The 72089-nt window shown below is 41.9% G+C and overlaps 1 protein-coding gene across 3 annotated transcripts; it reads left to right on the forward strand.

The window, feature by feature from the left end:
- Positions 1-14657: 14657 nt before the first annotated feature.
- LOC147888010 (protein STICHEL-like 4) lies at positions 14658-32408 on the forward strand. Of its 3 annotated transcripts, none has more exons than XM_087393424.1 (6): positions 14658-18477; positions 21351-21570; positions 29249-29848; positions 31093-31777; positions 31951-32014; positions 32119-32408. In XM_087393424.1, the coding sequence occupies exons 1-6, from the start codon at positions 16144-16146 to the stop codon at positions 32194-32196; spliced, it is 3981 nt and encodes a 1326-aa protein (XP_087249550.1). In that variant the 5' UTR covers positions 14658-16143; the 3' UTR covers positions 32197-32408. The 3 variants fall into 3 exon arrangements, with proteins under 3 accessions (XP_087249550.1, XP_087249551.1, XP_087249549.1); XM_087393425.1 differs by having other exon boundaries at positions 21351-21513; positions 29249-29854; XM_087393423.1 differs by having other exon boundaries at positions 14659-18477; positions 29249-29854.
- The last annotated feature ends 39681 nt before the right edge of the window (positions 32409-72089 follow it).

Here is a 72089-nt window from a genome sequence, read left to right on the forward strand (position 1 = left end):
CAAAATTCTTGCCTCTTCCTCTGTTCGGCTCTCTTCCGCCTCCTCTTGCTCTAAAGGTGGTGTCATGATTCTTCAAATCTGTCCTAAGACTACATCTTAATAGCATGTTTGACATGAGTTGGAACAATGGAGGTGTGCCTCGAGTGACTAATGCAGTCACAAACTGCCCATAATTTGGTCCAAGTCTATTGATTGTTGCAAGCTAGACTAGTCTCTCTTCTTTGACTTCTTGTCCAAGTGATGCAAGCTGATTGCCAAGGTCCTTTAATCTGAGTAAGAAGTCAGGAGCTAATTCATTTGGAACACTCTTCAGTAAAGGGGGACGCCACCTACGTGCATGAACTTCAAGAAAACCCCCTATTTAAGATCCACATAGGATGATAAAACACCCCTGTTTAAGCTTATAAGATACTACCAAAATTCTATTATGTTCCCCCTTTCCTTAAATCTACGTTCTTTCTCAAGCATTTAGATTACACAATAAGAAAATTTAGATTACTTTTTCTATGACTATTTAAAACCATACACAAAACAAAACTTGTGTGGACTAGTTACCTAAGGTAGCCTATACTATGTCCCCCCCTCTTAAATATGGCATGGCCCCCCTAACTTAAATTCAATATTGGGAAAAAATAAAAAGGGCCCCCACCCCTAATGTATAAGCTTATGCCTCATTTCAAAAACTACCCCTATTGTACACTCACGTGATCTCATAAGTTTCCTCTTGTGAATCCCTCGGGAGTCTTCCAAGCAAGTACAGCTGAGGTCCAACCATGAGGAAGGGGGATCATCATATCCTTCATATTGAAATTGATGATATTCAAGGTAAATCCGAGCCTTGGTATCCTACTCTTTTTTTTGCTTTGTGAGCTCTAGTTGTTAATCTGTGGTAAGAGGAGGGTCAACGAGGTAGGCTCAGGTCTCTTTTCATCTTCTGTGACAATGTCCTACAAGGCTTGTAGTTGAAAAATGTTCAACATTTCGGACTTCCAATTGCCATAGTTTTTATCATTGAGCTTGCTACTACCTTCTCAAAGTTCTACTTTTTTAGATGTCACTACCATGATTATTTTATGATTGTCTATGTGCTCGTCAGATGGAATCTATAGCTTACTTGTCTTATAATGCGATTTAATGATGTAATTGCATGTTCCTTTTCTGGGAAATGTAGCCAGAGGCTTTACAAGACTTGTAGAAGTAATGCAAGAAGCCATTGGCAATTAGTTAACTAGTGACTTTACAAGGTGGCATGTGAGTGCAATATGTGCAACGGTCCTAAATCAATAACCCAAATTGCCAAGTGACTCGACAAGAGTAAATTTTCCCTCTGTTAAAGAATGGAACAGGTATCGATATGTGTGAGAGGACCACCAATGATAGGTTTCATAGGGATTGACGTCGGTTGGAAACTAATCAGGAATTTTTGGGCATGGCTTTAGTTGCTTGCTTTGGAGTTGTCTCCCCTAAGGTAGTTAGTCCTATAACTAGTCTACATGTCGATCGAGATGAAAAGTAGTAGAATAAACTTTATATTGATTTACTTTAAGTGCTAGGTTTGGAGAGGATGCAATCTAATCAGAAGGGGTTTTGATGAAGAGGTTTCAGTAAATGCTACAAAGTGGAAATCCCAAATGTGAAGTTTGAGGTGACAACTGCATAAGAGTGTGAGATGTCAAGCAATTATGCTTTTTGGAGCTCCTCCAAATTCCACTTGGATCAAAAGATATGGCTCTCGGAAGAATGGCCAAATTTTGATGACAAGAGGGCCCAAAATGATGATGTGGATGCAGTGATGTTATGGCAATATGTAGTCACATGTAGCATGCTTGCATGCTTGTAAAGAGGTGAATGTGCTTGTCTGGCACTATGCCACATGGTATTTTGACATGGATTGCTAAGGTGGCAAGTGTTGCCATGTGGCACAAGCACAAAATGACATGGCACAACAAATGATGTGGTGGGTAGGTGAGGTTGCACTACCACATGGATAGGTGACATGGCATAAGCTAATATGGCAGTTGGGTTGGATGCTGATGTGGTAGTTGTCACTGATGTGGTACTACCTATATGGCTTGATGATGTGGCTGATGTGATGACATAGCAGATACGATGACTCAGTGGATGATATGGCACTTCTAGATAAGTTGACAATGTGGCATAAAGGCACTGTGATGGTGATGTGGTAGATCAAGTGGGATGACATGGCTGCCTCTGATGTGGTAGACCTACCATGTGGCAAAATTTGGACCTAGCCCCTTTTGGGTAAGGTCGGTGACAAGGCAGAGTTATCTGTGCCATGTGGCTCCAAGAATCTTAGAGATCCCCAATGGAAACTTAAGAGCTTTTGTCAATGGATGGCAGTTGTCATTCTCCTACGTTCCTAGTGGTGAGTCACCCTTTTTTATTGGAGTCACTAAAGTAGTCGATGTAGAGCTGATATGAACGAGTCACTTGTGAAGAGCTAGTAGTTGTTGGTTGGCGTTGTAGGGTCGAGCATCTGCCTCTGGTCACTCGTGGTTCTTGTAGAGACCATCATTTGGGGATTCTTTGGGTCGTTTGAGGCGCAGTTGTGTTTGTGGAGACGAGCTGCTTGTTGGGCATCAAAGCATGTTGGAGTCTTGGAACTCATTGGATGTGCTTTTGGTATGCTCAGTCACATCATTGGAGGCCGTATGCGTGTGAAGCTTCTTGTCATTCTCGTCAGCTAGGTTGCTGGAGTCGCCTTTTGCTGATCTAGGCATTGGAATGGAGTCGCAGTGTTCCAGCTATCGAGTTGCATTGTGTGCTCAGGCTTGTGGGCTTAGGAGGCGCTTTTGTGTGTTGGCATATCTTGGTGTTGGCTTGCTTATCCGACAAGTGATTGTTGCCTTTGTTGAAGTTGTTGTGAGCCCTGGAGCTTTGTGTGTTGCCCTTCTATCTATTGTAGACTTGGAACATTCGTCGTGATCTAATACCATGATAAAGTGGAGAGAGAGAGAGAGAGAGAGAGAGAGAGAGAGAGAGAGAGAGAGAGAGAGAGAGAGAGAGAGAGAGAGAGGAGTGCACATGATATAGCTACCTATACATTAAGTTGTATTCCAAAGAAACTAAGAATATAATATGGACCCCTTAGGGTTAGGGTTAGGGTAAGGGTTTATCCCATAACCTTATGGTGCAATTTACACCATTCTCAACAAATTCTCTTTTCCCTCTTATCGTCATTAAAATAGTATCTTCTCTCTTGTCTCAATTCTTCATGCCTTCATTATAATTTTCTTTTCCCTCTACTCCCATACTAAACCATAGGGCGATGAGAGACAGAGGGGGATTTTGATGGTGGGAGGATGGGGAGGAGGAGGAGGAGGAGTAGGTATGTTGGAGAAGGGAGGAGGGAGAAGAAGGGAGTGAGAAGTGGGACGAATGGGAGGAGGAAGGTTGAGGGAGTGGAGATGAGAGAGGAAAAGCCAAGTTTGAATTTCAAATTTTGAAATACATTGTTGCCTCCTCCCATGGTGTGTGTAAAGGTGATTGGCTTAATTGGGGGCTTAATCCATTAGGTAGTGGGGGTTAGGATCCTTGAGACCCCGCAAGAGGTTTGCATTGTTTCTCTAATACTCCTAGGATATATATTCCATACAAGGCTCTTTTTAGGCCCCATTCTAATTGTAGATATTTTGTTATAGCATTAGTGTAGGAATTTAACTACTATATAGCTCTCTTCTATGATGTTTGCCTCTAGTTGACCTTTTGGTTCTATATGTTGCACACCTTTTCTTGCTCTCTATCAATCCTTGAATAAAAAAGATGATTCCTTATTTCCTTCTTGTATTGCAAAGGATGTATGACTTCACGGCTTTGTGATTCCATTTTATGGTAGTGAAATAGAATAGAAATGGTGCAATTTCATGGTTGCCGATCTATCCATAGTAGTTGCCAGGGAGTTTCTTTTATGATGGGTAGCTAATAGGAAGGTTTATCAATAGTATTTGTTAGTTCCCAGGAGGTGTTTACATATGTTGTTGTTCATCACATTTGTTACTAAATGGATACATTTACATGACTGCTATTGCATCATGATTTTTTCTTAGAACTAATACAACAAAAATGTTGTAGATCTATAGTTGCCTTTCTATATATAACTACTTTCCTTTTTGTTATCGACTATTGAGACTATTTATTAGACATATAAAGGTAATCTTACGGGATATTTAATTGAGGAAGGCATTTATCATTGTTCGTCATGGCTTCCCTTAGAGGTGAAATTACCAATTTGTTGGAAGTTCATCTATAGTTTACATTGTAGTTCTAAAGTATCTCAATCAAAGAGGTTCTTTTGTACTATTATAGTTCTTTGTTATGGATAATTGGGACTCCTCTTACAAAAGACATATCAATTTTGGTTTCTTCCTGCTCATAAAAATCTTCCGGGAAGTATTTCTTCAAAAGATTTCTTTTGTCTAAGGTTTCAAGGTGGTTCATTACCTTTTGACATGTGGTGACTAATCCTTTTTTCCTTATTACAAAGTTTAGCTGATTTTCCTTTACAAGGTTACAACCAGTCAGCTAGTATGTTAACTGTTTTATTACAATTTCGTTTTGGTCACTTAAAAGGGAGATGCTTTGTGCTTTATATTGGTTGTGTGTGTTTTTCTTTTTCAGTGGGATTCAATGGCCCAAGCGATCTTTAATGGAAAGTCTTTTCATTTATGGAAAACACTTATTAAAAGCGTCTTGGTAATCAAGGGCTTATTGCCATATGTTATTGGGGAGACACCTAATATAGAGAGTGCAGTTGAAGAAGAGGAAGATGAGCTTGCTCACACAATTATTTTGCTTAGCCTATATGATGGGCTCATGCATAATTTTGATGAGATCTCAATAACAAAGAAAAAAAGGGATCAATTGGAGAAATTAATACTCTAGTGATTTATTTTGTTGAGTCTATTTAATTTTGTATCCTCAAATTTTTAGGTATCTTGGAAAAGTCATGTATATGATTCTCTACATTTGTAATGGAGTAGACAATTCCCTTGACTTACCCACATTTTTCTTATACACTCACCATCATTTGAAAGGAATTGCCTCACTATCATATGGAGGAGGTGTTGCTATCCTCATGAGTTGGAGGAAGTATGGTATGGAGAGAAGCAACATGCATATTTGTGGAAGCACAATTATTTCATGTGCAAATCACTTGAGGGTGGAAGACTTGTGTTGGTCTCCAGTCTTTTATCAATACACTACTCTAGTTATGTATTGTGTTGTTCAATTCTTACCATGTTTCTTGGTAACCTAAATCTTGTAATAAGCATAACTGGTAAAGGATTCTACTATTCTTATATCACTTGAGGTAGTGCAATACTCCTCTTCCATTTTGTTTTGAAAGGGAGGCCGGGATGTTGAGATACAACGTGATTGGAGAATCATATATTAAATAGGATTGTGGCAACATGCTTGCCTTCTCTCTCCACTTTATACCACATTGAGTTCTTCTTCCTCATTGAGCTATTCTCTTTTCTAACATTCATTGGATAATGATTTAAATAGAGGCAACACCCCCTCATCATCTAGAAATGGCAATGGCTAGACAAGGCATCCCCCCCCCCTTGCCCAATCATCTAGAAATGGATATCCCATCATCTAGAAATGAAAATTACCTTGTACACCCAAATGAAATGAAGGGCTACTAGATGAACTAAAGCACCAACACACAATACCATGATTCGTCTTAACAAAGCTTTCAAAGCTATACAATATTATTGCTTGAATATAGTTGAAAATGGAGCTAAAATGCTCGAGACACTAGGTGATTGACCATGACATTCTCCTCTTGCTTTGACATCCTCCAACTATACATGACTAAACTAGTTATTGAGCTCTTAATCCAAGAGCTAGTATGATCTCATTATCTAGTTTAATGTCTAGTATTTGTTTGAAACCCATTCGAAACATGTTGTATGACTAGCATGGGATCTCCCAATATCTTCAATCATGAAATCCCTGTCCAAAGTGCCGGTCACATTGGTTATGAGTGCCTTCCATTTAGCAATCTAACCTCGACCTAGGTGTACAATTTGACTACGATGTTTCCAATCTTTGTGTGAGAAACATCATGCATGTTGTTCCTTTGATTTGAGGTCTTTGGGAAGCACTATTGAATGTTAGAATGGCCTTGTACTATTTCATTGTGACTAGATCATCAACATAGAATGGGAACTTTGGTTGCATCCTAGTCATCGTACTGGCACAATTTCACTTACACATAATGGGTCCCTCCTTTTTAAAGGAAAAAGACCTGGCATGATGTTTTGTCATAAATTGTGTAAGAAAAGCAAGAGGAAGAAGATGGCAGGAAGTTCAAAGGTCAAAAGAGTAGGAAGACAATGCTCAAGTGGGTGCCCATTCAATAACAAATATAAATTCTCTCTTAGAATCGACCCTCTTTTGAACTAGAGTGCTAGATTTGGTAGTTCAATGAACGAACTTAAGTATTGGCATCCCAAAGAATCCTATGCTACTACTATAACTCATGTAAAGAACATGTCCTAACCTACCCCATGAAGCACTAAGGTTGATACAAGTCACACTTAGTTAAGGCCAAATTTTGAGGCTCATATTTCCAAATGTTGGGCATCCACAAATGCACAGTAACTCCTTTAGTTCACCCTGACACATGTTTTCCCCATTCTCAATTATTTGAATGCGTGAGGCGATCTTACAAATTAGGGACCATGTTATTTTTTGAGTAATAGGTCCTAATTGGTAGGGAATTTTCAAACCTTTCCTCCAAAGTATTTAAGAGACAGGATTTATGTGGCGTGTATATGAAGGATACTAATTTCTTGAATTGCAATATGAGTACAAGAATGATTGGCAATTGATTGCCACATCAAGGTAATATGTCACTATCTTATGCATCCACTATATTTTTCATTCAAGCCTTCTTTAAGACAATAATATATAGGACTTTTTCAAACAGGATGCCCAAGGAAAGTCCTATTCTCTTGGATTATAATTCTTTTGGGAAGAAAGCGCATTGCCTTCCTGTCCACACTATGTGTGGTTATAATAATTATGTTGCATACTAGGATAGAAATATATTTAATTGCTTGTTCTTAAGAAATGTGCAATTTCTTTCTAAAGATATACGTAAATTCTTACACCATTTACTTTTATATCTTGAGGTGCTTCCAATATGTGTGCGCTACCAATTTCCAAGCATACTCGTTATTGCCTCTTACTCTCTTTAACTTGCTATTGTCTACCTTTGTTGATAGTTCATAGCCAGAATTTTTCCTCTTGTGGCTTCTTTTGAATTAAAAAAACTACACTTTTCAAACAATGGACCGTTCACTTGAATTACAATTCTAACAAAGCATGTACTAGCTACACTATCCTTGATTATTATTCCCTCCTTCTAAGAAGGGACTGTTCACTTAAATTATAATTCTTACGAAGCATACACCGGCAATGCTATTTAAAATTTTTTTCGCAATTTATACAGCATCAGTTTTGTAGACATGAGAAAGAAGTATGTTGGGTAAACTATAGACATCCCTATGCTACCGAGATGCTACCTACCCATCCTAGTTTAAGGAAAGAGAGGTTGAAGGTGGTACCTCTCACCAATTGGACTTTTTTTTAGAAAGATTATGAAGATTTCTCTTTGGAATATCAAAGGTGTGTGTTCATTATCTAAGAACTATTGCATGTGGAATACAATGTTTCAAGATCGATGTGATATGTTTTGTGCTATGGATCATAAACAACATTTAATGGTTGGACAGGTGTATGGCTATAAGGAATTTTGTGTGTTTTATAGTGAGCACCCCACAACACTCATGATTGCTATGAAATCTCATCTTAAGCCATCGTCATTTATGCAAGATGTGCAAGGGAAGTTCCTTGTTGCTAAGACTAGGAGGTCACATGTGTGCATCGTAAGACTAGGATTGATGGTACATGAAGGGATGTAGTGATCAGGAGGTGGCTTCACCTCTCCTTTCTCACTAGATGATCTCATCTTGGAAGGAGGTGTTGGCAGATACTAAATGGAAGCCCTCATATCAAGAGTTGCAATTGAATCCTATGGCAGGTCAGGTACTGGCTACTTCCTACCTTCTAGAGTGTCTTGACAAATTGGTTGAGAATCCAAAATTCAATAGAATGGCTGGTTTGGTTTAGCAAAATTTTGGGATGCTTTGTTACCCCTTAGAAGCCGTCAATTATCATTTCAAAAAATCCGACAATATTTTTGGCTCTGCAAAGTTATGGGAGAAGGTAAGGGTTGCATGATCATCATTTGGTGATATTCCTTAGTTGGAGGATTAGCAACCTTGGTTAGATTGGGAATTTAAAATGCCAAAGGACATAGTCCAATATACAACAAATCAAGTGTACCATATGGTGATAAAAGATAAGCACTTGATCCTCGAGAAGGTTAATCAAGTATGGCACACCCAAAAGAATAGGGCTTGGTGGAAGGAAAAACTTTTGCAAGGCTTGGTCTAAGATTCCATATGAAGGGAAGGTGTTCATTTTGCGCATGCTAGTTGAAGGCCTGCCCATTGGGACCAATTGTGAACGTGGCAAATTGCTTTCGGTAATTGTGTGTTTTGTACTACATGCTTGGAAGCGTCTTGCATATTGTCCAGATGGCAACAAAGATGTGGGAATTCTTTTCTCACATTTGGACTCCATTGACCAATAGGCCAATAATTATTAAAAATTTGGTTTTTGGATAACCCAAACTCTTCAACCTTCTTTCATTTTTTCAATTGGACAAGCTAGTGGCATATCTGGTTAACAAGCAATGCCTTGATACTTGATGCAAAAGCTAGTATAGTCCTTTCCTTATGGTCAGATCACTTGGTGGAGAAATACATGGCTATATATTGGATGAGGGTACTCCAAGCTACCCTTGTGGTTCAGAGTAAGTAGTGAGGGAAAGCTTGGATATCACATGGTGGCCATCTGTAAAAGTTTTTTGGAATAGTATCTCTATTACAAAAAATGAAAAGAGAGAGGATTGCTTGGACAATGCTGATAATAGAGATAGAGCATTAAGAAGAAAATTGCTAGTTTGTTAAGTGGAATGGGAAGAGAGAGGATTACTGGTCAAGGCTAATAACAAAGAAATAATAGGGATAGAGGATAGAGAAGAGCATTAAAAGTTTGCTAAGTGGGATGGAAATTAGACAATAACTTTGAGAAGCAATTAAATTAATTTACTTTACAAAATGAAAAACAAAACTTGCAATGCTTGTGCTCTTATTATAAGATGAGTAATGATGATATCGTTACTTGAAAATCAAAGCATGTAATTCTTGTATCGTAGGGGCACTATATTTGTGTATATTTGCAAAGAATTTCAATTTCAACGCTCAGGAATTGCATTATTTTAAATGTCACTTTAAGGGATGGTAAAGGCCATAGATCAGACAAGGATGTTAATAAGAGTCTCATTGTTTCCCCAATACCCTTCCAACTCTCTCCTCATTAGATAAAAATTCTCTTAGAAGTAGATACTTAGTACACCTAGCCTTTGATCTTGTTGCCTAGTATTCTTAAATAATTGTTGAGTTCCTTTTATGTATAACTTAGAAATTATGAGCTTCAAGAGGGCTACGGATATTCTACAAGTATGGAAAAAAATAATAAGATTTTGACTCATCTGTCTTGAGTCTTGTCACCCTTTCCCCCCTCTAAAAGTATGGAAAAAAATAATAAGATTTTGACTCGTCTGTTTGAGTCTTGTCACCCTTTTCCCCCTCTAAAGAGAAAGAATATTTTTTCTTCTTCTTCTTGATTTTGTGTTTTCCTATTCTGCCTCAATAAACGGGTTGGCCCCTTGCGAGACAGGACACAGTAACCTCCTTTGAGAATGCTACTGGGCCCAATACGTAGCCTCAAGTACCCATGGGCTCTTTGTACAACTACATAAGATGCTTGAAATATGGAAAACCCCAAACCTTCATACCTTGAACCCAAAACTTGTTGGGTGGAAGAAGAGAATCTACATAAGGGATTTTGGCCAAAATCAAGTCAGATTCTGAAGGGCTAATGCTAAAAGGATACAACATTGGTAATACATTCATCACCATTTAAAATATATACAGAGATATACGGAGGTGTATTTGGGCTAGACTCATCACATGTTGAATTGATTACTAGTCCTTTGCATAGGTCCATTCTACATTATCATTCATTTATGCAAGTATAAATAAGGACATTACGGAGGTGTATTTGAACTAGACTCATCACATGTTGAATTGATTACTAGTCCTTTGCATAGGTCCATTCTACATTGTCATTCATTTATGGAAGTATAAATAAGTATGTCCTTGGAAGATGGTATCTCAACATACTCATTGTTTGTCGAAATTTATGAGTGCACTATATGTGCATTGCGACTCTTTTAAATCAAATTCTGTGTTGCGCTTTTCCCATCATCCACACTGTGAGTGTAGGTGCCCACCAATCACAAGTTCACCACCTCTTTTCACACTTATTAGGGGTTAAAACCTCAGCCATCGTTCTGATTGGGCTTGAAAGGGCAACTTTCGATTAACAGACTTGCTCGTTCAAGCACTTGAATCGACCGCCTTCTCGGCAAACGTTACAGCCTTACGTTCTGTAATTTCTTCGCCGACCGAAGGTGGGTATTATTGTCCGCGCAAGTTCAGATGCGAACCGGTTGGATTGTGATTCGTAGCCATGGCTTTGAGTGCAAAACTTTGGGAACAACACAGCCTCATCAGATTTGTTAAAAAACAACAGAAAAATGGAAGGGACCGCTACACTTTGCGTCGTTCGCCGGCCTACTAGTACCCGGATGTCGTGCATGATCTACAATATGTTAACGAAAACAGGGCATCGTTGAAAATGGGAAACCGGACAAAATCGGAGATTTTGAATACGGGCGTAATGGGCATCGAGCGTAACGTTGATAAGAAGCAAGAGGAGGAGCACGAGGGCAGGGAGGAAAGGTGGCACGAAGAGCAAGGTAGGGGAGGAGGAATGGGTGCTGCCATTGGTGGGGCGATGATGGGAAGCTCATTGAGAGCTGAGAGGCCATTGAAAGCCGAAAGAAAAGCGATGCGAGAAGGCAGTTGCCTATTGTAAAAACAATTGAAGCAATGAGGTTATCAGAGAGCACGCGCCACAAAAACAACTAAATGTCATGCAGTTTTCTAGAATCGGTTGAGATGGGCGCAGCTTGCAGAAAAGTTTATGGACAAAGTGGGTGGTACCTTGCTCTTTTTTCACGTGGCCAGCATGTATATATACAAATGTAGAAGGGTCTCAAGGCTGGCGGCCATTTTTACATGGTGATTAGCTCGGGAAAGGCAAAGTAATGGGGAAAGAGAGAGAGAAACACATGTGGAATGTGCACTTGTTCTCAAGAGCCCATGTGGACCTCCGAGAAGAAAGTTGTGTCTTCTCCTGCTTTCTGAGGTCTTCTATGGCCCCCTCAACCTCATTGCATTTTCGACTGGGGAAGTTGGACGGTTTTTTTGTGAAGCTTTCTGAGCAAGAGAATCATCAGAGATATATGGCCTTCTCTCTATCACTGGAAGCTTTTGAAGCTTCCCAATGATGAAAGATTAAGCTTCCCCATCTTTTTTTTTGGGGGGGGGGACGGTGGGAAAGAAAGAAAAGATTTATTATAAATCATAAAGGAAGGTGAGCAGTAGCCTCCTTATGAAGGAATACTATATGTAACCTCCCCATCTTGAGAGCATCTGAGACATATCACCACCTCAAGATTTCCCTTAAGATGCCTTGCATATCAAATACATCAAGTGGGCACGCTTGGTAATAGCTCTGTAGGGGTGGTACTCTACTTAATTTATTCCAAAACATCCACTCCTTCAGACCCATCGTGCTTAGAAATTCTCAAGAAATAATGAGCAAGTAGGGAGAACCCAAGGGTGAAATGTGTTGTTCACAAAAAAAAGAGAGAATATGTGTTGTTCACACGAAATGTTATGTAATGTGTTTATGTATGTATATATGTTGCATGTAGTTATATGAGTGTGAGTATGTGTGTGCAGGTGCACTTGTGTGTTTGTATATATGTGATTTCGCCAAAAAAGTATGTATGGGGTGAACTTATGTAAATATGTGTGTATATATGTGTATATGTATAAACACATACATACAAAATCACACCATGAAGTTTTTAAAGCTCTCAAAATATTAGAGATATGGCCTTCCAAGTTCCCTCCCACATTAAAAACTGCATTCTTTTGCATGGGTATGTTCCATCTTTGCTATGTTTAGTGTTATGCCCACCTTGGGGGAAAAAGATGAATAACATTCATTAGGCATGACGTGTAAATTTAAAGGAACCCCCTATTTTAGTTTTCCCCTAATAAAATCCCACAAAATCATTTTAGCTTTTCAAAATGAACACTCACTAAGACCGTGAGGCCAAAAAAGAGAGACTCAAGACAAAAGAAAAATAGTTCCACCCCACCTTGAAATTTCGGCATGTTGAAGAGCATTTTTTATTTGGATATAATGTCTTAAAAAAAAACAATTTGTCATTTGTACGCTTCGTTCAGCTCAATTTCGGACGATTGCTTCAAGGTGCACGCTGACTTGGATTCTCTGCCACGTGGACCCCACCCACAGGTGCCACGCTGCCACGCTACACTTGCTCATTGCTTGCCCCGCCCGCCATTCACAATTAAATAATAAAAAGGTCCAAAATGACGCTAATGCACAGCGTTACGTGGACCCATAAGAGGGGGGTCCACGAACCCTGTGATGCTGTCCCGAACACGATCGTACCACGTCAACGACACGAAAGCAGGTGCGGAATATAAAAGGGCCCCGCTGTCAACCACATCCCCTGTACAACACGTCCACGTGTACGTACAGCTCGACGTGGGACCCACCTTTGACAGGAGCCACGTCCTGGACACGACAGCAGGCGCGCGTGTGTTTGTCGTACTGTCTTTTATCAGCAAATCCGACTGGGCTCCACGTAGGCACCACTATATCTAGCGGTAACCACTATGTTTAGCGGGCCCTCCTTTTCACGTCACCAAATTGAGCCTCTCACGTCATCACCGCCAAAATAGCTGAGAAAGACGCTTCCGTCAAAGCCGCGGCCGGCAAGCTTTTCTGTAGCTCTCAAATCGCCAAAATTTTTGCACCTTCCAAGTCCCAATGAAACCAAACCACCCTCGAGCTCTCAGATCAGTGCGCGCGCGCCCTGCGAATCCGGATGTCTGTGCAATCCTGCCGATTCTTATTGCGTCTCGCAGTAGCGTGCCACGGCTCAACAGGCGCTCCCGCGCACACGTGACACGAGTCCCGACGTGCTGCACAAATGAAAAAAGGCCGTTCTTGAAAAATCCCAGAACGAAAGCCGCATTTTGAAAAGCCCGAAATGCGCCCACAAACGTGGCACCCAGCCGCTTTTTGCAGCGATTCGGGTCTCTGGATCGTCGGGCCTGTCTCGGAATCCGGCTCACGCTGTTGTTCCTACGGCTCTAATGATGGTTTTGGTTGCGTGGGTCGGCTGCCAATCGTAGATCCGCCGTGTCGGATCAATTATTACTGAAGCGCCCGCGACGCGCCGGGTCGTATTGGGTTCCTGAATCCTGAACCTGGCAAGCGGTTGCGAGGGGGGAAGGAGTTAAGGGCCGATGGATGCACGGACGGGGAGTGAATCCGAGTGATAGAGATACTGAGTAGCCTTGAAAGCAAGTGAGCAGGAGATGAAGCCGCTGCGAATTTTCAACCATGGTAGATACAATATAGCTCGATAAGCGTTTAACCAGGGATGAAGGAGCGGTTATTTCTTACTTCTTAGCAGTAAGCCAAATTTTACTCATCCTAAGTCGATCAGAGGAACTAAACACACAAATACAGCATCACAACACAAACCAACAAGTCTGCTCGCAATGAGCAGGCGAAATGTTGGTCGTGATGCGTATAGTCTGCGCGCCGAGAGTGATAGAAATGTTCATGTGATTATACAGAGTGGGGATGGGTTTTTTAACTTAGTAGCAGCAATTGCAAGGAGCCAAATAGGACTTCCGACGGAAAGGTGAAGGCATGGTTGGAAATTGCAGGAGGGAGGAGTGGGATGACGAAGGAAAGCAGAAGAGAAAGATAATGGAAAGAAGAAGATGTTCAAAAGAAAGAAAATTGCAAGGCTTGCAAAGAATCACTGTAGCTCCATATGCATTTCCTGTAGCCCTTTGACTTAAAACCAGAGAGAAATTCCCAAAAAGATGCAAGCTTTCTGAGAGCACAAGCTTTTATGCAACTCTGCAAGAAATTCAAGCCACCATCAGTGCAGCTCCATGGCTAGCATCCCATGTTCCAACAGAGCTCCATAGCCTAGCATCCCATCTTCCAATATAGCTCCCTACACTTTACTTTTTTGCAAAAGCTACGCTTTTGAGCTTGCATCTCTTGCAGCATTTGAGCAAAGCTTTTGCCCTTCATGCAAGAATGAGAGAAGAATATAGCTCCCTACACTCTGCTTAGCAAAAGCTATAAGCTTTTGAGCTTGCATCTCTAGCAGCATTTGAGCAAAGCTTTTGCTCTTCATGCAAGAAAGAGAGAAGAAGATGGAGAGGATTGCATGGAGCAAGAGCATGTCGAGACAATGCAGGCTTGCAAAGAATCACTGTAGCTCCATATGCATTTCCTGTAGCCCTTTGACTTAAAAACCAGAGAGAGATCCCAAAAGATGCAGGCTTTCTGAAATCACAAATCTGCAAAGAGATGCAAGGTACCATCCCTGGAGCTCCATAGCATCCCATCTTCCAACAACACAGCTCCCTACTACACTCTGCTTAGCAAAAGCCAAGCTTTGGAGCTTGCATCTCTCGTGCAAATTGCAAAATTTGAGCGAGCAAAAGCTGAGCTTGATGCAAGAATGAGAGAAGAAGATGGAGAAAGAGGGAAGGAAAGAGATGGAGCTTGCATCTATTCCTGCGCAGCTTCCAAATTGCAAAATTTGAGTGTTTTTTGCTTTGTCTCCCAACACGCCTGTTGCTTGCGTTGGCCTCCTCATTTCCATCATTCTGTCCTCCCGCGGTCCCCTCGTGCTCATCTCCTCCCTTTCACCTGCGCTTTTGTTGGTCCTTCCGCCTTTAACTGCCTTCTACCTCCCTCCTTTTCCCCCCGCACATTCTGGGTGGCCGACTGTTAGGACTGTCCCTCGCTCTTGCGAGATTCCCACTCCTATGCTTCATGGCTCTTCCGCTTTTTCCATCCATCACTCCCCTTCATGATCCCTTTTTTCTCGAATCCCAACCCAACCACCCAATCCTTCAATGATCTTTTTCAGATGCTCTCATTTCACCTTCAGTCCCTCAGAGCGTGCATGACTCTCCAAGCGCTGCATGCGTGTACCTCTACGGCTATCCGTTTCAATTACCGTTTGTACGTCCTCTAGAAGGCGATCAAGAGGTTTTTACTGGCACAGCGCAATTTTAAAGCTGGGCTTCATCTCTGAAATTTCGGCGATCCAACAATTTCTGCTGCTTAATTGAATGCGCATCAACGCCGACTGATTATTTGATGGGCTTTGATTTTGAACTTCAACGGTCACCGAAAAGCATTCTAGCTTAAGTGATGAGATTGGCAGCCTTGAATTTTCGAGCACGTTTTACGGGAAGATCAATCGCTACTCAAGCACGCACACTGCTTTCTCGAGCAAAATAAAATTGCGCATTGGTTGGTTTCATCGTGCCAGATAGCCCCAATCGGCTGCTTACTGTGATGAAAAGAGCGATGCTCTACAGAGCCTTTCCAGACAGGGTGACGGTGAAGCTGCAGGTCGCATCGAGTTAGCTACAATCATGGTCGTTTGGAGTTTCCGGGTGCGGTTTCGTGTCCTCTGGAAGATGGTGCTATTGACGACTTCTCGGCGTTCCCTTCTCTTAGGAGACTTTCTACGGCAGGACCTATGACGAGTCTCCCCAACTCTGTTCGTAGCCCCAGAGAATTTATCTACTCTTCACTTGCAAGACGGGTAGATCTGCATCGGTACCAGCTGATGTTTAAGTCTGTCTGTAGAATGAATTGCACGTGTTTTAGCTTCATGTAAAAAATGAGTGGTGTTTTGTTAAACTGCTCCACTCTGAATTGCATTCCAATGAGTCTCTCTTTGCCCCGTAATGAGATTCCTGCATGGGAAGCGGTGGATATCGTGCACGTTACTCAATGCAGCGGAATCTTATACTTTTGTCCTCTGCGTGCATGCTCTACGTGTCTATCTTTTCAGTTCTCACCTCTCATCCTATCAGTGGCTTCCTAGCATTTTCTGAAGTTGCTCCCACAAATGCCCTCTGTTGTGTTTCTGTGGTCATGATAAGGAAAACTCGAAGGGCTGCTCAGATTTGGAACAAAAAAGAGAACGTTGCCCAGAGTCACTGGAAAAAACACCTCCATCTGACAAATTGCATACATTTGAAGCATCATCAATATATGCAGAAGACTAAAATGAAGGTAGAATTGGGACACCCCTTGGAAGTGTCTTTAATCAAGGAGCTATCTGCTCTTAAGAAATCTCGTTCTTTAAGGGATCCCTCCACTAGCCCATCATGGAGGTCTCCTAGTGTAGGATCTATCTTGAGGAAGTTTGACAAAGAAACTGGGAAGAATGAATTCACACATAAGGCATCCATATGTGATCATGACGCTAGAACTTTGAAAAGAATTGCCTTGCTAGCAGACCTTAGTGGCAATGCAGCTAGACAGAGCACAGACGGAAGTGGATTGAGTGGGAGGGAGGGTTGGGCTGATATTAGGCATGGAGATAGTACGCTAGTTGAAAAAAGGAGCCATCCCTACATAAAGGATCAAGCTCTCTATCGTTCACATCCTTATCAAATTCCAGGCAAGAAAAGAAACCTGGATTCAAAAAAAGAGACAGAAATTGCATCTGGAATGAAAGGAGATGCCCTGCATAGTGACAACTTGATAGGGCCATCACAAAGGTTGCATGAATCCAAGAAAGATAATGTTGAGAAACATGGAGGATACAGTGGCTTGTCATCAAAGAGTGCTGGTCGGATGCTGGGTGGCAAACGTGTAAAACCAAGCAAGGAGACAACCTCAAGCAGAGACAAGGTGGCAGAAGTGGGCTCCATTGAGAGCCAAAGAGAAAGATCACCTATTGGTTCTGATTCCACGGGTCAATCAAAGCCATGGAACAGGGATGTCGCTGCGTACAGAAAGAGGAAGGTTCAAAGAAGTAAGATACCTTACTTGCAGTCGCCATTTATTGGGATAAATAAGGGGAGAGAGCTCTTATATACTGACCTAACCACATCTTCTCAATACCGAGGGAATTGGAGATCCTCTCCAATAACAGATACGTGCGCAACAGCATCTGGAGGGAATGATGAGCTGGAAATCTCAGAGCTGCCACATAATGGATGTGGGATCCCTTGGAATTGGTCCAGAATTCACACTAAAGGAAAGAATATTTTCGATATGGCAGGTAAGAGTCTTTCTTGTGGAGCTTCAGATTCTGTCACCAGGAAAGTGGGAAACATATGGCCTCGAGACTTTCGAAGCTCTTCTGGAGAGTCCATGCCTGCCACAACCTCAGAATTTTCAGACACTTCCTTCAACACTGATTCAGAAAGTCTTCCTTTGCTTGAACCAGCCACCCTATTTGACTGGGGCAGTCAAAGTGAAAATGGCTTAGGAGAAAATGGAGGACATGATGAAACAAGATCTTCTGGAATTCACCCTGTAAGGAGGGCAAAGCTGGTGTTAAAGGGAGGACTATCAAGCAGCAAGGATAGGCATCATAGCCTAAGTCAGAAATACACGCCAAAATCTTTTAATGACATTGTAGGCCAGCATTTAGTTACACAAGCTCTCTCTAATGCACTGTCAACAGGAAGGGTTGCACCTTTGTATGTCTTTTATGGTCCCCGAGGAATAGGGAAAACTTCATGTGCAAGAGTATTTGCCATAGCTTTAAATTGCCTTTCTTCACAGGAACAGAGGCCATGTGGTTCTTGCAGAGAATGTTTAGCACAGAAATTTGGGAAGACTTCCTTTATTAAGGAGGTCAATGTTGAAGGGAACCATGGAGTAAGAGGCATCAAGACACTATTGCATGACTTTGCAAGGACTTCGTCGTGTCAATTCAGAGTTTACATTGTAAATGAGTGCCATGCTTTGTCAAGTGAGGCTTGGAATGCTTTTCTTAAAGTTGTGGAAGGCGCTCCCAGAAATATTGTGTTCATCCTTTCCACCAACAGCTTGGAACAGCTGCCTCATGCAGTTGCCTCAAGGTGTCAGAAGTTCCTCTTTTCCAAAATAAAAGAAAGCGAGATCATAACTAGATTGCAATTCCTTGCACTGCAGGAGGGTATGGATGCTGATGCAGAGGCCTTCAAACTTATTGCATCAGCATGTGATGGATCACTCCGGGACGCTGAGATGATGCTGGATCAGCTTAGTCTTCTGGGGCAGAAAATATCACTATCTATGGTTCAAGAACTGGTAAGTTTCCTCAAAATTGGACTATAATGTTCTTATATCTTGTGGTTTGTTGTTCAAATTTTGTCCTCTTGTGAATAAATTTCCACATGTAGGTGCTTTGTAAATTGACAGTTTCAATAAATTAAACTGATGTGTTCCTTGTCAAGGTCATTTAACCCTCACAATTTAGACCAATTAGGTGTAGCATCATGTGATTGGCTATTACGGAAGCCTTCTGTAAGTTCATTTATCTCAGGTCGTGTGTAATGCATGAAATCCATCAAATTGCAAGGCATAATTTAATGCAACCGTTTTTTACAGATCACAAAAGTATGAAGGGTACAGATACTTGTGCATGATTCGTAACAGTGGGACTGAATTTTCCAGAAAGGTTTTTGCATACTTTGTCAAGATGGGAGGCTGGGCACGCTGAATCGGTCTGAGTATGTAGCTGTCTTGTTTAATCGGAGTGCATATTTATGAAAAGTGCTGTGGTGTGTTGTATGGTGGATTTGTGTTTCACAGTGTACTGTACAGAAAGATCATGTATTAGTTCATGTCGATGATGAATGCCTTGGTTCAGATTTGGAGTCTTCATAGGGTCTGTAGTCATATAGCTGGATACTGGTTGAAGGTTTCAAAGGCCTATGCATGATCTTTCATGTATTCCAAAGATCAGGAATACATGCAAGATCACTGCTGAGACCAGTAACAGAGAGCGGCAAAGATACTTGAAGCGGGATTCAAATTCAATACAATCTTAGAAACAAGGTGACTTGATTAGTGCTTTAATATTCAGCCGTGGCCAATGGGTCGGGTGTTTGCAGGACTGTGTCCAGTCTTCTACTGACTTGAGTGCTTAAAAGTGAAAGTCGCAGTTCTGACATCCCCCCACCACTTCTCTTACAAAGAAAAAGTCTATAATATCATGCTATGTCAGGTCGTGTACGAAATCTCATGAATTTAAATCTTGGTTGGGTGACCTCGTGTACGAAAAGTGTGGCACATCTCTGATCTAGGTAGTCAATGACTTTGCTCATATCTGTATATCCATGAGTGAAAAAGGCATGATACCTCCCTCAGATCTCATAGTATCCAGGGCACTTCATCTAGGCATGCTTCTTGGTCTCCATCTCATGTATGTCGCAAAGGAGTGCAGAGTCTCAGATCTCTACCATGTGATGTGGCTGCAATTTGTGGGGAAGGGAGTGTGAGTTGGGGTGGTAAAGGCTGTAGGGGCTCAAAGTAAACTAGGGAGTTTTGACGGAAGAAAAAAGTAGAGTAGGGGATGCATGCCTCAGGCCTCTATGATGTCATGTGGCTGCAATCCGTGGCAAAGGGAGAGAGAGGTAAAGGATGAAAGAGAGATTAGGGGCGCTCAAAGGAGCCGGCGGAGTTTTGATGGGAAAAAGGCACACTAGGGAATACATGCCAAGTCATCTCATATCATGCAATGAATTAGGGTGAGTCCTCTTTAACCCTCTTGCTTACGTACCCCCTAGTGACTCTCCTTCATTACAGCCATTCCCTCCCAAATGCTGTCACACAAAGGAGAGGTCGCAAGCTACAAATGCTGTCCATCAATCTCCCTAACAGTGAGAACATTCCTGCACAATGCTCTCTAACTGCCATGATTTCTGATCTTCTAGTTGGCCCTTCCATTTGATGAGATACTCTGTGTAGACCTTTTTTCAAAGGAACCAATCTCTAAAGACCATGATTTGCTCCAAGGTACAAAGGAGATTTGAAGTAAATTATGGAGAGCGTACATGGCAAGTCAATTTGTATCATTTAATGAAGTGGGGATTAAGCCCTCTCTAGTGCTAACACCACTAACTTAATGGAGTCTCCTTCTTCATCCCCTCCCACATTATTTTGCGTGCAAAATTAAATATGTGGCTGTCCTACAAGGGTTGGTCTCAAGCAGCAAATGTTCCAAATCAATCTCCAAATGATGGGTGAGACTAAAGATGCTCTCCCATGTTGAAAGTCTCTATCTAGGTACTCTGCTAACTATTCAAGAGTTGAAAGAAGCAATTGATGCAATGGTAGATGGTAAGACTCTTAGTGAAGATGCAGTTGCAATATGAGCTACATGGACATTGTTGACCACAGACTTATGTGTCTTTACAAAAGCATTACCTCTCAGAATAAGTTTTGGATTAGAGTGGGTCAAAAAAATATGATGGCTTCCCAAGGATGGAAGCTTTGGGTGTATAGAAGCTTGGAAATGGGAAACCAAGGCATCAAGGTGTCTTGTTGACCTGGATATGGATCATGCTTAGAGTGCTCAAGCTGCTTGCCCATATCCAGAGGGGTTGATTAAACCATTTGCCCGATCTACCAACTTATTGACCAAGCTTCTCACAAAACAGCTTTGCGCTTGAACTGGGCCATGTAATACAATGGACAATGTATTGATGAACTGAGCATGCACATCCATAGGAGTGGGTGAAGTAGGACAGGCATGCTTACCCGTGCCAGTTCTGGTAAGGCTTGAGATGTTAAGAGTGAGTGGCATTGAGAGGAGGCAATGGCAGCAAGGGGGGCAAGATGAACAGTGATGGAAGGCAGGTTGACTGTGAGTAGGAGGCAGAAATAAGCAGGTGCCAGGATTGGCAAAAGGCAGGCATCAAGAGCAAGTGCGCAATAAGAAAGGCCCATAGTATTCCAGCAGGGAGAAGAAAGGATGGGGGGCAGGATGAGAGATGGGACGGGGCAATGCATAGGAAAGGGAGGAGGGCAGCAGGGAAGCACATTAAGTAGTCAAAAAGGTGTGGGAATTTGGGTATGCTTTCTTAGAGTTTGGGTGGGATTATTTTTCCTCTAAAAGTAGTGTTTTAGTTTCACTTTCAGGAAATTGCACAAAACTAAGTATCATTTGGTTTTTGCAGATGGGGTTGATTCCGGATGACAAACTTGTGGAGTTGTTAGACTTTGCTTTGTCTGCTGATACTGTAAATACAGTCCGTACTCTGAAGGACTTGATGGAGTCTGGAGTTGATCCACTCAACCTCATGTCACAACTGGCTTGCTTGATAACAAGTATACTTGCAGGTGGCTACCAGATCCCTAAAGAGAGGCAGAGAAGGAAATTCTTTCAGAGAAAAGAGTGTGAGTATTTTTGTGATGCATTTCTTTTTCCCCCTTATGCTTAAAAAACATCCTCAGAATTTCTTTATGCATTCTTTCAAATATACCTGCAATTATACATTTTCGTTACATTATTTATTCAAAATACAATGTCATAGATTCCATTCCATACAAGCAGGAATGAAGACATTTCTCATGGGCAACGACTTCTGCTTTTGCAAATATTAGATTTTGCAAAGAAGTATTCAAGTCTATGTATTTAAGGATGTTGTTTGGCCAGCGTTGGGAACAGAACGATGTTGTGAGAAGTCAGGGAAAATATCATTTCTTTCCTCTAAATTTCTCAAGTTTTTGCAACAATAACAGATTGCAAAGTTCCAATCAAGATTGCAACAATAACAGATTGAAACAATAACAGATTGCTGATGATGAAAATTGCAATAAATAAACAGTCAGTCAGTCTCCATTTGTCGTGAACAACTTCTGGTCGGATTAAATACATGGCTAACCAATTCCATTTGAGTTTACTAGATTGGCTGTAGAAAGCATACACGTTACATTCAAACCCAATGGTTTATCGATGCTTCTCTCAATGTTTTTACTCCATGGAAAGATGAACCCAGGATCAATGTCTAATCATGAATAAAAGTGCAGTTTCATATCTTAACACCATTTCAAATTTTTATCTCCATCATATGGGCAACAGCAGAAAATGGCGGGCCTAAATAGTTGTATGAAAAGTATGCGCGCTCAAATATTCACACATTTACACTCATTCTCTCATGTGCAGGCATGTATCGAATATTTTATATTTACATTTTGTGAGTTTCACAATATTAAAGAAATTATTGAGGCTTGTAATCCTTGATTAATCTTGTTGTTTGGATGTCCGTGTTGGTCTCAGGGGGTGATGCATATGGAGGAGAGAAGAGGCTGAGAGAAGAAATAGGATTGGAAGGAAGCTCTTAGGAGGACAGTGTTTATAATACGTGATTGTTCTACCTACTCTATGTATCTTAATATGGCAATTCTTTATAGGTTGGTCTCAATGCTCAGGGGGGAAATTGAATAGTACAATCTTGATTTACGTCATGTATTTTGCCTTGCATGCCAACCCTAGTGGAGCAAAAATAGCTTACACACTAGTGTGTCGACACAGAACAAGCTACCAAGTTGCTGTCCAACAAGAGTGTTGGCTCTGCTCAATGCTGCCTGGATCTTCCTTCCTCTCCACTCTCATTCCTTCCCTTGCGAGAGTTCAGAGGTCACATTTAGACACCATTTACTAGTGAAGACTCCCTCACTTCTTGTTTCTAGAGTCACAGCCACCAAACAGTAGATTCCTCAAGATCATGATTGGAACTGGCATGCCATGTTTGTACATTTCCAAACCAACTTGTCTAGGAAACCCACTTGTCTTGAGACTCTTAAGCTCTTTGGGGATAGGTCATAAATTGGCTAGACTTTGTTGGTTCTCAATTTTGCTTCCCAGGCTGCTCGTTGCATATGTTAATACCAATTTTCATACTTGATGCTCAAATCTTCTCTTGATGTGGTTTTATGAATGTGTTCTTCCAAACTGCCCAAAATTTTCCACTTTGTTTATCTTCTTCGGCATAGGGGATTCGTGAAGGGACTGCTTTAGAATCTAGTATCCTTAGGAACGACTTCAAATTGATTTTGAAATCCTAAGTTATTTCCTCTCTCCCAAAGGCATTGGTGGATCTTGCTTAGGAACTGCTATTTTTATCTCTTAGCAAGTCATGAAACACTAGACAACATAACAAGTAGATCACCTCTCCACCATGACACACCTTCCATACCAACCGCTAAGGCATGAGTTTGATTACATCAAATTCAACATCTAGTTAGTAGCACTTTCCTTCTACTAAATAAACCCATCCCTTGGAGCTATTCTGTAGGCTTGTATATATGCCTACTCCCAACTAGTGCCAGCCCCTTGTTGTATAAGCCCAATCCTTGGCCACATCATGAAGATAGCATTGGAATCATATCAATGGCCTCCTATGAATATTATATGCATATCCAATCCATAGCCTAGTGTTCGGTAGTCCCATAGCCTTGGATCCTAGAGTGCAGCCATGTCTAAACCATGATGAGTAAGATGTTAGTTAACATTCCAAATACAGTTTGCCACTTTACATCCACACACACCCTCAACTATCGATGACCCATGTATGATCCAATAGCAATTAAAACCAATAAATGATGAATGCCATTGTAGAATCCAAATATAATCAATCATGATCAATAACTATAAAGTAATCTACAAAGATGATAGAAGAGTCACGGTTCCTAAAAGGAAATCAAGGCACAAAATCAAATTCATCATCATGGTGTATGTCCATATCTGCATGAAAGGTTACTAATGGACTTGCAATCATGCTCCCTAAACCCCAAATTCAGATGACCTATATAAATTGCTCTACACAGGAGAAAGAATCTGTTGAGATGGGACAAGTTGAGCATTCATATTGGTTTATGATCCCTCTTCTACGAAGCCATGTAGCTAACCTCTGGCAAATTATTCGTTTTTCCTTTTGCTTGTTAGATTTGGGACTTAAACATGGCTTACTATTTGTATCTGGCAAAGGTTATATCGGATATTGAAGAGTACACATAGGCGCTCATTTTGGGAAATAATATGTTTTTGCTCTTGGATACTTGCCATCTTACTCTTACCTCCCTCTCTATTCTCCCTTACCTGCAGAATCCTCTCTTGAAATCAAAAGACTAGATTATAGTTGCGGAGTTATTCTTGTAGTTTAGCAAATTTGATTTCATGCAAGTTCTCCTGCATGACTATCGAATTTGGCCACAAAGCTATATCTATTGAATGACGTCGAGGTTAGAAATGCCTATTAGCATGCCTCCTTTTTGATGTACTTGAGGTCTAATCGTTCCTATGGACTCCCTTCAAAGATCAATGGATAGGTTGGCTTATCTTGGAGCAATCCATTCTCTAACAGCAAAAACTAAAGTCATTGTTCATTTTATTTTTCATTGATCTCGTCTCCTCACCTCTACCCTAACCACCCTTCTTGCCTCTATTCTGCTATCCTTGCCCACACTTTGCATTCATCTTAGTCAGCTCTGGGTATCATCGCACCACCTGTTCATTAAGAAGGGGAGATATAAAGCACTCCATAGAGCATTGGCTATGTAAGCTCTACCACTTGGCTGATTTGCACTTTGTCCTCGGAACCCTAATGTGCTACATAATTGGGGCCATTCACACATGCCCAAGGATTCTTGGTTGTGGTATCTTTTTCTTGAGAAATGAACTCTCTACTAATGCCTGAAAAACACCATACAGATCAGCTTCTGAAAGAAGTTACTAATGGTAAGTACAAAGAAAAAACTAGCTGTCATAAAGAAACCAGCTTGTTTCAGCAAGAACCTAACTCATTGCCTAGGGAATCTCTGGTATAGGGGCTAACAGCCAAGGTGGGAGTTGAATGCCTTGTCTGGTAAAAGTGTAGGAAATGCATGTAGGCCAAGGCTTGAATAAACGCTCCATCCTTTTGGCGGTCGCTCTCGATTCTGGTGTCTAGTGCTCCCAGATGTCATGGAGCATATAGATAATGTCCTACTAATGGCGGCAAGAGTGGTTGACGGGGATACTTGCTGGTCTCCCATCACCAAACTACAACAAGCCACCCAAATGTTTCAGGTGGTGATGTCGGCTACCGTCTCCAAAACACTATCCTCCGGCGACTACAGTGGCCGCCGCCGAGAGGGGGGGACCACATCAGATGCCTTTATCCTAAGAACCTAGTGTCCATGAATCTGCAAGCTATGGAAAAAAGATCAATAGAGAAGGCATAGGCCCCCTCTGTCAACCAAGTAACCACCCCCCATGTGAAAGCCCTTTGCATCCTATGTGTGCTGGCAATGACATTTGTCGTCCACACGCATCTGCTCCATCCAAGGCCCGATGGGCAAGCCTCCATGTGCTACCATCCAGAAAAAATAAGATATATTCCACGATGTTGACACTAGACCACAGACGAGACTAATACGTGAGATGACCTCGTGGGAACTAGTTGCTCTATCCAATATGAAGGAGTCTAATAAGCTGAGCTCTAGTACAGAAGTTGTGCCGAATGCTCTCTAAGATGGGGGCTATTCGCTGCTCCACTGAAATACCAATGCCCACTAGGCAACCAAGGTATCTCACAGTGTGACCACTCGGAATCCATCTGTAAGTCCCGTGTGACCCCCCAATCTTGGATCTCCCGAACCTCCTGAGTCGCAGTGAGAAAGACATTCGATTTGGCCCAGCTGATCCTAGCTCCCAAGGCCTCACAATATATCTATAGCACCCCTGACCCCCTCCAAACTCTCTGTTGAACCCTCCACAAAGAGTGCCATGCCATCTGCAAAACTCAGAGTCGAGAATCTCATCCTGGTGAATCGGGAGGCACATCCTCGTGAGGCCTGAGATCTCGAGAAATAGCCTAGAGCCTTTACCATGAACATAAACAAAAAGGGAGCTAAAGGGCAGCCTTGTCATACTGAATGGGACAATGCGAAGGGCTCCCCTATGTGGCCACCAATGAGCATCTGACTTGTGCTCCTTGCAAACAAGGCCGCAACCCCTCGAATCCACTGCTTTGAGAAGCCCCACCTGTGTATAGTGCCCTCCATAAAGGACCACTCTGCCATGTCGTAGGTCTTCATGAAATCCAAGAGAAGGATCGCAAGAGGATGTCACTCCTCTCGAGTCGAATCAACAACCTCCCAAAAGGTGAAGATGTTGTCTAGGATACTACGCTCCTGAACACATCCTGTTTGAGTACCGTGGATGATGTCTATTAGGTGGGTTTGCAGCTGCAGGTTCAAGACCTTGGCTAAGATGGGGAGTTGTTGCTCCTCTTTCCGTCTCCTACTCCTCTTCTCCTCTCGTGGCCCCACGCCTGGCTGGGCAAAACTCCATGGGTGCCTAGGGGTTTAGATTTTAGGCTAGAGTCATCAACAACTTGATCCTACTCGGAAAGAACCATAGAACGTCCCTCTCTAGCCGTTGTTCACCTTCAAATGAAGTTTTGCCAGGTTACTGCTCTAGATTGGTTTTTTCATAGGCAAAGAAACGTGCATAACTTTTCAAGTTTGCTTGGATTACTTAAAACTAAAAAGAAATTTCATTCCTTAGAAAATATGCTACAACTTTATCTTTGGAATCAAAGTCATATTTTGCTTTGTTTGCACGATGTTAGTGCTGCAAGAAGAGGTGTTCCTGACAAACTATCATTTTTTATTTTGCAATGAGTGATAGAAAATCATAGAAGCAGCTTCCTATGTTGCAACAACAGTAGCATCACCTTTGCCTAATAGTAGGCAGAATGAAGTCATCCTTCTTCTCCAACAGCAAGATCTACTTCTCAAGAAGGAGAATAGTGAGCTGAAAGACAGATTTCAAAAGCTAGAAGAGAGAGTGAAGACTACTCAACAATTTAACTCCCAATGCAGTTTAGATGAGGAACTAATTTCTATTCAAATGGAAGAATTGCATAAGAAGCTTAAGGGAGAGATTCAAGATAAGCTCAAAGGTGAAATACAGAGCTCTCTAGGCACATAGGTTCAGAAGCAATAAAGGAGCAAGCTGAACGGCAGCTCAACTCAAAGAAAATCAAGATGGGAGGACTACTGTAGAAGATTCTGGGGAGTAAGACCTTTGAAAAACTCAGCAAAGCTCTACCAAAAATTGAGTATGGAGATGTAGATTTTGACATTGGTCAAGAAGGATCTCAGAAATTCACTTTCAGCACAAGAGAGGTGAATTTCAGCACAAGAGAGCAAAGAACATGGATTCTTAGACAATCCTCCAAGTTGAGATGACTTCTAGTAATGATTGCAGAGGAACTCACAAAAACTCGGCTAAAGAGCAAAGCCTCAGAGCTTGCAAAGTTGAAGAACACCAAGTGCAGGCAAAGGAAAATAGAGCTTTACTCCACAAGTGTTAAGGTGGTGTCAGCTGAGCTCGACTGGAGAAGAAAAACTCCTCTCCCATAGATGGTGACCTCTTGTCACTCTAGTGCCAAGCTTGCCTGGAACCAATCCTGCATCTAACCACCATCAAGGGCGTGCGCGCAGGAATCCTTGCATTCGGTCCAATAGCATGGCATATCCTAGTTTATTGATAAATTCATCAGCTGCAAAATACGAGCATTCGGTCCAATAACACGGCATATCATAGTGAATTGATAACTCCTTCGTATCTTCTAGTTTTTCGGATACGATTTGATATTAGCCTTTTCAAAGGGAGGGAAGGAACCTGATATTGTCGTAATATCGGCTAGTTACATTGGTTTGTAAGCAACTGTTGATTTCCCGTGGATGATTGATGCATGCATTCCATGATCCCCTGACTTCATCAATTCTACCCACTACTGCTCTGTCTTGGAGTGACTGAACTTCAATCTTGATTGCTGCTTGCTGCTGGAGAAAGAAGAACCGTAATGGTTGGGGAGTCGAGGGCTCTCATGGCAGCACCCTCAACTCCCCAAACCATTAAGGTTTTGCTCTTCTACTAAAGGAAGAAGAACCTTAAAGGTTTGGTAAGGGGCACCCTCGAACAGGAGCAAATAGAAAGGGCCAATCCAAAACTCTGGACAGCAGCATCAACTCAAACAAACCACTCTAGCTGAGGGTGGGCCTGCAAAACGAAGCAATGGGAAGGATTGAAAGAGGGTAAAAGGTGAACTGAAGGGCAGGGAGGTAGAGGAGAAAAAAGGCAAAGAGGGGGGGGGGGGGGTGTGGAGAGGTGGCTGAGGAAGAAGCTAAGGCAGGGGGAGGAAGGGCAGCAAGAAGCGAGCAGGGAGCAGTCCACCTTGCCCAGTTGTTGAGCCTTGGCTGTGGTATCTATGATGACTCGTCATTGACATGTCCCTTCTACAAACCGACAGTAGACCTACCAAATCCTCCCAAAACCTAATGTCTGATTTTTCCCATATAGGAGGATCTCTGGCCACACAACTGATTGGCCCCACTTCTTCTGTCGCTGCATGCAAGGACATTCCAAATACAAGTTATGCACATCACAATGTTCTTTGCCTGTTTGACGCCACAATGAGTAAGGTGTGTGGGACGCTTCTCACAATCAACTGTCCTTCAATGAATAGCGACTCTCAGTGAGCAGATCCCCTTGTTCTTTGCTATCGAGATTTTCCAATAGACACCATAGCCTGAGCTGAGGTTACAGGTCTCATTTCATCTCTGCTGGAGCGAAATAAAGAAAAACTAGGTTATCGTATTGGCACTTTTGCTGCTGTATCACCTGGTCTTGTAAACAATGTTGGTCTTTTGTAGATGTTAACAAAATCTCTCTCTCTCTCTCTCTCTCTCTCCCTCTCTCCCTCCCTCTCTCTCGCCCACACATGCACATATATATACACTTCTACAATATTATGATAACCCTGCTAGGGATAAACCAAACTATTTGATTGTTATTGTCTTGCCTTTGATCCTTTAATGTACTCTTTTTGAAAGTGATACAATTCTCTTTCTAGGACAAATAAACTGTAGATCTGAGGATGCTTGAGTCCTGAATGATGAAAACATGAAGTACATAAACTATTTTAAATTTGACTATAGTTTGGAATTTTGCAATTGAACTCACTTAATGACTCATAATATTTTGCTCAATCCTGGAATGCTGACCGTTTTGTAACTGCAGTGACAAAAGAACACATGGAAAGATTGCGACAAGCATTAAAGACCCTTTCTGAAACTGAAAAGCAACTAAGAGGAGCATCTGATCGCACTACCTGGTTAACAGCTTCACTTCTGCAATTTGCTCCGGATCAATCTTATCTGCTCCCAAGTTCTTCTGCTGATAAGAGTCTCACGCAAAGCCCTACAATAGTCAATAAAATACCCGATTCAAATCCTTCAATATGTAAGCTGGCAGAGTTCCAACAACCTGCTGCCAGGTATCCAGACCCTGGTACTGTCACTGCAACTGAAGCTGTAGATACCAGAATGTCAGATTTGGCCAAGATTTCTGCTTCAGGTTCAAAGCAGGGACCTTTTGCCTCTTCTCAGTCACATCCAAAAAGTCGTTCATCAAGAGGAACAAAACTGACATCTGACAGTGGTCACATCAAACTATCCTCATCGACACAAGTTTACAACTCTGCTGAAACAATGCTGACAACAACACTAACAAATGATGCTGAGCTAGAGGAGGTGTGGCAAAGAGTTTTGGACGCAGTTCATTCTAACAGCCTAAGGAAGTTTCTGCAAACACAAGGGAGACTGCTGTCCCTTTCACTTGGTAAAGGTATCTCCTCTCTATAAGTGGCCTTATTTAAGGGTTGTTTTATTTGTTATAGCATAAATATAATTGTTTATTTCCATCTTCAAGGGGAACACATATAATACATGTTGATATTAGTGTAGCTATTTGAATATAAGAATACAGATATAACAAAGAAAGAAAAGCATTCTTGAAAAGTTGATTTTGTTAACCGATGCCCTTTTGCAGCAATTCGTTTCATTCCAAAGATTTTGTCAACTTCCCCTATGAGTAAGCTGATTCTAATGAGCAAGGATGTCTTTGCAATATTTTCTGCATTAGTGAGGGTTAGGTTAAGCTGATGGATTAATGTGAAAAACGGAGTCAAATATATGGAAGTCATACTTCTAGAACCTGCTACAAAAGAATAAAATCTGTCAAATGTACATCTCAGCATTTTCTTGTGACATAGGATGCAAGTTGGTAATTTCTCTACTATGTTCTTTTAATGAAATATATATTGCAGAAGTTTATCCTTCAATGTTTACAAAACTGCATTGACACTGCCACTGCCCTTGAAATCCATCTGTTGACAAGTGCGTTTAACCCTTACCTAGGAAATTATCTATGTAACCTCTTATCTTCCTAACGAGTAAAGTTATAAGCTTGCAAATGCATTGCTATCAAGCTCGTTTCCATAAACATGATCCAAGAAAAGGCTCCGTCCTGCAAACTTCAAACAACATTGCTACTCATCTATTATTTTTGCCTAACTGCGGAGAGAATTCCCTTCTTTATTTGTTTATGTTTTTAAAAAAAATAGCTATAGAGAGCTGATTATTTGGTTATTATCTTTTAAATCTGGAGGATATCCTTTTGCATTGAGAAAAAAGATGATGTAGAGGTGGAATATGAGAGAGAGAACCCAAAATGCTTGAAACCTTTCCTTGATTACAAAGGTTACAGAAAATTTTAAGTTAATCCACAAGAGGGACTTGCCCATTGCAGATACAATCACGAGATAGTGTTTATCTTAAAGAATCCAAAAGGAGACATTCATGTTTACAATAGCATAAGTTGCATGCTTATGGCCTTGTATTCTAGAATCTTTTAAACCAGGAGATGGAGATTATGCTTGTTAATCAGATCATACATATTAATTCACATGTAGAGCAGCTTCTTTTAAATTTCACCTTTAGTGATGCGAAATCTCTCTCTCTCTCTCTCTCTCTCTCTCTCTCTTTGTTTCTTGTGTTTGAAAAGGTCTCCCATTTCTCCTGCAGGTTTTGCAGTGGCCCAGTTGGAATTTAATGAATTTGAGCATGCCTCAAGAGCTGAACGATCAAGAGCAAGTATAGCACATGCCTTTCAAGTAACGCTTGGCTATCGTGTAGACATAAAGGTGCAACTTCGCTCAGCAACAGAGGAACAGCAAACTGGAGAAGCCATAGGAGAGCACATGGTTGTGCAGGATGAAACTGAGCATGGGCAGGGAGAAATCCGTATGAAAGGTATGCATCGAAGAATGCCTCAGTTTCTTGAGGTGCATAATACGGTTCCTACACATTCAACAAAATGTCAAAGTAGCAGTCAGAGCTTTGAAATAGCTGCACTTGACACTGGGAGGGCTGGTATTCTGCCAACCAGTACAAAGAATAATGCTTACGAAGAAATACTTGAGAGTGCATGGATAGAAGGAGCTCCTAGACACGTCTACTTGGGAAACTCTCACAAAATAGACAAGCATCATGAAGCAGCAGGGTCTAGATCTAATACTACAGGTAAAAGTAGAGTAAGTCTCGGCTACGTGATTCAGCAGGCTGAGGGAAGTGTCGAAGGATACAGTCAGGATTTACAATTTGAACATACGTTCGAGGGATCAAACCGAAAGTATTTGAGATACAAAGGTCCTGCAGCTTCTCAAGAAGGACATACAATGAGGGCTGCTGAACTTGAAGAAGAAAACTTGTAAGTGGGATGGCTTAGAAATTACTGTGTTCAAATATTTAATGATTCACTGATTTCAAGGCATAGGAAATTTCCTTTTTCCAATGCCTTGGAAAAAAGAATTTTCTTATAGGAATAAAGACATCATCATCCTGCTTCTGTCCTATCAAATTGATGTCCTTATTTAAGTGCAGGAGGTTGGAGTCCAGGTCGGGGGGGCTGCTATGCTGGAAGGCTACAGAGATAGGGAATGAAAAGGTAAGTCTAATTTTGATTGTCAGTTTCACATTGTAAAGAATACACAAAGATTCTTTCCCTCTCTGGGGTACTCATGAACCCTTGTTTACCAATGTGTCCTTTAGGTTAAGCAGCTACAGAGTCCAAGAAGGCCAGGATTTCTGTTGAGCATTTTCCCCTGTGCAAAATCCAACCGTCCATGATGTCTGTCTCACCTGATAAAATCAAAATTCATTCCCAATTAATGGGAATTTGTAACAAAATTTTGGGCTGTCAATCGGCAAAGACTATGGTAGGAATTATAGATTCTTTACAGGTTGGCAAAAGAGAAATCCCAAATGAGTTTACGTACTTGCTCCTGTCATTTTCAGAACCATCTAAAGGCATAGATTATTTTTTCAAGGGAAAAGTCCCCTAAAATATAATTCGTATAAGGGGCCGCTAATAAAGAATTCAAGGCTTTCTTATTTAAGCTTTGTGTGTCCTTTGTATTCTGAATATCCTTCTTGTCTTTCACTTGGCTATTCCTCGTTTAATGATTTATCCCTAAAATCAGTTGTGCCATATTCATGTTTAAAACAACATTGATGGAGTACAGGCAAGAGCTTGCATGTTCTGGGTATTTTGATTATACCCCTCTCATTTGTCATTATTCTTATCCTTAAAATAAAATTTGCCATTCTCACCTTCGAAAAGACAAAGATAAAGCAATTGCAGGCAAAGCTTTTATCACCTGTACATGCTAACCTCTAATAATGCATGTGCATGTACCCATTAGACAAGTAAATTTAGTTAATGACTGCAAAACGATTTTCTGTCATAAGGTGGCAAACAAAATCAAGGGTGAGTAAGCATAGTTAACTACATCATGCTAATATTATCTGCCTCTCAAGTAAGCCCCTGTGAAAAGCCACCTGCACACATAAGCAGAAGTAACGAAATTCATAATTTTGATGGCTATTTTTCAAAATGTTTAAAAGAAAAATAAGAACATCTAGTGTTGTTACAAGGAAAACAAAAAGATTGATCGTTATGATGTTAGACTTTATCATCGGAGGCATGTTGCCTTGATTTTGTAGATGAATGTAACCTGCGTCTGATGTGAGAGATGTAATAGAATGTAGCCGGCTCTGTGGATCACAAAAGACATGGGCTTACAGGAAGCAGATCTGTAATTTCATGTAGCTAAGTTTGGGAATGATCCATTTTCATTTCGGTTTATGGGTGGTTTCCCTGAGCCATATTGACAGTATGGGCGTATGCCTGCTCTGATACTTCCGGTGAGAATCTAAAGGGCAAATTTCCAGAGGATGTTGGCTTCCAATATTATTGTTGAGTACAAGGGTTTCCATGCCATCTCACTTTTTTGCGATCTTGTGAAGACTAAGAGCGGCCAACCGGGTTCTCTTGAATTCAGTGCTATATTCCTTGTCTCTTGGGTTTTCTTTTGTGAGTAATTTTTTCCCCCCCATACATGAGCTGCAGTAGCAATATCAGCATCGCGAGATGCAAAGTAAACTAATACAAACGCGCATCATCCATGATCATTTTAACAAAATCTTCCGGGAGTCGAGCACAATGAAACACAACCTGGTTGCGTATTCGCCAAATCTGACGTACAACAACAGCCCTAATCAATCACCAAACTCGAAGTTGAGAATCATTGATCATTCAGGCTTCGCACTGGCTGGACAGATAATGTACAAGCCCCCTGCCCTCGGGGGAGGTCAATTGGAGATTCACCTTTTGATAAGCGAAAATTAGATTTTCAAATTTCCCTCACACTTTTCGGAAAATTTTTGGCCTGCCTCTCCAGGGTTAGGGCTTAGTTATGATTCTCATTTCATAGAAGAGAAACTCAGCGGTCTTCTTTTTGGGGTTATTCAGCTATCTTTTTCGCGAAATTAGTGCTGTCAACACACGCCTCCTTTCCGTCAAAGGCTGCGGTCGCGAAAATTAGATTTCCAAATTTCCTGTTCACTTTTCGAAAAAGTTTTGGCCTGCCCCTCCAGGGTTAGGGCTTAGTTATGATTCTCATTTCATAGAAGAGAAACTCAGCAATCTTCTTTTTTAGGTTATTCAGTTATCTTTTTGGTGAAATGAGTGCTGTCAACACACGCCTCCTTTCCGTCAAAGGCTGTGGTCGCTCGTAACACGATCTCAGCCATTGGATTCAAAATCTTGTAGAATGGGAATTTTGCCCCTGCCCAGAAAAGCTACCGACACATGGCGTGCTCCCCATGTCTCTGATGGAAGGGAAAGGGGGGGGTTCATCCTTTCCCCCTCATAAAATGGCTCGCAGGTTGCCTCCCCGCTTGCCATTTTATGAGGGGGAGAGGCTTCCCCCCTCCCTTTCCCTACTCCTTCCCTTCTCTAGAGCCCTCCCCTCCCTTTCTTCTTGGGCATCCCCTTCTCTACAACCCTCCCTCTTCCCTTTCTTCAGGGTAGGCCCTATGAATTGCAATTCATCTTGTTTTGTGGTGTGATTGGATGAATTTATGGCGCAGGTGATTGGAATTCGCCTTGGTAGATATGGTAGCCTCAAAGTAGCCATTTCTACATTATTGAATGCCACTTTCATGCCGCCATTTCTACAAGTACTATTTTTTGGAAATGACAGCCAAAAGTGCCATATAATGCATGAAATGGGACCAAACTTTGATAAATGGAATCAAATTTGAGATTGAATGTGAAAGAAATGGAAATGCTAAAAACGTGACATATAATTTACCATTTCTTATGCTATACATGGCAAAAAGTGAAAAGATGGTTGCCTTTTTCTATGTTGTAAATGTCGTCAAATTGTGATTTAAGATATTTTAAATGGCAAAGAAGTGAAATAAAGGTTTCTTATGTTGTAAATGGGATAAAAGTGACATTAAAGTTGGCATTTATGAGATTCTAAATTGCAAAAAAGTGACGTTAAAGTGGGATATTAATTCGGTTCTACATGGCTTAAAAATTACATTAAAGAAGTTGTTTTACATATGCATAAAACATGTGTCCATATCTTATGTTGTAAATGGAAAACGGTGACATTAAGGTTTCCTTTTGTTAGGTTCTCTGTGACAAAAATGATTGAAATTTTGGCAACTTAATATTAGCTTTCGTATCAATGCATCATTAAAAATTGATCAAATATAAAATCTCCTAGTTTCCTTGTATAATATTGTCACACAATTATATATATGTATTATCCAGCAATGAAATATATCAAGTAGATGTGAAAGACTCATCAAACTACTCATATTACTTAAAGAATCGACTATAAGAATCTTATGAAACCATAACATAACAATATTGCTTATTATTAAATTGCAAATTAAAAGAATAAATTCTATTGATATCAAAATTAGATCACAAAACTATAAAGTGGTGTTTCCATGCAATGTTGAAGCATAAGCCTATGGATTAACCCAATGTACTAATAATCATAAGCATATCTAATAATTGTACCATAAACTCTTATTGTTACATAGTCAATTCTTGTTGTTACTAATCCAAATGTCCATGTAAATTCTTCTGTCTCTGTCCTCTTTGAAAAGTAGCAACCCACAAAAATACATTTAAGATAAAGAGATCACTAGTGAGCTATTTTGAAAGAACATCTTTACATAGAATTCTTTAAAAAAATAAGCTTATTGTGTAGTACTAACGAATAGGGAAAAAGAGGAGTTACATACTTGGCTAACATGTATCTCTTTTGATTGCATTATTTTGTTTTCTACTCCAGTACAGGGTGTCCATGAACCTTTTGAGGATGATTTGTAATTAATTATCTTTCATTTGAAAATTATTATGAAAATAAGAGAAATTTACCAAAGGTTGCATAGAGATGCTTCTTCACAAATCATTAAGTTTCTCTTACAAGAAAGCCATATCTTTTTCATCGAGATTTCTTTGTAGCTCACTAGTCTTCTAATTCCTTTAAATTAGCAAGTGCACTTTTTTCTTTTGCCATAAGGTATGCTTCTAGTGGTCACTGTCACTCTTGATTGAAAAACATGGATCCTCTCTAATATTACTTTGAATTACATAAAGTCTCTAAAATAGCATCCTATATAGTCAAAAATCACAAATATATCAAATTGATATTAGCCATGCTTATTTTCAATAGAGTAAAATTAGTTCATAAAATTAAGATACGATGAATTACCTCTCATGGATCAACATTATTAGTAGAGACTTTAGATGCATATCAATAAGTGTTCTTCTTCCTTTAATCCGATATCCTTGGATGTGTCAACTTCTAAAAACACCTTCCAAAATGATGTGTCTATCAAAAATCACCAGTTGAGTAAGGATATGTATAAGGCTTTGGTGATCAGTCTTAATAAGTAATTCAGAACCCATAAGATAGTGCTTCTAAAGCTAAAGGGCATGGACTAGTATGGCTAACTCTTTATCATATGTGGAATATTTTAGCTTTGTTGGTTTCAACTTACATGACTCAAATGAAATTAGATGGTTATCTTGCATAAGAATATCCCCAAAACCCTACGCACTGGAATGAATGAAAATCACTGGAAGGTTAAGGTGTGTTTTTCTTCCCAAGAGAAAGCACGTGTTATGGAAATTATATTTTTGATATATCTTGCTTTAGACATTATTATTTTTAGTCAAGTGTGACTATGGCAAAGTACTCCATAGGAGCGCACCGGACGCCAGGGGTCCTAGTGGATACTTTGTGTGGTTAGTTGGGGATGCCTGACTAGCTTGTGTTTTGCCATGCTAGATGATCGGTATTGTGCGTGATTCCATGTTAATACTGATGTCGCTAGTGTTATTGGTGTTGTGCTTGATTATTGTGCTTTGAGTGCGGTTATGTTGGGATCGGTTGATTCGGTGATTCATTCGATTGATTGTTAATAACTAATGTAATTGGTGGCTTGAGTACAGGTGATGGAACTCATAGCGAGGATTGGAGTTAGTGCGAGGGTACCGATCGAGGTGTCACACAGCGCATTACATATGGCCATGGGCCAATTTTGTATTTGTTTTATTATTGCAAGTTTGAGGAGTATATTTTTTGGAGGACATAATTCATTTTCGGGCCCTAAGATGGCTATGTGAAGCAAATCCCTCATTTTTGGACGAGAGGGATAATTTTGGCTCCTTGGTGCTTTTATGGAATATCATAAATACTCTAGATGAGGAAGCGTGAGCCGCTCATCTAGGGGGGGAGATTGTCCCCAGTTTGCTATTGTTCTCGTGGTGTGATTGTGCTCCTCTTCTTCAATTGATTAAGGTGGTGAATTTGTGTGAAAAGAATTGCCTTCTGGTTTCAGTGGTATCAGAGCACTGGTACGCTCCAAAGCTTGGGGAGAAGGAAGCTCCAAAGGGAAAGTGTGCTTTTTGAGAAGGGGGAAGCTCTGCATTAAAATCTGAACGAGGCTTGAGGCTCATTTGAAGAGCTTAATGCCCACGGGCTATACGGTTTATCCAGTGGTACTTTGAACTATCAAAAGAATCGTTAAAAAAAAAAAAGAAAAAGAACTATGCAACAAGAGCTTCTCTATGAGTGATTAGTCTACTTTGGAAAGAGAAGCCTGCTGTCCACAGACCTTCAACTACCATGAAAATGTTGAATTGCCATAGCCTTGCATTAAAACCCGTAGAGCCCGTTCTCTACTTCTCCACCCTCACAGATTCCTACAACTGCCATCGTAAACTACCTCTGTAGCATGCAGACCTATAATCGAGGGTAGACCCTCAGTCCTTTGCCCGTGCACAATCTCGCAGCTCTATAGACTTCGATAATGCTGCTGATTTTGGGAGAAGGAGCCGAGTAGCACTCTTTAGAGACCTTGTCTCTCTTCTGCTATGCTATCGCATCAGCGGACATGCAGTCATCAGCAGTATCTCGGTTAGCGTGCCATCTTGGGTTCCGAAGCCTCTAGCCCACTGAATTTGAGAAAGGTGCAGCCCTACAATCTCATCATGGCGACCACTTCTTTTGTTTCTGTGTTTGCCATAGCACTCGTGCGAGATCCCAAGGCTTGTAAAAGAGACGAATTAAGTCAAAGGAAATCCTTTGACTTCAAACAAAGCGAAGGCGCATTAAAAAGAAAAGAAAAGAGAGCAAGGCGATATCTGAAGAAGCTCAAATCAAGAAGAAGATTATGTACTTCTTCGGATTGAGAAAAGAAGATTGAAGAGTGTTGAGAAATGGCCAGTAATCAAGATGTCACCACGTTTTTATGGACCATTCAAGGTGATTCAGAAAATCAATGATCTAGCTTATAGGCTTGAATTACCTGATAATTGGAAAATATATAATGCTTTCCATATCAGCCTCTTAAAGCCCTTCAAAGGACCTTTACCTATGAATCATCCTATCTTGAAGAGGTTCCATTGATTATTGATGAAGAAGAAATTCTAGAACCCGAATGCATTGTTGATCATCAACAAACCTCGACCCAAAAAGGAAATGTCTATACTAAATACTTGCTCAAATTTAAGAGCCATCCAAGAGACGATGCTCAATGGATGCCTGAGCGGTTCTTTCAAACTTTTCTAGACCTCCTTAGTTCCTATAATCAAACATGCAATTGAGGTCAATTGCAATCCAAGCAAGAGGGATGTTACAGAAATTATATTTCTGATATATCTTGCTTTGGACATTATTATTTTTAGTCGTGTGACTATGGTAAAGTACTCCATAGGAGTGCACTGGATGCGACGGGGGTCCTAGTGGATACTTTGTGTGGTTAGTTGGGGATCATGGATGTTTTTATCGAAGCTATACTTTTATATTAATATAAAATCTTGGCGAAAGTTTTTTAGTCTAATTTTTATAGTTTCACAATATTGACAAATTGTAGTACAATTTTATATATTTCTATTTGAATTTCTAAGTAAAATATGTAAATCTTGGCGAAACTTTTAAAGATTTTACATAAAACTTTCAAATCTTGGCGAATATTTCAAACTTTATTTTTATTAGGGCATATAAACTTTTGATGCTAATATAAAATTTTCACTTCTTAACAAAACTAACTTGAAAAAATCATCCATGTTGGGGACGCTTGACTAGCTTATGTTTTGCCATGCTAGATGATCGGTATTGTGGGTGATTCCATGTTAATACTGATGTCGCTAGTGTTATTGGTGTTGTGCTTGATTATTGTGCTTTGAGCACGGTTATGTTGGGATCGGTTGATTCGGTGATTCGTTCGATCGATTGTTAATAATTAATGTAATCGGCGGCTTGAGTACTGTTATGGATAAAATTGTCTAAGGAAAAAGGCATTAATATGTGTGTGTGTTTGTTTATGTGGCAATAGTATAATAAAATATGGTGTGCATAGGGCCCAAGGTTGAGGTGGCAGGGCATGACCATGTGCCACCCTTCCATGTAAGAGGACCATAAGGTGTGTTGTACATAATCCATGATAGTAATATTATAAAATGTAAGGTGGCATGGCTCCTCCATGTGCCACCCCTCCACCTAGGCTACATTTAGTGAGATATGGCTCAAAGTCCATGGGAGAAGCAATATAAAATAGGTGGAGATGGATATTATATTGAGTTCTTCCCTCCATATTGGATAGGCCAATGTGGGGGAGGTATAGAAGGTCCAAGAGGGCAAGTTAAATAATGGGGAAAGTAGGATGAGATGGCAAGATTCCTTGTGCCAACCCTCCACTTGTCCTCCTAGAGGATTGAACATATTATAAAATTGGGAAGAGACCAAGGGAGTATCATAGACTTGAGATATGGGGCTTGATTTATGTGGAAAATTGAGGCAAAGGGTTGTCGCACACAATTGAGAGTGCGTAACTGCCTAGCCCACATGGGAGACTTTTCCACACACACCATGCATGTGGGAGGATACATTAATTGGGAGAGACCCCCCTCTTTTGGCTATAAAAGGAGGGGGCTATTCCTTGATGAGACACACTCATTCTTGTAAAGCGACCTAGCTAGTATTTTTAATATTTCCCTCTCATCCTTTCTTTCAAATAAAGTATGGTTCTCTTTCCTTGATGTCTCCATCTCTACATTCCTCCTCCTATCATGTACATGCTTCTCTTCCCCCTCTCCTTTCCCCCTTGTGTCATAGTCTCCCCCTTCCTTCCCTCCACTTCTAATTCCTTTTTCCCTCCCATGACAACGGTTCGCCCTCACGATCTCCTTTTCTCTATGGCCCTCGAGCGTCGCCATGCTTAGCCTCTAGCCTCTGGTCTTGATTTCTTTTCTGACTAATAGAAATGGTGTGGCTACTGGGATCGAAATCTCCATGGCTAGTGTCGAATCTTCTGCTCGTACCGATCGTATCTGCAAAAATGTACCATCTGTGCTCCTTCTAAGCTACTGCGCGCACATTCGATTCGGCGTCTACTATGCTCGACCGTGCGACAGTTTTCTGGGCTGCTGCAACTTCTAGTCGCGGATAGTTTTCTCGCTTCGCGCATCTACTGCATTCACCTGCACGATAGTTTTCTGGACTGATGCGGCTTCTGGTCGTGGACAGTCTCCTCGCTGTGCGCATCTACTGTGTTCACCCGTGTGACAGTTTTCTGGGTGACTGCGTCTTCTGGTCGCGGACAGTTTTCTGAGTTCCTGCAAAACTATAACAGCAGATCCCATGCCCCCCCTCTCTCTTCTCTTCTTCTTCTTCCCCTTCTCTTTCTCTTCTCCTTCTCCTCTCCTCTCCTCTCTTTTTATTAAAGAGTAGGATTTGAACCCAAGACCTCCCCCTTCACAAAAGGGAGACTTATCATTGGGCCAACAAGTTGGAAGTGGTGAAAATGTAATGATTTTTATTCATATATTGAAATCTCGGGAACTGTAACTCTCTAACCATGGGGAGTTTGCTCTTGCTGTAAAAAGCAAAAGTACTTCATTTCATGTGCTCTATTCACATCTCCTACTAGATCACTGATTTAGAACTTCTCTAAGCTCACTTCACGGACGCATGCCACACGAGGAGGGTGGACATTTATGTCACTTCTCGACATGTTTAAGGATTTGGTGCCTAGTCCTCCGCACCTTACGGCTACCAATGCATGAGATCTCTTCCTTGATCTTCATGTCGACCTTCAATGGCTGATTGTCCAGTGCATTGTTCAAGGAGATGACGGGTGAAATGATACACCGTGGATGATTCATGGTAAAGAACTACTGATACGCTGGGAGAACTTTGATTTTACTTCTACTCATTGTGCGGTGATTGAACTACTTGCTGCTTCAAAGGTAATTAAAACGGTGTCCTTCATCGAAGGGTGGGATGCTCCCCAAGCTTGTGGGGAGATTTGGCGCATCTGCTTGTTGATTCCTGTGGATAAGCTCGTCCTGAATGGTTTATTCTCAATCTCACTACAAAGGTTTCTAGGCCTCGGCTATGGTTGGTAATGTTTCGACCAAGTAATCCATTTGTACTTAATCAACCTTTTGTGCCTCATTTCGAGCTTCAAGTTGTAATTCTTTTTGGTCTTAAACTATCAACAAAGGATTGCAAGTTTATTTGGTGCTGAATGTTTGGCTCAAGTGTTGAATTCTCCCCACCCTCTCCTCCTACCTATCTTGGACTACCGAGAAACTTGGGATGTCCGAATTTTAGTCTTGGTGTGATGACATCTTGGATCCTTCAATTTGATGGAGCTTACAAACCTTCGACACTTCACCGAGTGGTGAGGAGTATTGTTATAGCAAGTCTGCATGTGCAAGTACTTGCAATCAAGCTGAGTACTCGGCACTCATTTTTGGGCTACAAAAGGCACAAGAACATCATGCCAAGCAACTTGAAGTGCAAGGAGATTCTCAACTAGTATGTGAACAAGTTAGTGGAAGGTGGAAGGTGCGGAGCAAAGGCTTGGTTGCACGACATCAATAGGCATTGGAACTTTGCAACCAATTTGAAGAGGTAAAAATTCAGCATATCCCTCGAGCTCAAAATCTAGTTGCTGATTTCTTGGCACGTGAAGCTTGTACTTCAATCACGCATGATGCGAGTGGAAGCACCACCCCAATAAAGCCGCAAGCCATGAAGGAGGGTGATCATTTGTAAGGAACACAAAGGTTGTGGTCATCATGAAACTAAGTGTTGGGCATACTTGATACGAGTTCACCGACTTCGGAAGATCATCAGAAAGGTCCTCAAGGACATTGCCCAAAAGAAGGATGCCAGACCGCACGCCCCTTGAAGAAATAGCATGGCGACTACAAGAACTGGAAGAAGTTGAAGGTGATGTGCAAGCTCTCCAACTGTTGACATTTGTCATGGCATTCTTGTTTGCCTTGATGAACAACCTCATGCAACTCCACGCCTCTAACCCTCGCTTGTAAAGATGGATGTGATATCATGAGGGTTGGTCCTTTTAAGATTGTCTATGTGCTATTCTATGCTGAAGATTCTTCCCGTGTAGTATTTCACACTACACCAGTCACACCCTACCCTGCCTATGTGTGCTTTGTGGATGTATCTTCACCCGACTTTCAGTTCAAGCTTCCTCTTTCTATCATTTGTCCATAGATAAGCCTCTCTTTTCCATCTTCCAAGCATGGCTAACATTCCCATGTTTTGTGGACAGGTGGAAGAAAATCCAAATGAGTATCTTGTGGCCTTCAAGCGCCGTTGTGTTTCTCTCAACTTTCTTACTGAAGACAGATGGCTGTTGGTTCTTCCTACATTTCTAGAGGGTTTGGCTCAAGTGTGGTATGAGAAGCAAGCCAAAGATGTTTGTCAAAGCTGGCTAAGGTTGACAGTAGCGATGATTGAGTATTTCGACAAAGAAGAGGAGCCGGAGAATGTGTACTTGCAGGTGGCAAACTTGAAGCAGTCAGAAGGTGAGACGGCACGTCGATATGTAAATCAAGCGATCGTGCTCCTGGACCGTTTAATTTCCACACAAGAGGACAATGCCGGATTTTGAGCTGGAATGACTCAGCATGTGTTGGGCTACCTTGTAGCAGGAGCAAGTGATGAATTCCGCCTCAAGCTTAAATGGGAGAATCCAGAAACTATGGTGCTAGCACATGGGATTGCTCAAAAGTTTGATAAAGTTCAGTCTGACCCCGCTTCAAAGAAGACGATTGTCCCTCCGCAACCCCCTCAATTCCTGCAACAACAACCTGGGGGGTCTAACTCAGGGGCATACCCCCACCCTTCATCAGGGATGTATCCACCGCCTCCACCTCAAATGTATGGTCCTCCCTTAGATGCTTACCCTCAACAAGGTGCATATCCTCACCCTTCGCCTCAAAGATTTTCCCAGCTTCGCCCACGAGCCTCCCTCCTCTCTACTCCCGTGGCCCCTCCAGCTAAAGAGGCTCCCCCTGCAACAGAACCTGGAGTCAATGACCTAGCCAAGGCCCTGAATAATCTTCGGCTTGAGATGGTGGGCATCAGAATTCAAGCCAACCACCCTCCAAGAGACCGTGCTAATGTTGTATGCTATGAGTGCCACTAGAAGGGTCATTATCACACAGAATGCCCCAATATTCCAAGGGTGAATCTTCTAAGTGAGTCGGGCACTGAGGATTCTGATGTAGAGATCCTTGACCTTGGGAAAAGAAGTCATGCCACCTCAGACCCCTCTCCAAACCATGGACCGGGCCACCCCAGGAGGAAGGTGTCCTTCTCAGAGCCCTCAGATGCTGAGATGGCAAACCCACTAACAGAGAAGACTAAAAGATCTCGCAGGATTAAGTGGTCACCCTCGGATTTTCCCATCGGCTCAGGGCAAGAGGACTATTCGGTCATTCAGGACCTTGCTCATCGGTCTTTGAGCATCACGCTCCCTCAACTAATAGCTTGAAGCCCTAAGGTGAGACATGAGCTGCAGCAAGGTCTCTCAACAAGGAAGAGCAAGAAAAAGGGAAAGGTACGAGAGGTATCTTCTATCTCTAAAGAAATTGATCAGCACCCACATACAATAGATGTCATCATAGATAATTGCCGTGTCAAAAATGTGTGTGTAGATGGGGGAGCTGCATGTAATATCATGGCGCCCCGAATCATGAAGAAATTGAATTTGAAATGTACAAGGCATTCCTCCACTTGAATCAAGGCAGCAGATGGTCGACGTCTCACCACCCTGGGAGTCATTGAGGATTTGCCCATCACTGTGAATGGGTTGACCACCACCGTCAATTTCTATGTAGTGGACATTGAAGATACAGGCAGGAGTTTCCCAGCCATACTCGGGAGACCATGGTTGAGAAAGAGTGATGCAGTCAGCTATTGGAAGACAGGACACATGTCTTTTGGTGCTTCTAAGGAGAAGATTCTGGTGCAACCCGGTGCCATGGAACCAGAAGAAGAAGAGGATCAAGACAGTGATACTCTCTCATCCTCGGTGTCTAAATCAATGGAAGAATCAGACGGGGGGGAGGAATTCTTAGAGGAGGAAGTTTACATGATGGAGGTGTCTCCAACCTCGCCACCTGTAGGAAAGGTAACAGCTAGTCCTCAACAGCTTGAATCTATGATTTCCCCAGACCTCACTCCAAGTGAGAAAGATGAGTTCCTAGAAATGTTCAAAGATTTCCCTGACCTCTTTGCAACTAGCTACCACCACCTTCGCCATGTGACTGCCATAGAGCACAAGATAGAGCTGAAGCCTGATGCGAAGCCTGTGGCTCAAAAGTATCAGAGACTAGGGCCCCTGCAGAGCGATGCTTTGTGCTCGGAGTTGCAGAAGCTTGTAGAGGCTAGGTTTATTGTTCCGGTTCACAATACTGAATAGATTTCACCAGTGGTAGTGACCCCAAAGAAAAACAACAAGTGGCAGGTCTACATCGACTATAAGAAGCTCAATGCAGCCACCAAGAGGGATCATCATCCTCTGCCCTTTCAAGACCTCATTCTTGAGAAGGTAAGTGGTCATGAGATGTATACTTTCTGTGATGGTTACTCTGGGTTTTATTAAATCAGAATTGCCGAAGAAGATGTGCTTAAAACCACATTTGCCACATCCTAGGGGACATTTGCATTCAAAGTAATGCCATTTGGCCTCACCAATGCTCTTGCTACCTTTCAAAGATCCTTATTTGGGGGATTTCTTGGAGGTGTTTTTAGATGATTTCTGTGTATTCTCATCATGTAAGGAGCACGTCATGAAGGTTAGATTGGCCTTCCAAAGGGTCAATGATGCAAATGGCAGTCTCAACCCTGAGAAATGCACCATTGGAGCCACTCAAGGGAGGTTACTGGGACATATTGTCTCATCCGAGGGCGTCAAGCCACCCCGAGAAGGTAGAAGCCATCCTCAAGCTCTCCCCGCCTACAACCAAACGTCAGGTACACTCATTTGTTAATCTAGCAGGATACTATCGTCGCTTCATTGATCAATATGCTGCTTTGACACGACCCATGACTATGCTAGTAAAAGATGAGGTTGATTTCTCTTGGGATAAGGATTGTGATCATGGGTTTGCACAAATCAAGAATGCTCTAGCTTCAGAACCCATTCTATGCAATCCAGATTGTTCAAAGACTTTCTATATCAATCCTGGGTTTGGTGAGCACACTGTGGTAGGTATTCTTTTCCAGTAAGGGGAGGATCGGTTCATGTATCCCGTTCGATTTGCTTCTCCACAATTGCTCGACACTAAGCGATGCTATTCAGAGGCTGACAAGCATGCGTTGTCTTTGGTGTTTTGCATTGAGAAATTTAAGCATTATGTGGCTAGAAAGTCCTTCTTTATACTCACCAGCATTGGTCTTGCAAAGCAAGTTCTTCAATCACCAAATCCCATGGGCCGGTTGGCCAAATGGTTGGCAGTTCTACAAGAATATGATTTTTCTTTCAAAATTGTAAAAGGGGGTTGTTCCAACTTGAAGAATGCTTTGATTGATTTAGAGGAGTGCCTTGATGTAACCCTTGTAGCAGCCATAGAAGTTGGGGATCCATGGTATGGCGGTATCTACAAGTTTTTGACTGCTTTCTCCTTTCCTTCAGAAAGTACTAGCTATGAGAGAGAGAAGATCCGCAAAGATAGTAGGCGCTACACCCTCCTTGATGGGGTGTTGTACCATCAAGGCATGGATGGGGTACTAAGACAGGCCATTGATGCAGATGAAGTGCCTAAGCTATTGAAGCATTATCATGATGGATTTTGTGGAGGCCACTATGCCAGTGACTATACAGCTTTAAGAAGATTTTACATGCTGGATACTATTGGCCGACCTTGTTCAAGGATGTCACTTTGTATTGCAAAACCTGTGAACCATGTCAATTCTTTGGTAGGAAGGATTTGCGTCCTAAGCAACATCACCCAGTGATGTCCATCCATCCGTTTCAGAAGTGGGGAATAGATTTTGTTGGGCCCTTGCCCATGACTGCCCGCAAAAAGAAGTATCTTTTGGTAGCCACTCAGTATGTCACTAAGTGGGCTGAAGCTATCGCCCTCCCCGCTGCAAATGGTAAGGTAGTTTCAAATTTCATATTTGAACGTATCTGCACAAGGTTTGGGACACCCATGGAGATAGTCTCTGACCATGGGAGTCCATTCTTAAATGAAGCAGTGGAGTTACTCATGAATCCCATGGGTATTGATCATCACACTTCTAGCATCTATTATCCAGCATCCATGGGTCAAACAGAGCGGACCAATGGCCTCCTTTGTAAAACCATGGGAAAAATGGCCACAGGGAACAGGAGCCAATGGGATCAGAAGGTCATTGAAGCCATGTGGGCTTACAACATCACTCATAAAACATCTACAGGTCACACTCCTTTTGAGTTGGTGTATGGTACTGAGGCAGTTTTACCACTAGAGATAGAGATTCCAGCCTTGAGATTGGCATAGGAACAGAGGATGATAGAAGATGAACATGTAGAGGCCAACAGATTGGTACAACTTGAGAAGTTAGATGAAACCCGGCGCCTTACACTACACCAAACAGAGATCCAAAAGAATCGACAAAAGGCCCGCTTGGATGCTAAGATTCGCAAGGGATGGGAAAGACACTTTGCTAAGGGGGATGTTGTGCTATGCTTTGATAATAGATTGGACCACCAAATGGATAAGAAGTTTCTGCCACTGTGGACTGGTCCATACAAAGTCATCAAGGAACGTAGCAATGGGTCTGTACAAGTTCAGGAGCTGCATGAACCATATGGCAAGAAGGTGATCAACAAGCGTTACCTCAAGCCTTTCTTTGTGCGTGATGGACCCAGGCATCGAAATGCTGTGCATTTCCATGCCTGGGGGGGGAACTATTATGGATAAAATTGTCTAAGGAAAAAGGCATTAATATGTGTGTGTATTTGTATATGTGGCAATAGTATAATAAAATATGGTGTGCATAGGGCCCAAGGTTGAGGTGGTAGGGCATGACCATGTGCCACCCTTCCATGTAAGAGGACCCATAAGGTGTGTTGTACATAATCCATGATAGTAATATTATAAAATGTAAGGTGGCATGGCTCCTCCATGTGCCACCCCTCCACCTAGGCTGCATTTAGTGAGATATGGCTCAAAGTCCATGGGAGAAGCAATATAAAATAGGTGGAGATGGATATTATATTGAGTTCTTCCCTGCATATGGGATAGGCCCATGTGGGGGAGGTATAGAAGGTCCAAGAGAGCAAGTTAAATAATGGGGAAAGTAGGATGAGGTGGCAAGATTCCTTGTGCCAACCCTCCACTTGTCCTCCTAGAGGATTGAACATATTATAAAATTGGGAAGAGACCAAGGGAGTATCATAGACTTGAGATATGGGGCTTGATTTATGTGGAAAATTGAGGCAAAGGGTTGTCGCACACAATTGACAGTGCATAACCGCCTAGCCCACATGGGAGACTTTTCCACACACACCATGCATGTGGGAGGATACATTAATTGGGAGAGACCCCCCTCTTTTGTCTATAAAAGGAGGGGGCTATTCCTTGATGAGACACGCTCATTCTTATAAAGCGACCTAGCTAGTATTTTTGATATTTCCCTCTCATCCTTTCTTTCAAATAAAGTATGGTTCTCTTCCCTTGATGTCTCCATCTCTACATTCCTCCTCCTATCATGTACATGCTTCTCTTCCCCCTCTCCTTTTCCCCTTGTGTCATAGTCTCCCCTTTCCTTCCCTCCACTTCTAATTCCTTTTCCCCTCCCATGACAACGGTTTGCCCTCACGATCTCCTTTTCTCTATGGCCCTCGAGCGTCGCCATGCTTAGCCTCTAGCCTCTAGTCTTGATTTCTTTTCCGGTTAATAGTACATGTGATGGAACTCATAGCGAGGATTGGAGTTAGTGCGAGGGTACCGATCGAGGTGTCGCACAGTGCATTACATATGGCCATGGGCCAATTTTGTATTTGTTTTATTATTGCAAGTTTGAGCAGTATATTTTGTGGACATAATTCATTTTTGGGACCTAAGATGGCTATGTAAAGCCAATCCCTCATTTTTGGATGAGAGTGATAATTTTGGCTCCTTGGTGCTTTTATGGAATATCATAAATACTCTAGATGAGGAAGCATGAGCCACTCACCTAGGGGGGGCAGATTGTACCCAGTCTGCTATTGTTCACGTGGTGTGATTGTGCTCTTCTTCTCCAATTGATTAAGGTGGTGAATTTGTGTGAAAAGAATTACCTTCTGGTTTCAGCATGAGTCTTATGTGGAAGTTTAGTAAATGGATGTGCCTTGTGTGAAAAATTCTTATCAGATATTCGATAAAAACTACAAAGACCTAAAAAATATCATAACTCATGAATATCTTTAGGCTCTGGCTAGTTCACTATTGCCTCTACTTTCTTGGGATCTACTCGAATACCTTCATCTGAAATGATGTTACCAAGATATTCAAATTTAGATTGGAAAAATGAACCTTTCTCTGGGATGGCATAGAGTTGGTTCTCGCGTAAGAGGGAGAGAACAAGATCCAAGTGTTTTTCATGTTCCTCTCGACTCTTGCTATAAACCATGATATCATCACAATAAAGAAAACTACCACAAAGTCCAGATAGGGTAGGAAAATAGGGTTCATCATTCAGCTAATGTGGCAATTAGTCCAAAGGGTATAACAAGGAATTCATAGTGACCGATTTGGGTTCTAAAAGCAGTCTTGAAAATATTGGCCTCAGTCACTCTCGATCATATCCTGACTCATGATCAATCTTGCTAAATATTGTGGCTCTTTTCAACTTGTCAAGAAGGTCATTGACTCTTGAAATAGGGTATCGATTCTTCACTATTCTTTTATTCAAGGCACGATAATTAATGCACATCCAAAAAGTCCCATTTTTCTTCTTGGCAAGAAGAATAGGTGCCTCCAATGGTGAACTGCTAGGTCAAATCAAGCCTCAAGCCAAGATTTCTTCTATTTGGGATTGAATTTCTTGTTGCTCAATAAGATTATGTCTATTTGGTGCCTTGCATGGTGGAGCACAACTTGGGATAAGATCAATCTTATGGTCATCAGGTCTTAGGCCAGGTGGTAAGTCTTCCATAAAACAATCAGCATAGGTAGCTAGAAAAGGATCAAGAGGCTTAAGCATCCATAATACGGCCATATGTCCAATAGGACCAATTAGACATGGATTCCTAAAACACTTTGCTCTCTTTTGTACACATGCAAGCCTTGCATTCCCCAAGCTATGAATGTTTTTAAAGGTTGATCTACAAATTTGCATACTCCCTAAACAATACTCCACCTGCTCATTCTTCAGGGCAGTGATTGTTGCATTCAAGTAATAATCTTGCTCCTCATGATTTAAACAAAGTAATATGTCATGACTGCTTTAACTTTCTCATACCTAATCTCTCCAATTAATTTTGAACACAACAAATAGTAGTTCATGGACTCTCCTTTAACTGAGCCTCGAATGTTAGGAAATGCATTTCTTCTCCTACCGTAACTCCTGAATCTTTTGTTAATGTGCATCCTTCCCTTTTTCTTAGGTTCTTTGGAGGAGTAGATGTACTTTGTTCAGTTGCTAGTGAAGGCGAAGGCACAAATGCGACTAGAGTTATCATAGGCAACAAATGGGCATCCATATCTTGCATGGTAGTGGAATTAGGCATTGGTAACTCTAGAGCTACTGCAATGCTCCTTTCGGTTCAATCCTTGTGGTAGAATCTGGCTCATATGAGGACACTGAAAGATTTGTTTTCTCACCAACATGTTCAAACGAGCAGATAAACACATTCTTAAGTACTACATTTTGGATTGTATGAGGAGATTGAAGGATCACGAGGAATGATGAAGTTTTATTTTGAGATGACTTCGAAGAACTTGGAAAATAGTTTGATACCAAGATAGAAATCTTGAAGATCATGCACAATCAAAATAAGGGATTGACTAAACAAAAGTCCGGCATTGTATATAGACAAATGTCATTCAGGTTTATTTAATGGACACCTTGAACTAACCCTACAAATGGGCACCCTGAACCAACCCTAAAACTGGAGCCCAAAAAGATTAAAATGATGAAAAAAAAGGGTTTTGATGTCCATATCCTATTTTAGAAGGTAAAACCCTAGACTTGAAAAAGCAATCTATCTTGAGCTAAAAATAAAATACATGCTTATAGCTCTCTTTTTTTTTAAATCTTGATGATTTTCTTAATTTTTTAAATTTGGACTTCAAATATTAATTTAGGTTGATCTTACAATCTTACACTATAAAATGCAAATCCTAAGCCCTAACCCCTCATTGTTCACTGTTCACAAAAAACTAATCTCTATGTTCCTAGCTTTGACATCTTGTAGATTCCTAGCCAACATCCAGAATGACAGAAAAACCCCAAAAGTGAGTGGAATAATTAGATTCCTTTTAGATGCCTTTTAATTTTCATTAAATTTTATAATTGCAAAATAGATGAATTTTGCAAGCTAATCAGATCCCCGGGATCAAATTAGCATGCAGCCCTTTGGAAGGATGCCGATCCTTGGGATCAGATTAGCCAGGATATGCATGCTAATCCGCTCTTGAAGATCAGATTAGCTAGCTAATCCGATCTTATGGGCCGAAATAGCATGCAATCTCCTAGCTAAATCGATCGGATTAGCTAGGAGCTATGTGCTAATCTGATCCTTGGGATTGGGTTAGAATACATCTCCTAGCTAATTTATCGGGGATCAGATTAGTGATCCGAGCCAAGACAAGAGGCTACTAAACCAATCCTTGGGATTGGATTAGCATGCTTCTATAAGCTAATCTGATCTCGAGGATCAGTTGTGCCGATGAATCCCAATAGACATCGTTTTTTATCACAAATCTAATCTATGGGATTGGATTTGATAGAATTGTGACCCTAAATTTGGTTATTCTACAAAATAATTTGCATTTCAAGCATACTTTGGGGTATCTCTTAGTGAATTTTCTTTGGTAAAATGTTGTTTTTTGGTAGCTTTAATGATTGATTTTAGCATTGAAAAAATATCTTTAACCTATTACATTTAGATTGTTCTTATTTTTTTGTCTTTCTTGCATAATTTGGCCAAGTGTTTGTGACTCACATGCTATTTTGTCATGTATCTTGTTGCAAGAAACTCAAACTCAAAATAAAGCAGCCCCAAGGTGACCAAGGGGAGAAAGGGGACCCTGAGCCTCTGTTCTCCTCTCTTGAAACAACTCCTTTTACCAAAGTTACCTCTCCTCATGCTTAGAAGAAGATTTTTGTGTCCGGTGTCCAGCCAAGGGGTCTTCTCAACTTGAAGCCACAAAGTTAGAAGAATGTACTTGTAGCACCCCAAGAAGGCTCCTAGGACATTACTATTGCCACCCATGAATATCTTCGCATAGATGGTACTTGGAGAAGAAGGACAATTAGCTTTTGTTGAGCTTTTGTTGTATTTGGCAAGGGGTGTATGACATCCTTTCAGAGGAGGAGAATACTTATACGTGTTGTGGCCTTATAGGGTCACTCACTTATAGTGACGATGTTCCCAATGAGGGTGTCACCTTCTAAGCCACCAAGGGTGCAAGCTCTGATGTGAAGAATATCTTAGTTTCCAAGATAAATTGTGATTTTGAGATGATACATCATGTTGACCTGAGATAGGAGATGAAGGAAGCAATAAGGACCAACTCCAACCTTCTTGCAGTTCTTGTGCCTTACATTTTCAGTGAGAGAGTATCAGTGGAGACTAAGAGCAAGAAGACCACAAAGACTACAAGCAAGAAGGGGACAAAGATAGACCCTTCTCCTAGGCATCATATAAAGGGAAGTAGAAAGGGTACAATAGGTAAGAAATAGAAGCAAGCTAGACCACAAAAATATTCTAACTCATAAGATGATGATGATGATGATCATACTATTGTTCCTAGCATGTTGCAAGCTTCTAGTGTTATAGTGGACTCTAAGTAGAATAGGAAAGGGAGCACACCGGATCACATCATGGTGGATACAAATCTTGTTGAAGTCAAAATGTTTATCATGTGGATCAAAAAGCTTCATAGGCCTCCCATTGATCTAGAGATAGGTAGAAGACCTCTTGAGGTTAGGCCACCCCATAAACTTGATGTTGCCAACATAAAGGAAAAGATGAAGATTAACCCTTTTGCCACTATGGTCCCCTTTTTAGTCATGGTGGATCCAAATCAATGTCCAGACAAGGGCAGTTTTGATAGAAATAGATTAAATATTTATGGTTATTTTGTTATTGATTGGTGTCATAGTACAGAGGCTAGGAGACAACTATTGATTGAGTATCTTGACTCCCCGTACTTCAAAACTATAGCATGCAAGATTTATGTTGGTCTCATTAAGGAAGAGCGTAATCTATTGGCTTGGAACCACAACAGTGACACTGACTATGGAAAGAGCATGATGTTTATATAGATGATCCATTTCTTCCACAATGAATACTTGAATATCATGACGACTATTGAGAAGGTTACTCCTCAATTCAAGATTCATTGCTGTTAAGAAATAGGTCTAGTTTTTTATGAGAGTAAATTCTTAGATGCTATGAGGAGATATGAGTAGATCTTTTAACTGACATTTAGATCAGTCTGGGACATCTAGGAAGAAATGTTTGATATGTGAGAAAAGGGAAAGGTGAAGGGACAAAAACACCAATATTAATCCTAAACGGCAGAGCAAAAGAGCAGATGTTACAGTTAAGGCTCTTTTAGATCATATGAAGATCACCTTATGGATATCTATGCAAGTAATCAAGAATGAAAAGGTCATCCTATTTACATTGGCTCGGGTCAAGGCTTGAGAGCTCTCCCTTGATGAAATGTCTTTGTACTTTAAAGAATAAGCTTCTATACTCATTTTTTGAATGTGTTTATTTTCATTTAAGATGTTTATGTATAATTCAATATATTCTTATTATTGTAGCCATACGACTTATATGGGAATGCAAGAGCAAATGATGGTCTAACTCAATGTACAAATTTGGGAGCAGATTGCTACATATTATCCAGTTTCTAGTGTAGTTGACTCTTTGAAGCCTACCTTTATTGAAATTAAGAAAATAGTAAGCATATCATCTAGTCACCTTTTTGCAATTGTTATTGATTTAATCATACATAGCATTGATTTAAATATACTTATCATTGTTTATTTTCTTTTGTTTGTGATGCAGAAAACCAGAGAAAAATAAAAAATCTTGGACTTCCCTTGTCCAAGCAATTTTCTTGCACATATTGAATCGGCAAGGCTAAAAAAGGAGAGGTAAGAAGGGTTGATTCAATAAGAGAAGGATGACACATCATGAAGAGATTTGGCCCTTGCTCTGACCCTTTAAGTTTCAAATTATCACTATAATGTTTTTGCTATGACATGAAAGATTTTGCAGCAAACATTCCCAGATGTGGCTACAAGTTAGCCATAGCCAACATTCCCTATGGCTTCAAGCTAAAGGGAAGTGTCAATGATATTGCTCTAGGAATAACTAGATTGTTGCCATGCTATTGGCATTCAAATCTCATAACATAGCTCCAGTAGGGAGCTTTATTCTTTCTCAGTCCCCTACCTAGCAACATCAGTTGAAAAAGATCTCATGGATCATTGCCATTCTTGGGAGAGCATGATATGGTAAGTTTTATAATACATTGCTCAATAGTTTTTATTCATACTAAGATTCATTTTGACACATTTGAAGTCTCATCTATGTTGTTAGCTAGTGTGTTATTAGCACTGTTATGGATAAATTTGACCAAAGTAAAAAGGCATAAATATGAGTGTGTGTTTGTATGTGTGGCAATAGTATAATAAAATATGGTGTGCATAGGGCCCAGGGTTGAGGTGGTAGGGCATGACCATGTGCCACCCTTCCACGTAAGAGGACCCATAAGGTGTGATGTACCGTAAGCCATGGTAGTAATATTATAAAATGTAAGGTGGCATGGCCCACCCCTCCACCTAGGCTAAATTTAGTGAGATATGGCCCAAAGTCCATGGGAGAAGTAATATAAAATAGGTGGAGATGGATATTATATTGGATTATTCCCTCCATGTAGGATAGGCCCATGTGGGGAAGGTATCGAAGGTCCAAGAATGCAAGTTAAATAATGGGGAAAGTAGGATGAGGTGGCAAGATTCCTTGTGCCAACCCTCCACTTGTCCTCCTAGATGTTTGAATGTATTATAAAATTGGGAAGAGACCAAGGGAGTATCATAGACTTGGGATATGGGAGTTGATATATGTGTAAAAATGTGGCCAAGCATTATCGCACACAATTCAGAGTGCGTAACCACCTAGCCCACATGGGAGACTCTTCCACACACACCATGCATGTGGGAGGATGCATTTATTGGGAGAGACCCTCTCTCTTGGCTATAAAAGGAGGGGCTATTCCTTGATGAGACACGCTCATTCTTTGTAAAACCACCTAGCTAGTACTTTGATTTGCCCCTTCCCTTCCTTTCAAATAAAGCGTGGTCCTCTTTCCTTGATGTCTCCATCTTTACATTCCTCCTCCGATCATGTATATGCTTCTCTTCCCCCTCTCCCTTTCCCCTTGTGCCATGGTCTCCCTCTTCATTCCCTCCCCTTCTAATCCCTTTTTCCCTCCCATGATAACGTTTCACCCTCACGTTCCCTATTCCTCTATGGCCCTCGAGCGTCGCCATACCTATCCTCTAGCTTCTTGTCTTGATTTATTTTCCGGCTAATAGAAATGGTGTGGCTGCTCGGATCAAAATCTCCATGGCTAGTGGTGTAAAATCTGTTAATCCTATGATTGGGTGCGGCTCTCTGGCCTCTTCCATGTGCATTTCTCTACTTTTGTGCCTCCAAAATGCATGCCTTCCCTATCTCTATGGCTGCAAAATCTCCCTGCTTTTGTGCTTCCAGTTAGCCTGCTTTCTGCTTGTGGTTCCTATGGGTATTCTGGCTGGCGAATCTTCTGCTCATACCACTTGCATTTGCAGAACTACATCGGTGCCCCCTCTGAGCTCCTGCACGTGTATTCGTGCATCCACTGTGTACACCCACGTGCATCACGGATAGATCGCGACGGTTATCTGGGCTCCTGTGTCTTCTGGTTGTGGACCAATTTTTGTGGGTTTCTGCGAAATTGTAACCGATCCCGCTCTCCCCTCTCTCTTGTCTTCTTCTTCTTCTCTTTCTCTTCTCCTTCTCCTCTCCTCTCCTCTCTTTTATTAAAGAGTGGGATTTGAACCCACGACCTCCCCCTTCACAAAAGGGAAACTTATCATTGGGCCAACAAGTAGAAAGTGAAGAAATTGTAATGATTTTTGCTTATATATTGAAATCTTGGGAACTATAACTCTCTAACCGTGGGGAGTTTACTCTTGCTGTAAAAAGCAAAAGAATTTCGTTTCATGTGCTCTATTCACATCTCCTAGTAGATCGCTGATTCAGAACTTTTCCAAGTTCACTTCACAGCTACACGCCACACGAGGAGGGTGGATATTTATGTCACTTCTTGACGAGTTTAAGGATTTGGTGCCTGGTCCTCCATGCTTTACGGCTACCAATGGGCGAGATCTCTTTCTTGATCTTCATGTCGATCTGCAACAACTGATCGTACAGTGCCTTGCTCAAGGAGATGATGAGTGGGATGATACACCATGGATGATTCAAGGTGAAGAACTAATGATATGTTGGTAGGACTTTGATTTCAATTCTACTCATTGTACGGTGATCAAGCTACTTGTTGCTTCGGAGGTAATTAAAAGGGTGTCCTTCTTCGAAGGGTGGGATGCTCCCCAAGCTTGGGGGGAGATTTGGTGCATCTGCCTATTAATTCCTGTGGATAAGCTCGTCTTGAATGGTTTATTCTCAATCTCACTACAAAGGTTTCTAGGCCTCGGCTATGGTTGGTAATGTTTTGACCAAGGAATCCATTTGTACCTAATCAACCTTTTGTGCCTTATTTCAAGCTTCAAGTTGTAATTCTTTTTAGTCTAAAGATAAACTGTCAACAACAAAGGATTGCAAGTTTATTTGGTGCTGAACGTTTGGCTCAAGTATTGAATTCTCTCTACCCTCTCCTTCTACCTATCTTGGACTACCGAGAAACTTGGGATGTCTGGATTTCAGTCTTGGTGTGATGGACATCTTGGATCCTTCAATTTGATGGAGCTTACAAACCTTCGACCAATGCTGCTGGCATGGGTGTGAAGCTCACTTCACTGGGTGGTGAGGAGTATTGTTATAGCAAGTCTACACCTATAAGTACTTGCAACCAAGCTGAGTACTCGGCACTCATTTTTGGGCTACAAAAGTTACAAGAACATCATGTTGAGGTGCAAGGAGATTCTCAACTAGTGTGTGAACAAGTTAGTGGAATGTGGAAGGTGCGGTGCAAAGGCTTGGTTCCACGACATCAACAAGCATTAGAACTGTGCCAACAATTTGAAGAGGTAAAAATTCAGCATATCCCTCGAGCTCAAAATATACTTGCTGATTTCTTAGCACATGAAGCTTGTACTTCAATCATGCATGACGCGAGTGGAAGCACCACCCCAACAAAGCTGCAAGCCATGAAGGAGGGTGATCATTTGAAAGGAATGCAAAGGTTGTGGTCATCATGAAACTAAGTGTTGGGCATATTTGATACGAGTTTACCGACTTCGGAAGATCATCAAAAAGGTCCTCAAGGACATTGCTCAAAAGAAGGATGCCAGATCACACACCCCTTGAAGAAATAGCATGGCGACTACAAGAACTAGAAGAAGCTCAAGGTGATGTGCAAGCTCTCCAACTATTGACATTTGTCATGGCATTCTTGTTTGCCTTAATGAACAACCTCATGCAGCAGCACATCTCTAACCCTCACTTGTAAAGATAGCTACGATATCATGAGGGTTGGTCCTTTTAAGATTGTCTATGAGCTATTCTATGCTAAAAATTCTTCTCGAGTAGTATTTCATAATACACTAGTCACACCCTACCCTGCCTATGTGTGCTTTGTGGATGTATCTTCACCTGATTTTTAGTTCAAGCTACCTCTTTCCATTGTTTGCCCATAAATAACCCTCATTTCGTCTCCCTCTTTTCCATTTTCCAAGCATGGCTGACATTCCCGTGTTTTGTGGATGGGTTGAAGAAAATCCAAATGAGTATCTTGTGGCCTTCAAGCACCGTTGTGTTTCTCTCAACTTTCTTAAGACAAATGGCTGTTGGTTCTTTCCACATTTCTAGAGGGTTTGGCTCAAGTGTGGTATGAGAAGCAGGACGAAGATGTTCGCCAAAGCTGGCCAAGGTTGACAGCAGCAATGATTGAGTATTTCGGCAAAGAAGTGGAGCCGGAGAATCTGTACCTGCAGGTGGCAAACTTGAAGCAATCAGAAGCTGAGACAGCGTGTCGATATGTGCATTGAGCGGCTGTGGTCCTGGACTGTTTAATTGCCATGCAAGAGGACAATACTGGATTTTGAGCTGGAATGACTCAGCATGTGTTGGACTACCTTGTAGCAGGAGCAAGCGACGAATTCCGCCTCAAGCTTAAATGTGAGAATCCAAAAACTATGGTGCTAGCACATGAGATTGCTCAAAAGCTTGATAAAGTTTAAGAGTGCTCTCAACAGAAGCAAGAAAAGAAGAGAGAGAGAGAGAGATAGAGAGCCACACAAGTTTTGGTGGGTGCAAAACACCCTAATCTTCTTTTTCATTCATTTATATATGTGTTTGAGTATTGTACATAACTGAGGTAAAGGCACAATGACCTTTAACCCCCACAACCTCCCACTTAAAGGCTCGGGGTGGTCAGACATCATATGTAACCCTATCATGTGAGTTCAACAGAAGGATATTTTAAATATCTATAATTTACAAAAATTTACTTACATAAGGGAGTTTTTAAATGGATTTTGGAAAAAAATTACAGATTTGTATAGAAAAAGGGTACATTTTATTAATGGAAAAATGACAGATAAGGTATTTTACAAATAGGCCTTGAACGCACGTGATATAGAGGGTTTATACATAGTGACCCCCCCGAGCTTAAAGGAAAATGTGCCTTTAAGGGAGAACAACCAGTGATCATACTATCCAATGCCCATCAATACATGACAATACTCAAACCGCTGACTAGGTAGACTCTTTGTCAGGATATCTGCAGGGTTATCATCTGTATGAAAATTGACAAGCTCTATGTGCTTGTCCTCAAGCTAGGCCAGTACTTTGAGGGTGATGACATGAACACCACTATCCTCATAGTCTATCAAAACCAAAAGGTTGAAGCCATCCTAGATGGGGGAATGGGAGTGAGTGTCTACACCAAGGAATACTGGGTGAAGTGGGAAATACCCGCACTCCAGACCCATCTACTAGTAAAGTTAGCCGATGGGGGAACTGCCAAGCCCCTGGGAGTGTTGACTGGCATAAACATTAAGGTATTTGGATTCACGTACCCCGTTAGGTTCGTAGTCATGGACTTCACTCGACAGCTGAGATATGAAGCTATCTTAGGTAGGCCCTTCTTGCGAATGTTTGGACTCATACATGATTGGCATAATGATAACATCTACTTGCGGCATGAGGAGAAAACCATGAGAGTTGACTTGCACACCTCCAAGGCCCAGCCATTGATAGGACACCTCTCTGCCCTGCAGAATCTGACACCATTGCCCGAACCACCTCCGTAAAGCTATTTCAACCCTATGACAAGGAAGAGGATGAGAAGGAGTCTGATGACTTTTGGTATGCACCTCTCCCTGAGCTAGAATTCTCACAGAACTAGATGCACATCTTAGCTAATATAGATGTCCCAGAAAGAGTAGGATTTCATATCACCACCCTAGAGCTTGAGGGTCTGACCCCGAGGGTTCCCCCAAGAATGTTTAACATGCTCAAGCCCTGAGACCTAAGCAAGGGAACCATGAGGGTAAATTAGATCTTCACTAGTTGTCCTACATAGGTGTCGTGACTGCGCAGCACAAGTTCTCCAACTGGGGAAACAGGGCGAGTAAGTTAACCTCCCTTGTTAGCTCTATAAACGCAATGGAAGAGCCCCCTTCAAGTCCCAAACCCCTTGTATCCAAAGGCATGGCTAAGGCAAGCAAGGCTAAGGCCAAAAGGACCACTACTCTATGAAGCCCTTTAAATCCTTTGCTACCAATGGTCATGCAGGACATGGGATGCTATTGGGCGTTAAGGTGAGAAGGCATGAGAATGTTCAAGACGTTGGACACAGCTGCCCTGAGGTGAAACTATCTATAACTACCTAACCAAACTAATGGCACAATCATAATGAACCTTGTAAGAAAATAATACGTCTGTGCTCAACAGATAATAGGATCTCATACGCAAGAGAGAAAACAAGATAGTATGGAGAATCAAAAATTTGATTACTGTAGAACAGATACAATAGATGGCGCTGCCTCCCAACTGTGCGCTCTTGTGAAAGAAGCTTTGATGGCATGCTGGAAACAGTAGAAGATGGAGGCTGGATGCTAAGGAATCAAGGTTGCTGTAGCTAGTGATGAAATGGGCTTCATGGGCTTGCTCTTATATAGCCACTAGTCATAGTTGGTTAGGCTCAATTGGGTGGCCGACCCACTTTGCCCAAAATGGTCGACTGGGGGTCAGTCCCAAAATAGGCCACCGACCATATGACAGAATCGGTGCACAAAACAAAGCAACTAACCTACGGCCACTGTTCAACCCAGAGCCATTCGGGATCATTTGAGGCTCCAAATGGGCCCCGCAACCCAAGAGTGGGCTGCCCTAAGAAATGCTCTGTCTACCCTCAGTGCGGTCAATCAAGGGATACCTTCCCGCACTTGCATGTATCCTAGTTGGTGGTGTGCCAACTCTATTTGAAGCTGTCTAGCCATCGGGCCACACATGGCCCCCATCTGGTGTCCAAACTAGGACCTACCGGATAACCGAGCTACTCAAATGCCTTCTCCTCATATGGGAGGCTTACAAGTAGAGTTAGCTGGTTCCCGCATAGTTACACGAGAGTGGAGCATTGATATCTAACACCCCCCCTCTATGTCCACCCGCAAGTGAACTTACTTTTTCAGCCCAATGCCAAGTCGATGAAGATGCCTCTCCAGCAAGTCTCTTCCAAGAGCCTTCGTGAAGATGTCTGCAGCATTCTCTGTAGTCAGACAGTACACCAAGTTGACCTCTCCATCCATGATGAGCTCGCGTACAAAGTGATATTGAATCTCAATGTGTTTTGTGTGAGCGTGGAACACTGGGTTCTTTGCAGTCGCCATGCAACTCTGATTGTCACATGATAACTGCGTAGGCTTGTTCTGCACTGCACCCATGTCCCCCAAAATCCTCCTCAACCACACTGTCTTGCAAGAAGCAAAGCATGCAGATTTGTACTCGGCCTCAGTAGAAGAAAGAGCAACTGTGGGTTGCTTCTTGCTAACCCATGACACAACTCCAGATCCAAGTGAGAAACATTACCCTGTCACTTATCTATTGCTGTCCACATCTCCTGCCCAATCTGAGTCAGAATCCAGTCAAGACGTTGCCCTTGGTATAGGTGATGCCATAATTAAGTGTGCCTTTGATGTATTTCAGCACCCGCATCCCTGCCCTCCAATGGTTCTCCCGAGGCTTATTGGAAAACCTGCTTAGTACACTAGTCGCAAAGCTGATGTCCGATCGTGTGTTGCACAGGTAAATTAAGCTATCCACAAGTCTTCTATACTTCGCTTCATCTACCAGTGGTGATGAATCCTCGCTTAAGAGCTTCACGCCAACCTCGATAGGGGTACCAACTGTCTTGCACTCAACCATGCCAAATGCCTTCAGTATCTCTCCAGCATTCTTCAGCTATGAAATAAAGATTTGTTTCAGCTCCTACCAAACTTCAATCCCCAAACAGAAATGCATTAGTCCGAGATCTGTCATTTCAAACTCTCTTCCTAGCAAATGCTTCGTCTGCAAGATCTTCTCTTCATGGTTCCCTATTATGACAAGGTCATCCACATAAAGGACCACGATCATACACCTGCCTCCTTCTCTGAAGATATACAAATTTGCATCAGATGGGCTCCTCCTAGACCCGTTTTGTAGAAAGTAGGCATCAATTCACTGGTACCATGCTCGTGGAGCCTGTTTTAGCCCGTAAAGTGCCTTCTTCAGTTTGCAGACTTTACCTTCTGAACCGAGGATCTCAAAACCTAGTGGTTGTTTCACATATACCTCCTCCTTGAGATCTCCATTCAAAAAGGCAGATTTCACATCCATCTGAAACACGAGCCAACTTCCCTGGGCAGCTAAATCCAAAACACTTCGAATTGTGGTTAGTCGAGCTGTGGGAGCAAAAGTATCTTGATAATCAAAACCATGTACCTGTGCAAATCCTTTTGCCACGAGCCGAGCCTTGTACTTATCCAATGTGCCATCGGATGTGGGGGTTAAAGGTCACTGTGCCTTTACCCCGGTTATGTACAATACTCAAACACATATATAAATGAATGAAAAAGAAGATTAGGGTGGTTCTACACCCACCAAAACTTGTGTGGCTCTCTATTTCTCTCTCTCCCTCTTCCATTCTTGCTTCCATTGAGAGCACTCTCAACTGGTATCAGAGCCCGAGTGATCTAGTTGAGCGTGTGTGAATGCTTAAAGCTCAACAGCTTTGTGGGAGGAAGGAGAAGCTCTGTGGGAAACTTTGTGGGTGACTTTACTTGCATCTGAGTATGTAGAAACCTTGGAGGAACCTTTGGAAAAGTCACTTTGATTTTGCGAAGTGGTTTTGAGAGCCTGTTAAGTGTTTTCAAAGAAAAAGTAGTTTTTTGAGCTTTTCCCTATTCCATTCGATGACAGAGACTCCGTATTGACTTGTAGAGGCAACTCTTGCTTGCTTTTAGTATCCACTTCACTTCAAGAGCTTGGAAACACCTTCATTCTTGAATCTGGGATCATTTCATTGGATTTTTGACACACTATGTCAGTTTCTGCGTTTTTCTGACCGAGTGTTGGAACTCAAGTTTGGAGCAACCATTTGTAGATCTGTCAGTTTCGGTGGACTCAGGAGGTCCTAAAACTTCTATGTTGCTCATCATTCACACTCTGGTGGAGTTTACACACAGCTCTGTTTCTAAAAACATTTTTCAGTCCGTGTGTTGGACCCAGTGATTGAGACCACGGTTTCCAAAACCGTCTATCCCATTGCGTTTCGGACGCCCAAAAACCACTACCTGTCAGTTCTTGTGCAATTCGGTGGAGGATTTTCACAGTTACGTTTCTCTGTGTATTCGATTTCATCTCTCTGTTATGCATTTTTCATTCTAAGGTTTTGAAACCTTAGATTTATGCCATGTGGCAGTGGATAAGTGTTGACTCCCATTTCTCACTCATCGGTTGGGATTTTGGAGTTCGGCAGAAGAGAGATATTTGCAGATTTTCTTGCTGAGTCTGATTATGCAATTGCGCCCATGTTTTGAGGCATCTCAAATATCACTTTTGGCTTTCAGAGTTGGAAAATTTAGAAGGGCTCTATGCTTTTGGTCAGGGGTGCCAAGTGTGGGACTTTGTATCCCTTACATGTATCAGGGGTATTTGATCATGTTGTTGCAATAACCGAGCAGCCAAGCACTTCTTTGTGGCATTGCAGTTTGGGGCACATGAGCCAGAATGGAATGAAACTCTTATGCCGTTTGAGTTATGTACCGCATTTGAGTTTCTCTGATTTTGAATTTTGTGAGAACTGTCTCTATGGGAAGCAGACTAAATCAGCCCATAAAAGAAGGGGAAAGAAAGAGTTTGAAAAGCTTGATTTGGTGCATTCAGACGTATGTGGTCCCACGGTCATTAGGCGGGGCTCAATACTATGTGACATTCATTGATGATGCAACTAGGAAAGTGTGGGCTTATGCTATAGCTTAGAAGAGTGATGTGTTCTAGGTATTTCAGAAATGGCTGGCCTTGGTTGAGAATCAGTCAGGTAGAACGCTTAAATGCCTACGGACTGACAATGGTGGAGAGTATCTCTCATGACTTTCAACATTTCTGTGATACACGTGGGATTAAGAGGGAGCTCACATCCCCTCATACTCTAGAGCAAAATCCAGTTGCAAAAAAGATGAACCGTACCATTCAAGAAAGGTTGGAATGCATGCTTTCCAATGCAAGTCTTTCTGGTGGTATTTGTGCTGAGGCAATGAAGACTGCAGTGCATGTGATCAATAGATCACCTAGTAAGAGTTTGGATGGTGGTATTCCTGAAGAGGCATGGAGTGGCAAGAAGCCCTCTTACTCTCATTTGCATATATTTGGGTGTCAGGCATATGCACATGTGTCAAAAGAGTTTCGAAATAAGCTAGATCCTAAGTCCAGGAAATGCATCTTTTTGGGTTATGGTGAAAGTGGAGAGATGGGCTATCGTCTCTGGGATCCAGAAGCAAAGAAGATCATACGCAGCCATGATGTAGTCTTCAATGAGAAGAAGATGCATAAGGCACCCATGGGGGATGTGGAAATGAGGAGAATCACTTTCCAGGATGTGAATCCACCTGCATATGTTGAGAGACATCAAGTTGTCCATGTACCAAATGTGCAAGAAATGGTACCACCAAGTACTCCCACAGGTTTACAATCAAGAGTAGATGATGGATCATCTATTGGTGGAAATGATGAGCCAAATGTGGATGATATCCAAGTGGGAGAGCAAGTTGAAATGCCCTTGAGAAGATCATCTACAGTGTCTAGACCACCTGATAGGTTTGTTCCAGGGGTAGACTATGTGATGCTTACTGATTGCGAGGAGCCTTCTTGCTACAAAGAGGCTATGATGCACGAGGATCAATGCAAGTGGGAGTATGCTATGTAATTAGAGTATGTAATTAGAGATGAGTTCACTTATGAAGAATAAGACTTGGGACTTGGTTTCTTTGCCACATGGAAAGAAAGCGTTGCCATGTAAATGGGTCTACAAAATGAAGGTCACAGGTGATGATGTGCCTAGGTACAAGGCCTGTTTGGTTGCTAAAGGGTTCAAGCAAGAGAAGGGTGTGGACTTTGATCAGATATTCTCTCTGGTTGTGAAGATGACCACACTTAGATGCATGCCTAGACTAGTGGCATCAGAGGATATGGAGCTTATGCAGATGGATGTCAAGACAGCTATAGGAAATTTACATGGTGCAGCTGGAAGGCTTTGAAGAAAAGGGCAAAGAGCATTTAGTTTGCAAGCTAAAGAAGAGTCTCTATGGTCTTAAGCAAGCGCCTAGAGAATGGTATCAAAAGTTTGATGCTTTCATTCGGTCCCAGGGTTTTAGAAGGAGTGAAATTGATCATTGCCTCTACACTAAAAGGGCTAAGGATAATAGCCTGATAATCTTGGCACTATATGTGGATTATATGCTATTGGCTAGCAAGAATACTTATGAGCTAGATGCATTAAAGGCCAAGTTGCATGAGGCCTTTGATATGAAGGATTTGGGACTTGCAGGTCATATTCTTGGTATGCACATCACGCATGATCGGAGTAGGAAACTCCTTTGGCTTTCACAAAAAGAGTATGTTACAAAAGTATTGCAGTGTTTCAATATGGAGGGGGGGAAGGCAGTCAGTACTCCATTGCCTCCATATGTGAAACTGAGTCATACAGATAGTCCCAAATCAGATGAGGAAAGGGCCATGATGGCCAAGGTTCATTATGCATCAGTGGTTGGGAGTCTTATGTATGCTATGATAGGTACTAGACCAGACATTGCAAATTTTGCAGTGGGAGTTGTTAGTCGGTATATGGCTAATCCAGGAAAGAGGCATTGGGAGGCAGTTAAGTGCATCATGAGGTACATGAAGGGTACCAAGGAGATGTGCATCTACTTTGGTAGAGGAGACATGCATGTACTTGGGTACACAGATTCATACTATGCAGGGCATGTGGATAGTAGGAGATCCACTTCTGGTTATGTGTTCACCTTTGTAGGTGATGTAGTGTCGTGGATGTCTCATGCATAGAAGTGCATTTCTTTGTCTACCACAGAGGCTGAGTATGTTTTGTAGCCACAGAGGGTTGCAAGGAGGCTATATGGCTTGATCGGCTAGTGGGAGATTTGGGGATTCATATAGGTATACCGACATTGCATAGTGATTCCATGAGTGCTATTCATCTAGCACAGAATCCGATATTTCATGCAAAGACCAAACACATTGAGGTCAAGTACCATTTCATCAGGGAGGTACTTGAGGACAAGCACATAGAGCTTGTCAAGGTTCATACAGATGATAACCCTGCAGATATGCTAATGAAGAGTCTACCTAGTCAGTGGTTTGAGTATTGTCATGTATTGATGGGCATTGGATAGTATGCTCACTGGTTGTTCTCCCTTAAAGGCACATTGTCCTTTAAGTGTAAAGAATAAGGGAGAGAGATAGGAGACTCAAGTTCAGCTTTCTTCACAACACACAAAAGAGAGAGGACACAAGGTTGGAGGGTGAAGCCTTTCTTCACTTTTGCACATAACAACAATACAATAGAAGAGGGAAATACCCTATATGTCAAAACCTAGAATACGTGGTTCATATGTGAACCCAAACCAAAAACATACGTGGTAGTCTAACTACACCACGAGTACAACTAACATAGGCGGTGACATAAATGATAGTCATCCAAGAGATATATCGGGGGTAGAGCTTGATATCTCAACACTCCCCCTCAAGCTCAAATCCATCTCACGTACACCAAGCAAGCTCCTAAATCTGCGAAGCTTCTCGGTACCCAATGCCTTCGTAAAAATATCAGCCACCTGCTCCTCAGTGCTGACATAGACAAGATCAATCTCACCAGCTAGAACCTTCTCTCTCACAAAGTGATAATGCACCTCAATGTGCTTCATTCTAGCATGATAAACTGGGTTATTAGCAAGCATGATGCTGCTAATGTTGTCACAATGAATGACAACTGCTGCATGAATTGACTGTCCCATGTCTGCAAGTAGCTTCCGTAACCAAGATACCTCACATGCAGCCATTGCTGCACCCCTGTACTCAGCCTCTGTGCTCGATAAGGCAACTGTTGGCTGCTTCTTGCTGCTCCAACTGATGGCACCACTCCCAAGGGAAAACATAAAACCACTAGTAGATCTCCTGTCTGAGACACTACCAGCCCAATCAGCATCTGTGTATCCATGTACCTGTAATGCACACCCAGCTTCATAAAACAGTCTATAATGCAATGTGGACTTCACATACCATAGTATGCGCCTAGTCACATCCAAATGTGGCTTCCTCGGTGCCTGCATAAACTGACTTACCAGCCCCACAGCAGCATAGCTCAAATCTGGTCTGGTTATAGTCATGTAAATCAAGCTACCTACTATGCGCCTGTACATAGTAATATCTTCAAGAAGCTCACCTGTCTCTGCATTGAGCTTCACATTCTGCTCCAATGGAACAGAAATAGGCTTATAGCCTGTCATCCCATATTTGGACAGCATGTCCAAACCGTATTGCCTTTGCAACAGCCATATCCCACTCGGGGATCTAATAACCTCAATGCCCAAGAAGTAACGCAGCTCTCCCAAATCCTTCATCTCAAATTTCTGCTTCAACAGCAGCTTCACTTCATTAATGTCTGCATCACTATCACCTGTAATAATCAAGTCATCAACATAGATGACTATAAGCACAATCCCTCTGTTTGTCCTTTTCACATAAAGTGAAAAATCTGAATTGGAAATCTGAAATCCAATAGTGACAAGATATTGCCCTATCTTGTCTGACCATGCCCTCGGTGCCTGTTTTAAGCCATACAAGGCTTTGCGCAACCTGCATACAAAATCGGGGTGTGAATTATCCTCATAACCTTTTGGCTGCATCATATAAACCTCTTCCTGCAAATCACCATGCAAGAAGGCATTTTTCACATCCATTTGATGCAAAGACCATCCCTTTGCAACAGCCATAGCAATTACTGCTCTCACGGTTGCCATCCTTGCAACTGGGCTGAAAGTTTCCTCATAGTCAATTCCATATGTCTGCGCAAAACCTTTGGCAACCAATCTTGCCTTGTACCTGCTAACAGACCCATCAGCATTGTGCTTTACTTTGTAAACCCACTTGCAGCCAATAGCCTTCTTATCATGAGGCAAAGGCATCAAATCCCAAGTGTGGTTTGCATCCAAGGCAGCCATCTCTTCATCCATAGCTGCTTCCCAATTTTTATGCCCTGCTGCATCCTCAAAACATGTGGGCTCTGGCTCCTCTAGAACCTTGACCATATAAGCATAGTGATGTGCTGTATACCCATCATATCTCAGCCTGTCAACTGGATACTTAATACGAGTGGACCTCCGTACAACTGGATCAGTTGCAAGAGTCTTTAAATCATGCTTGCCTTTCCTTGCACCAGGTGTAACAACAGAAGGAATCCCAAGTTCCTCATCAAGGCTCATTTCAGAGCCGCTTGCCTCTCCATCAACATGAGAGCTACCAGCAGACACATCAAACACTGGAACATGGTCTACTTTTTCTTTTCCCTTATGTGATACCTGCACAACACTATCAGGGCTGCCATGTGACGATTCACTAGATCTCAATCTTCCTGTCCATGCATTAGATCCACTAGTAGAGGACTCTCTGGGTCCACTCAAGGCTTGAGATTGCTGCTCTGCATTTATTGCAGCATTCCCATTTCCTGCATCTGCATCTCCTACCATAACAGTTGGTGCATACCAACTGCTCATTTCATCAAAAACAACATCTCTGCTCACTTGCATTTTGCGGGTGGAAGGGTTATAACAGCGATACCCTTTCTGGTGCAGAGCATATCCAATAAAGATGCATTTTTCTGCCTTTGGATCCAGCTTTGTTCTCTTCTCATCAGGAACATGAACATAAGCTATGCAACCAAATACCTTCAAGTGAGAAATATCTGGTTTTTGGCCTATATACATTTCTTCAGGCGTCATGCCATGGACAGCTGCAGTGGGGGTTCTGTTCATAATATAAACAGCAGTTGCTACTGCTTCAGCCCAAAAATAATCAGGCATGTTTTTCTCATTTAGGATCGCCCGTCCTACTTCTGTAATATGCCTGTTCTTCCTTTCTGCAACCCCATTCTGTTGAGGGGTAGACCTGCATGAGTACTTCCTTTGAATTCCCTGTTCTTTCAGATATTCACAAAATTCTTCTGAAAAGTACTCTCCCCCTCCATCAGATCTTAGCACTTTAATATGCACACCTTTCTCTTTTTCAACCATGGTCTTAAAAGCCTTGAAATGGCTGAACACTTCACTTTTGTGCTTCATAAAATAAATCCACACCTTCCTAGTGTAGTCATCAATAAACGTCACATAATAATGGCATCCACCAATAGAAGCAGTTTTGGTTGTCCAAACATCTGAATGGATCACTTCCAAAGGTCTTCTGCTCACCTTAGCATTTTTGGGAAATGCATGTCTGGCCTGCTTACCCATTTGGCATGCTTCACATACCTTTTGCATTCCCTCAACTCTGAATTTAGGCAAACCTGCAACAATGTTTTTCGTTTGCATAGATTTCAGCCTTTGTATATTCACGTGCCCAATGCGCTTGTGCCATATCTCAATATCTGCAATGACACCTCTCCCATGCGCAAACATAGCAGCTTTCACCTCAGGCATATCAACATCCAAGGTGAACATTCTGCCATTTTTGTTGCCTTTCGCAACCAAGCGGCACTTATTTTTCAAGTCCTCAACAAAGCATCCATCAGGATTAAATCTAACCTGCAGACCTTGCTCAACCATCTGGCCAACTGAAACCAGGTTCTTAGTGATTTTTGGAACATGAAGTACATCTGCCAAGTACTTCGTTTTGCCATCCTGCATAGCCAATGGCACTTTACCAACCTGCGTAATTGGGTGCGCAGTATCATCACCTGTTTCAACATAACCTGGCTTATCCAAATTTCTAACATCATGAAACCACTCACCATGACTGGTCATGTGGTTAGAGGCACCTGAATCAACATACCAAACATCATTGCAAGCTGCAGCATCTCCTGACATGGAGTTAACCATATGCTGCATCACAAAAAGGTGCTCATTTCTGTCGTCACCATGCCCACTTGATGATGCATAGTTGCTTTGCTGCAACTTCCCACTTTTGATGTCATTCTGCTTTTTATAGCATGTATTCTCCTTGTGTCCAGGCTTTCCACAATAATAGCATTCTGTGCTGCTATTTACTTGCTGGTTCCTTTGCCATGAACCACGGCCTCTTTGGCTCCCCCTGCCTCTAGAACTACCACGTCCTCCTCCATAGGACTGGTTTTCCTGTTGTTGCTGTTGGTTCTGATTTCCTGCACGGCCACCAAAACGGCCTCTTCCTCTACCCCTGCCTCTACCTGTATTCGAGTAGAAAGCAGTCTCTTGAGAAGTTGAGGTGGCTGAACCACCATTCCTTTGCTCTTCACTCAGCAAGAGAGCAATAAGTTCCTGAAAATCAGGAAATGTTTCACGGACTCCAATGGATGTCCGGAACTGTGCATAATCTTTCCCAAGACCATTCAAGGTCACGGACACTAAGTCCTCATCATCAACAGGTGCTCCAATGGAGGCAAGAGAATCTGCAAGGCCTTTCACTTTCAAGGAATACTCATTTATATTCAGATTTTTCCTTTGCACATTGTGCAACTCCTGCTTTAGCTGCATCTTTCGTGCTTTGGTATTTGTGCTATACAGCTTCACCAATGTATCCCATGCCTCCTTAGGCGTCTCTACATCCTGTATATGCACAATCATAGAATCTGAAATGCTAATAGACAGCCAATACAAGCATTTTTTGGCTTTTTCATGCCATTCTTTAAAGGCCTTCAATTCAGCAGGAGTGGAAGCAGCACCCAAAACTGGTTCTGCAGTTTCACCACTGATGTAATCCCAAACTCCCTTTCCCATAAGGAAGTTTGTCATCCTGAACTTCCATGCTTGGAAGTTGTTCTTGTCAAGCTTCTCATTGACAATGGTAGACAGATTCTCAGACATTTTACAAATCACGAATTGCAACAGCAACCTGTAAACACAGCAAATGCCTCACAAGGGCAAATAGCAAAACTTCTGCAAAAAGCCTCACAGGGGCAGATCTGCAACACTGACGAAAGTGGTATTTCACCACACAGTCACTTCCTAGTGACGATTTCGCATCAACAGGCAACAGGCATGAATCTGCAACTCCCAATATCTCTGCACACAGGCATACAATGCAATTTCTGTGGCACCTTTTCACACTAGCCGCGCAGTGGTCGCACAGCGAAAAACAGGGCCTTTTTCTGAGTACCAGGACACCACAAACTTGGCTTGCTTTCTTGAGCTCCTTACCACGAACAAGGCTCTGATACCATGTAAAGAATAAGGGAGAGAGATAGGAGACTCAAGTTCAGCTTTCTTCACAACACACAAAAGAGAGAGGACACAAGGTTGGAGGGTGAAGCCTTTCTTCACTTTTGCACATAACAACAATACAATAGAAGAGGGAAATACCCTATATGTCAAAACCTAGAATACGTGGTTCATATGTGAACCCAAACCAAAAACATACGTGGTAGTCTAACTACACCACGAGTACAACTAACATAGGCGGTGACATAAATGATAGTCATCCAGGAGATATATCGGGGGTAGAGCTTGATATCTCAACATTAAGTGGGAGGTTGTGGGGGTTAAAGGTCACTGTGCCTTTACCCCGGTTATGTACAGTACTCAAACACATATATAAATGAATGAAAAAGAAGATTAGGGTGGTTTTGCACCCACCAAAACTTGTGTGGCTCTCTGTTTCTCTCTCTTCCTCTTCCATTCTTGCTTATGTTGAGAGCACTCTCAGTCAGACTTGTACTTGAACTTGTACACCCACTTGGTTCTGATTTCCTTGCATTTTGGTGGTCGATCCACAAGGTTCCAAGTGTTGTTCTTCATTATGGAGCCATACTCCGACTGCATAGCCTCCATCCACCTATCATCACCCTATGCCTCTTCAAGACACTTGGGTTCATCAGCACGGATCACTTCTATCATCAAATCATACTTGACCAAGTGTTCATGTGCCCTTCTTTGCTCCTCTAATCTCTTGGACCAGTAGTGTTCGGATGGTTCCTCCTCAATGGCTGGAGGTTCTCTACTATCCAAAAGCTGCTTTACCCACTTCGGGAATGGCCGTTGCCGTTGTGGTTCTACAAGCTCTTCTTCATCTTCTTTGTCTTGAATACTCCCAAGCACCATTGGGGGAGTTCGGTCTGCTGTTGGTGGCGGTATTAGATGGATATCCTAGTCTTGGTTGTCTAGGAAGGAAGCATCCTCCTCCAATTGATGCGGTTGTTCTGAGAAGACCACATCGCGACTTACAATTACCTTCTTGGTAACAGGGTTATAGAGATGGTAACCCTTTGCCTCTTCACTGTAGCCCAAGAAAATACACTTCCGGCTCTTCGGTTCCCATTTGGTCCTAGTAGCATCAAGGACATGCACAAAACAGTCACATCCAAAAACTCTGAAATGTGCAACTAAAGGTTTCTTACCAGAAAAGGCTTGCAGTGGAGTCATCCTATTCACAGCCTTCGTGTAGCTAATGATTGAGGATATAAACTGCAGTGTTACATGCTTTTGCCTAGAAAGTCTTTGGCAAATCTTTCCCTTTCATCATACTTCGGACCATTTTGCAGATGACGCGCATCTTGCATTCTGCTACTCCATTTTGCTGTGATGTATGTGGCAGGGGTTTTTGCCTCTTGATCCCGTGACATTTGCAATAACTTTTGAATTCAGTCAATGTGAACTCTCCACCTCTGTCTGATCTCATATTCTTCACCTTCCTCCCCGATTGTT

Source organism: Dipteris shenzhenensis, chromosome 22 (assembly GCF_047967505.1).
Source record: "Dipteris shenzhenensis isolate YYH24624 ecotype China chromosome 22, Dip_SZ_1.0, whole genome shotgun sequence".
NCBI lineage: Eukaryota > Viridiplantae > Streptophyta > Polypodiopsida > Gleicheniales > Dipteridaceae > Dipteris > Dipteris shenzhenensis.

Coding starts and splice junctions, on each gene's coding strand:
- LOC147888010 (XM_087393423.1), top strand. CDS start 16,144: ATGGGAAGCGGTGGATATCGTGCACGTTACTCAATGCAGCGGAATCTT. Junction 31,778..31,950: donor GAACTTGAAGAAGAAAACTT/GTAAGTGGGATG, acceptor ATTTAAGTGCAG/GAGGTTGGAGTCCAGGTCGG. Junction 32,015..32,118: donor CAGAGATAGGGAATGAAAAG/GTAAGTCTAATT, acceptor TGTGTCCTTTAG/GTTAAGCAGCTACAGAGTCC.